General features: G+C 49.8%; 1 protein-coding gene across 1 annotated transcript; it reads left to right on the forward strand.

Annotated features, from left to right (window-relative positions):
• The first annotated feature begins 20,334 nt into the window (after window positions 1–20,334).
• Window positions 20,335–54,495, forward strand: Cd9 (CD9 molecule). The gene is made up of 8 exons (XM_038319926.2): window positions 20,335–20,493; window positions 43,748–43,850; window positions 50,523–50,620; window positions 51,043–51,117; window positions 52,270–52,368; window positions 52,512–52,601; window positions 53,436–53,519; window positions 54,038–54,495. The coding sequence occupies exons 1-8, from the start codon at window positions 20,428–20,430 to the stop codon at window positions 54,101–54,103; spliced, it is 681 nt and encodes a 226-aa protein (XP_038175854.1). The 5' UTR covers window positions 20,335–20,427; the 3' UTR covers window positions 54,104–54,495.
• The last annotated feature ends 16,828 nt before the right edge of the window (window positions 54,496–71,323 follow it).

Consider the following 71,323-nt stretch of genomic DNA (forward strand, 5'->3'; position numbering starts at 1 on the left):
TTATAAAAATCAGGAAGCTAACTGGGCGTGGTGACACACACCTTTACTCCCAGCACTCGGGAGGCAGAGACAGGTGAATCTCTGTGATCTTGAGGTCAGCCTGGTCTACAGAGCAGCTCCAGGACAGCCAGGGCTGTTACACAGAGAAACCCTGTCTCAAAACACCTAAATAATAAAATAAAAATCAGGAAGTGCAGAAGTTTGCCATTCACGAGCGGCTTGGGTGAGTTGCCCTGCATCCCGGAGGGGCTTTTCAGAGAAGCAACTGCCAGAGTTAAGCCTTGTTCCTGTAGGCCACTTCAAACACCCAGCGATTGCCCCAGGCAGGCTAAAGAAGTCCTTGTCGGATGCCCTGAGGTAAATAGAGGCTTATTCAAATCCCTCCAGGAAGGTTTGGTGGCAGCTGGGGCAGGGAAAAAGTACCAAGTCCTCCATCAGCCAGCCACCCTCCTCACTAGCCGCCTTCCCCACCCCACCCTCCACCACTGGTCCAGGCCTCAGCTACCCAGACCCACGCAGTTTTTTTTACAACCCACCACTTTTATACTTTTGGTTTTTCCCACTCTCCACCCCTCCCTATGTTATGCCCAGTCCATGGGGGACCCCAAAAGACCACCAGGGAGACCGACTCACCAAAAAACGCAAAAGCAAGGTTTATTGTGTGCATGATTACAAGTCGGCAGGGGTTTCAGCCACGCAGCAGCAGCGAGAGTAGGTACCCGCCCTTCTAGAGGGCAGTTTAAAGGCAAAAACCAGAAAAGTTACATTTGCAGGGTATGGGGTGCCGGGTTCAATCCTGACTGGCTGGCATTTGTCTAGGGGTGTCCTGGTGAAAAGTGATGGATGTGGGCTGGCATGTGATCCTGTCTACAACAGTTGAGACATTAGGAATTTCCTTTGGATGGTCCGTTCCTGGGGGGTGCCCCCCCATAGTCTCGGTTTGTGGTCTTCCTCAGACCCAGGTATTGCCTTAGGGTAAACTGCTGAGACTCAGGCCTCTTGTAGCAGCTGGGTCCGACACCTAGACCCTGCCAAGGCTTTTCTCAGTTGGCACCTCTTTCCTGCAGCCTTTTCCAAGTCCAAAATATCCCCCGCGTTTCCACAACCGCCTCTGGAGGCTCTGTGAGAACACCCAGGCCTTGTCCTCCTCGGCCTCACTATCCACTGTGCGGCCTAAGGTCTGGAGATGAGCCGATCATAGACCCACTGTCTACTCCACCTTCCTCTCGGCATCCACTTCCAGGCTCTGCCTCGGATGACATGGAAGCCTGTTCCTTTAACTGTCTATTACTAGAACCAGGACCAAGCTTGTGTCCAGCGGTCCTATGGGAAGTCTTTCCCTGTACACCTCACAGTCCCCTGCCCTAAACTGAAGGCAGCCTTAGCCAGATTTTCTGTGGCAGTTTTCACCTCAGCCTAGAGAGGCCGCAGGGCTCTGCTTTGACTGGCTGTCACCATGGCATGGGAAGGTTCTACTGTCCATGCTTATTCTATACACAGATGCATTCTGTCAACTCTGACAGGAATCAGGGAAGTGACTCATCCCTCCCTCCCACACACCACACTCATTCATTTACAAATTTGTATGGGGGGGGGGAGGAAGCAACCAGGCCTGAGGATAGGATATTGAACAAGCTTCAAAGATCCCTCCCTAGCTTCCTGTGGACCCAGTCATCTCCAGTGTGACCAGACAGCAGGGAAGTAAGAAAGCAAAGGAGGCTGGAGGAGCAAAGAACAAATAGAGGGATGGAAGGCCAGCCACAGAGGGGACCATTGGAAGCCAGCTCCTCCTTGCTGCTCCAGAAGCCAGAGAGGGGGGCCTGGAGAGGGATTCCAACCACGGAGAGGTGTTGTGTCTTTCTGGGGCTATGGTAGCAAGCACCACAGACTGGGTTGTTTAAAGAAAATTGTGCTGTCTTGTGATTCTGGAGCCAAAGTCAGAGATCATAGTGTGGGCAGGTAGCTGTGGGAAGAATAGTGTGGGCAGAAGGTGGCATGGGCAGAGGGTGGTGTGGGCATTGGGTGGCATGGGCAGAGGGTGGTGTGCACAGAGGGTGATGTGGGCAGAAGGTGGCGTGGGCAGAGGGTGGTGTGGGCAAAGGGTGGCATGGGCATAGTGGCATAGACGGAGGGTGGCGTAGGCAGAAGGTGGCATGGGCAGAGGGTGGCATGGGCAGAGGGTGGCATAGACAGAGCGTGGCGTGGGCAGAATGTGGCATGGGCAGAGGGTGGCATGGGCAGAGGGTGGTACAAGCAGAGAGTGGCATGGGCAGAGGGTGGTGTGGGCAGAGGGTGGCATGGGCAGAGGGTGGCATGGGCAGAGGGTGGTACAGGCAGAGAGTGGCATGGGCACAGAGTGGCATGGGCAGAGGGTGGTGTAGGAAGTGTTGAACCCTCTTGTGGCCTGTGATGGGGATGGAGCCAGGCTCATCTTTCCTGGTTCCTGATTCTCTGCAGACAGTCTCAGGTGTCATGTCAAAACATAGTCTCTAAGTTTGCAATCATCTCCCGACTACACTGCCTCCTTATTTCCGCATAAGTACGTTTATGAACTTTATAAAGCATACGTAGCAGCTCAGGGTGCTGTGGAAACTGAGGTGAGAGGATCCTGTGCTCAGGCCCAGCTAGGGCTGCATTTTGAGACCATCTCGAAAACAAAGTAACATAAAAGGAGAGTGCTGTCTGAGCCTCCCTCTGCTCCCAGTGTGTGGCGCGGTGTGACAACCTTGCTCCAGCTCCTGCCACAGTTCTGCCCTGCCATGGGGGCCGCAACCATGCAAACCTTTTCTCCCTTAAAGAGAAGAAGGGGAAAAAAAGAAGGAGGAGGAGTAAAATAAAAGTAGTTTTTAAAAACCATTATAAGCTGGGCAGTGGTGGGGCACGCCTTTAATCCCAGCACTTGGGAGGCAGAGGCAGGCGGATCTCTGTGATTTTGAGGCCAGTCTGGTCTACAGAGTGAGTTCCAGGACAGCCAAGGCTACAAGGAGGATAATCCCTGTGCTGAATGAATGAATGATTGAATGAATGAATGAATGAATGAATGAATGAAACCATTTTAACCATCTTTTAACTACACAGCACAGCGGCATTAGGTTTCGCTATCCAGCTCCAGAATTTTCAGTCAAGCCAACCTGGAACCCCGTATCTGTCCACGGAACCTTGGCCCCCCATGCCCCATAGAGTCCCGAGTCCCTGATAACTACGTTATTTTCTGTCATTTGGCTCTTCTAGGTCCCACTTAACTGGAATTGTCTAGGACTTGTTCTTCTCTTTGTAATTTTAATGTTTGTGTGCGTGTGGCGTCTTTGGATAAGGACAGCAATCACGTGAGACTGGAGCCCAACCCGCTCCAGCGTGACCACATCTTAACAACCAGCTGCATCTGCCACCGCTGAGTTCACAGTCTGACGCACTGGGGGTTAGGACCCCCACCATGAATACGGGGGACACAGCCCGACTCTAGCAGCCATGCAGATAGACAGCAGAAGAAACGGTATATGAGTAACTTTTTCTTTGTTGACCATTAACGCCTCCACCTCCACAACTCGCACCTGCTAGCAGGGTCCATTGCTCTGGCACATTTTTCCAGCCCAGCTAACTCACTGCTCAGGAAGAGAAGGGCAGGAATTGCTGGCAGGCGTGCCACCGCAGTCTCTGGCAAGCTCCCGGCACCAGCCCTGAGGAGTTCAGTGTGTCCTGCCTGGCTAACAGGCAGCCACTCTGTCCTCTGAGGGACACCAAGTGCCTATCTACTCTCCTACCAGGGCCTCAGCTGCCCGGGCTGGGAGGTTTCCTCTGCAAGCCCTTCCGGTTCTACAGAGTACCACTTCCTATGTTCCTCACATTGGAACTGCGCTGTGGTACCGGCCTGGTTCTAGGAGGAAAAAAAAAAAAAACTGGTCTCTGCTCTGGGAAGGTTTTATGGAAGGGGATGCACAAAAGGAAACAATTAAAATAAAAATGAAATGTACCACAAGACAGGCCATTTGGGGATCAAAGCAGAAGGAAATGCCTTGGAAGCTGTGGGCTGAGCAGAGGGCCAAAGAAGGGAGAGACCAGCCACGCAGATATGGGGAGAGAAAGATCCTGACTGAGGCAGCCACGTGCACCGGACCTGAGAGGAAGTGGAGTCCAGAGAGTGTTAGGGAAGGGAAAGTAAGCAGTGGGTGACAGAGTCTTAGATCCAAAGGATCTAACAATGGGTGTCGCCCTGAGAAATGGAGAACAGAAAGAACGAGGGGCCTGCCTGGCATGCTTCAGGCCCTGGGTTCAGAAAAATGAGGGTCCAGTGCCCTCGCGCCATCTTCCAGGGCCGGTCGCCAGGAAGCTCTCTACCACTAAGGAGACCTTGGTTAAGAGAGTGCTTTGCGGCCCCAGTGTGGGGAGCTGGGTCCTGGAGTCAGGGCCCCACATAAAGTCCACAGAAGCAACAGGCATCTCTGATCCCGAGCTCCTACAGTGAGACGCAGGCGCGCAGAGGCAGGAGAATCTCTGATGAAAGTTTACAGGAGAGCCAACCTGGCTTACGCAGCAACAGACAACAAAAGACCCTGTCTCGAGCAAGGTAGCCGGAAGGATCTACAAGGTTGTTCTCCGAGGTCTCTCTCTCTCTCTCTCTCTCTCTCTCTCTCTCTCTCTCTCTCTCTCTCTCTCTCTCTCTCTCTCTCTAAAAAAGACACAACAGAGTAGGCTTAGAGGACCATAAGTGTAGAGAAATACAATTTTCACCTTTAAGAGCCATTTTCTCAGCCAGGTGATGATGGCACACCTTTAATCCCAGCACTCACTTGGGAGGCAAAGGCAGGAGTATCTCTGTGAGTTCAAGGCCAGCCTGGTCTATAAAGTGAGTTCTAGGACAGCCAGCACCGTTACACAAAGACATACTATCTCAAAACAAAACAAAAATTTTCTCTGCCAGGACTGGATGGGGAGTGAATCTTCCTTGATTGACTGTTCCTCTTTAAATGTAAGTTGAAAAGGAAACCTCACTTATCTTCAGGTGAGTCACTTTGACTCAGAACACAGGCTATCACGGCTAACTCCATCCACCGACAGGATAGAGGGCGTGCGTGTGTGTGTGTGTGTGTGTGTGTGTGTGTGTGTGTGATGGGAGCAGGGAGGAGGTACATACCAGATGATCGTGCAAGTCACAGAGGCAAAAGGGTGGCAGGAGAGATATGGGCAGAGCCACATAAATGCTATGGGGTGGGCACATTCCTGTGGCTCAAGGACTGGGGACAGCAACTTGAAGATCTCTCCAAGTTCATGCCAAGAGGGGTGCTCGTGGGATGGAGCGGAGCCAGAGCTAAAAATACAATGATATTTCTGTGCCCGGCAAGAGCATTAGTGTCTGTGGGGTTTGTGTGGTGGGAAGTGGGGTCTTGAGGAAGGGTGGCCAGCCTCAGGGAGGAGCTAAAGTCTGTCCTGCAGAAGAAATGATTCCAGACAATTAAGGCAGGCCTAACCCCAGAGGTCAGGCCCAGGTCTGTGTCCTGCACCCCTGGAGCAGTAGGGAAGGCAGAGCAACCCCCTCCCCAGGAAACAAGTAAGAACTTAGAAGGTATGGCTGTGGGAGTGGGGTACTTTCCACACTGATCCACAAAGGTGTTTGAATTCTTTTCCAACAGATTATTAAAATAAAGTTCAAAAAAAAAAAAAAAGCTCCCAATCCTGGGACCACCCAGGAAGGAATTAGCAGAGTTGGAATAGGGCCCCCATCTCTGCCTCCCCTCAGCAGGCTCCCTGGAGGTGGTCCCAGAGGGCAGGATATGGCAGGCTTCCAGGCAAGGAGGTAACATTTCTACTCAGCAAGTCTACCCAGCAGTAAAGGCCTAGCTCAAAGAGCAGGGAGCTCACAAATGCAGGCTTCCGAGGGACGCCTAAGGCCTGCACTGCTCTGGGAGCCCACATTTTTTAGGAGAAACACAGAAGCCCGTGGGATTCAACAGTGTCCTTGAAATGACCTTTGTGTAAGGAGTCCCACTCCAGAAAGGAAGAAAGCACCAGCCCCTTGCGGACTCTGCCTGCTCGCCGTGCAGTCGCTACCCCGGACAGTCGTGGTAGACAGCACTCCCAAGACACAGGACACAGGGACCAGTCCTTACATTGCCTGCCAGTGTCTTGGCAAAGGGCCCCTCATAAGGGAATCAAGCACACCAGACAAGGAGGAGAGTTGTGAAAGCCCAAGGCCTGGTTCACAGGCTGCTTCCTGGATCCCTCAGAAGTCAAGGGAGAGGACAGTGAGGCCTGCAGAACTTAGAGAAAACCATTATAGTCCCTCACCGTGCATATAACAGTGCCAAAGTCACCCTTTTCTGAACATTTACGGTATACCTACACACTCAGCTAAATGTTTAGTGTATGTTACCTGATCTCATCTTCAGAGAAACCCTGTGAACCAAGTGTTCTTCCTATTTCCCTTTTGCAAGTAAAACAGACTCACATGGTGACATAAGCCATCCGAAATTGCACAAGTAGCATGTGGCTAGGTCTGGATTCCAACCCAGATCCTCCACGCTCCAGACCCCGTGTGTAACCATGAGGAACCAATACTTCTGCAATCTCCGTGGTGATAGCGCTAGATCTCCAGCGTAGAATGCATAGCTTTCAATGTTCCTTGATGGATTCCCACAAATCTAGTGCATAAATTTCTGTATATTGCCCTTGAGGTCAGATCTGACACATGGGTCTTACTGGGACGAGATGGGTGGGCAGAGCTGCCTTCTTTTTAGCATCTGCAGGAAATAGTTCATCATCTTGCATTTTCTGCTTCTGAAAGCTGCCAAATTCTTTGGCTTATACCCTCTCTCTCTTTAGCTGCGAAGCCATCATAATCCAGTCTCTCTGACTCTGTATCCCAGTTCTCTCTGAAGACACTCTACTTTGACCTATGGGGTTAGAGACCATCTGAACAATTCAAACGAACTGCTCTCATTGCAAGGCATTTAGCCTTAGTTGAATCTACAAAGTCCCCTTTGCCATTCTAGATAACCTTTCTCGGGTACCATAGGATGTGTACATATCGGGAATCCTTTAGTGTATGAGTGCACATGTGAATGTGGACGCATGCAGGTGCATGTGAATGTGTGCATGTGTGTTTTCATGTTTATAGGCACAAATGAGGGAAAGAGTGCATGCCAGTGAGTACATGTGTGTGCATGTGTGTTTGCATGTTTGTGTGCACGAGTGAAGGAAAGAGTGCATGCAGGTGGGCACACGCATGTAGAGGCCAGAAGCCAACATCAAGTTGTGTGACTTTTTTGGGAACAAATCAACCCAGACAGTGCACTGACACTAAACCAAACAATTCCACCTATTATAGAGAAGTATCCTTACTTTTTAATGATGTGAATCAACAAATTATTGAAAGATTAAATATAGAAGCAGACACGAAGCTAAAGCTAAACAGAGTCTTAGCTTCTCAAGGGGCCCCAATGGCTAGTGGGTGAAGGATGACCTCCAGAAATAGGAATTCCGGGGTGCATACAGCATGAAATGGGAAAGCAGCAACACCTATCAAAGCCTCAGGTGGAATGCAAGTTGGGGTACCCAGGGGTCTGGCATTCTGTTTCCTCGCTTGCTTGGAAAAGATGGGTAGAAAAGTGGGGGAGTTGCCAGCAGAGACACGGCCCAAGCAGCTGGAGGTACTCCCCAAAGCCAAGGATGCTGAGATCCTTCTTAGCGGGCAGGGTGGGAAGAAACTACAGGACTCACCCACCGCCAAATAGAGCTGTGAAATGATCCTAGACACGGGCTGAAGCCGGAGCTGAGTGTAGACAACAGAGGACACCGGAGACGGAGAAACACAAAGACAAAGGAGCAGACTGGGGCTGACGTCTCGCTCTGCCGCAAGCTGTCACTGCCCTGGTGAAAACCCCTGGAAAGCTGGCCCCTTGCGTGGGTGACACAGCTGTAGAGAGAATGAGAAGTCATATCTATCAGTGTTTGCTATAGTCAGAATGTTCTTGAGGTTCAGGGATGGTGGTTTTCTAGGTGGGGCCTAGCAACTGGGAGTGTGTGCCCTAGAAAGAATTGAACAGAGCCGGGAGAGGTGCACACCTTTAATCCCAGCAGAGGCAGGCAGATCTCTGCAAGTTTGAGGCCAGCCTGGTCTAAAGAGTGAATTCCAGGACAAAAAAAGAAAAGAAAAGAAAAGAAAAGGAAAGGAAAGGAAAGGAAAGGAAAGGAAAGGAAAAGAAAAGGAAAGGAAAAAAAAGAAAAGGAAAGGAGAGGAAAAGAAAAGAAAAGAAGGTTGACTGGATGAATGAGTTTCTTGAAGGACATTAGACAGTTGATAACGAGAGGGAGAAAGGATTATTGCACCAGCTGAGCCTGGCCCTGTCTGGCTTCTCTCAGCTTTCTGATGGCCATGCCATCCTTCCCTACCTTCTATGCTCCCGCCATCCAATGCAGGGCCACACCAGAATTCACACCATACTGTTTGGAGCTTCTGTGTAGCTATGTTCTCCTAAGTGGAAGAGGGAAGCTCCTAAGTCCCTGAATGGAGCAGACTTTTACAAAGCTCAGAAAACATATCACAGGACTTCACCCCACGCTCGCACAGGCTCTTGTGGAAGGAAGGAGACTTCTCATGTCACAGGGCTACACCCCATGCTCACGCAGGCTCTTGTGCAAGGAAGGAGACTTCTGCATGGAATGTCCTGCAAGTTACGCAGTTGACTACAGTTACGCAGCTTCCAGAGAGTCATCGCCCACGCTGTGCTGCCTTTCGGTCGCCCCCTCTGCCCCTCCACTCCTGTAAGTAACCCCAATAAACTTGCTTGTTCACCTAGCTCCACTTGCGCAGGATGTTTTATTCGTCTATTGCTGGTGCCTGGACAAGTCACACAACAGGGTACCAAACCGTGCGCTAAGGAAAAATGTCTTCATGAGTCGTGTCCTGGTTGGGTTTTTGTCAGCGTGACACAAGCTATGGTTACCTGGAAGAAAAACCTCAGTTGAAAAAAAAGGCTCCAGAGGAAAAGGAAGGGCAAAGTGTTGGAATTATATTATAATCTCAAAAAAAGGAAGAAAGAAGGAAGGAGGAGGGAGGAAGAAAGGAAGGAGGGAGGGAGGAAGGGAAGGAAGAAAGGAAGAGCATCATGACATATAGGCAATTCTGTAGAGCATTTTGTTGATGAATGATTGATGTGGGCGGTGCCACTGCTGGCAGGTAGTCCTGAGTGGTATCAAAGCAGGCTGAGCATCATGGGAAGCAAGTCAGTCAGCAGCGAGTCTCCGTGGCCTTTGTTTCAGTTCCTGCCCTGACTTCCCTTCATGATGGACTCTAAGCTATCGGCTGAAATAAACCCTTTCCTCCCCGAGTTGCTTTTGGTCATGGTGTTTTTATCAGAGCAACAGAAAATTAAACAAACCGAAAATAAAAACAAGGGAATTGGAAAGATGGCTCAGTGGTTGAGAGTCCTTCCAGAGGACCTAGGTTTTGGTTCCCAGTACCAATACAGCGGATCACAGCAACCTGTAACTCTAGTTTCAGAGGATCCAGCGCCTTCTTCTGGCCTCCTCGGGCACTGAGGCAAAGCACTCACACACACACACATAAATAAAATCTAAAACAAGAAAGTAAAAAAGAAACCTAACTAAGACAAGCAGGTGCCTTGTCGTGTTGATTAAAAAACGACTGACAAATCCAGTATTTGTTCATTTCTGCAATAAAAAGGCACCCAACCAAGCGAGAGCTGAATGGCGTGCTATATGCCAAGGGGAGATGCTGAGCGGCATAGTGTTAACAGCCAGCTCCCCAGACGCCCTGCTAACCAAGTTCCCAGTGTTGGCCCTACCCTCAGAGAGGAGTTCTGCTGGAAGACCAAGGGTTTACCGGGAACAGAAAAGTTACCACACACACACACACACACACACACACACACACGCACACACGCACACACATGCGCACACACGCTCACATGCACACACACACATACACACACATGCACACTCACACACATGCGCACACACACACATGCGCACACACGCGCGCACACATGCACACACACATGAGCACACGCACACGCGCGCGCACACATGCACACGCACGCGCGCGTGCACACACACACGTGCACACAAGAGACATAGGGCCAAAGGTGGCACGGCAGGAACAGAGCCCAGCAAGTCACCCAGAAAAGTCCAGGGAATGCAAAACCCTGATGGCCATGCAGGGACTCGGACTGGACTTTGGAACATAAAGACATCAGTGAGGGGAAAAATGGGTGACATCTGATCAAAATCTACAGCCTAGTTAACAGCATTGTGCTGGTTCGTGGTTTTTTTTATCACTATGCCACCATTGTGTTAACTTTAGGAAGGGCACTCTGTAATCCCTGCAGCTTTTCTGTAAGCCTGAAATTATGGTGAAACAAGAGTTTAGTGAGTGAGAAAAGTGTGGGGGGGGACCATGGTATTATATAAGGCACCAGAAGAGGGAAACTTGGGTGACAGGCATCGGCAGAAGCCAGCTCGGGGGCCTCTATGTCATAAGACAGAGTCCAGACTTGAGTGTCTCCTGGCAATGACTCCATGACAATAATATACAAGTCCAGTGGACATTCATGACAGTCCCTTTCTGTCAAGTTCAGCATGACTTCATTTCACTTACCCGTATCTGCCTAAACTCAGCCTCTAAGGTCCACACTCTTACACACACACACACACACACACACACACACACACACAGCCCATCCCAGACACAGCTGGGGAACACAAGTTCCCCTACAAGGAACTTATTGTCCCTGAGGCACAAGGGCAGTGTCAACAAGACAGTTAGTGGTTTTTCTTGCCCTTTGGTAGAACCTTCTCAAAGCAGACTCCACTGAGCAGAAGTGGGAGGTGCCCCCTCTGCCGTTCCCAGCATGCCCATCTCTTGGGTCGTGGCTTCAGGCTACTCAAGGTCAGTCAAGTGTTGTGTGTGCCCACATCCCCGCTGCCCTTTGCCCCACTAATTCTACCCTCAGTATTTTGCGTTCCGGTTGGGTGGCAGACTCCTTTTAAGTAGACTGTGGACCCTGCCTGTGCCTGTAACCCCACAGGGCCTGGCGCTCAGTGTACGTGTGAGGTGGATGGATGGCGAACATGAACCAACACGCTCTGAATGGCGATGCTCAGGAGACCAAACTCGCTCTGCAGAGAGCAAACGTGTTCCTCTTGCCAGAAGTCCAGGACTCCAAGGCTTGAGGCCATTTATCCCCAGGTAACACCCTGGCCACCACACCTTAACCGGAGAGTCAGGTTCACAGTTCAGTGTGGACCTGGAAAGATGCCTCCGTAGGTAAGAGCACTTGCTGCTCTTTCTAGACGACCTGAGTTCAGATCCCAGCACCTGCGTCAGGAGGCTCTCAAGTACCCGTATCTCTGGCTAAAGCAAGAGGTAATGCGAGTTAAAAATTGTCTTTATTACGTGAATACAAAGGAAACGGGATTCCAAGGGAAACACAGACCCACAGAATACCGGACAAGATGGAAGCCACCATGTCCCACCCCTCCACCCAGGGAGATGTGAACAACTGTACAGGCTTGCTTCTGCTCTGACCTCCCAAGAGAGTGAGCGAGACCCTTCCTCTCCCTTATAAGCAATCAAGTCTGCACACAGAAGCCCCACCCTAATGCTGGTACCCAAAAAGCTATGGGCAGAAAATAGTTCCCACAGCATCTGGCTCCAGAGAATCCAGAGCCCTATTCTGGGCCCTGTGAGCACTCACACACAGGGCACACACACATACACATAAGTAAAAAATAAAGTTTAAAGGGTCTTTGTTATGTCTCCAGTTTACAGAGCACTTCCGCATCCAAGGGCTCCTTTGGTTCTCATCGATCACACAGGAATATCAGCCCACTCTATGGATAAGGAAATGGAGTCTCAGAAAAGCAAAGCAATTTGCCTAGATTGTCATAGCAACCAGGTGAATGCCCTGGAGTGTAGACCTGTGACTGCTAATATTTCCCTTCTTCTCTTCCTTCCTATGAAAGAAACACACATGCATGCACTCACACACATGTGCACACACACACACACACACACACACACCAGAGTCTCTTCTGCTGAATCCAGAAGTACCCTGAAGAGAAGCTGCTGGATTACCTGCAGCCACCATTGCCTCCCACTGAGCCAAGGACAGGTCCCCCAGGGTTCTCATCCACCGACCCATCTTTCATGGTACGGAAAGAGCTGTGGTCTCTATGCTACTGTGGAAGGAACAGCTTAGGAGGGATGGGACAGGCAATATTCAAACTCACATGAGAATGGGTTTGTTTGCAGGTAACCTCAAACTAGCACAATCCCAGGTCACCACCAGTAGCCACTTCCTTACCCTATACAATTAAAGGACCAAATAGTGAAGAGGGCCAAGCGCAGCATCCCCATAAACCCAGATATCCCAGAGGTCAAGCTGACCCAGCAGGAGCAACATAGTGAGACCTCCTTTCAGCCAATCAATAGGAAAAAAGGCACCAAGCAGTGCCAACAATAACACATCGGCTCACCCTGGAGACAGTCTTCTAGTCCAAGGCTCTGGGGTTGGGCCACCTGAGTTTACTCAAATCCAGACTTCCTCAAAAGTTAATAAACCTTTGTGACTTGTTTTCTTTGCTTACAGGTGATGACAAGACCTCAACCTCAGAGGGCATCTGAGAGCATATTAAATGGGCTCCTTAAATATCAGTGAGAATCATGCCCAAAATGTAACGAACACCCAGCCATGTTTAGTTCTAGAAGCTTGCTTTCCTCATTCTGAAACTGCCTACAGCGGAGCTGAGGGCCAAGGATGGGAGTGTTTGCTTGTTTTGTAAATGCTCAAGGCATAATGTTACAGCCCAGATGGGATCTTTGACAAGTCTAGTCAAAAGAAACAAATAGCTGGACAGGAAGGTTCATATTTGTAAGACTGAGGCAGGAGGATGGCTCTGGATTCTGGGACTAGCCTGGGCTACATACTAAGTTCCAGGTCAACATGGGTTAAATGGAAAGAATCTTGTCTCAAAAAAATTAATAAAGGGCCGGTCATGGTGGCACACACTCCTTTAACCCCAGCACTTGGGAGGCAGAAGCAGGCAGGACTCCCTGAGTCTGAGGTCAGCCTGGTCTACACAGACTATGTACTGAAACCCTATTTTTAAAAAAAGTTAAAATAAATACAAATAAAGCAGAAATCGCCACAGGAATATGCTATGAGAGCGGACCTAAGCACCCTCTGATGGTAACAACGCTGGGAAAGTAATGGCTCAGCTAGCCTCAGAGAAGGCTAAACTGAAATGGCGAAAGACCAGGAACTGGGGCTGGGGAAGGCGGTGAGGAACCCAGACGTGGGGGTGCATGGGACACCCTGAAAGAGCGAGCAGAACTGTAGATTGTGATGCGGAAGGGAGAGCAAAAAGCCCTCCTGTCCATCTTAGATCCAGGACATTCGATATTTACTATACGACAACTTTGCACCCGACCTGGTCAAAGCACATAAGCTACACCAAGAATGGCCAAGGCGTCCTACTTTATGGAGCTGACGTTTTAGCTGGAATAGTAGAGTAGATAATACAAACCCTAAGACCGCTCCATTTTATAAGAAGATATTACTGAAAACTCACTCAGAGGTAGTAACGGGACTGGGAAGTCTTCAAATGGGAAAGATGAGGAAGAAAAGGTGAGGCGAGCTTCACAACAAATGGACGGTGTTAAACGCTGGTTTTCTTCATAGCACCCCACCTTCTAAGGGGGAGCATCCTGAGACACAACTTGTCTTGCTGAGCAAGAGGGCGGAGCAGAGAGGGATACGAGCTGGAAGGCCCAGCAAGAGCTAATTGCTCTGCACGGACATGTGAGGAGGACAGTCACGGGTGATGAGGACCAGGAGGCTGAGAGGGGCTGGGTGTGGGCGGCAGACAAGGTTGTCTGCAGGAAACGGGATTTTAGAAGCAAGAGATATTGAAAGGGTGTTTCTGGATTTTTGTGGGTTTTTTTTTTTTTTTTTTTTTTTTTTTTGGTTTTTCGGGACAGGGTTTCTCTGTATATCTTTGACTGTTCTAGAACTCAGTCTGTAGACCAGACTGGCCTCGTACTCAGAGATCCACCTACCACCACCTCCCAAGTACAGGGATTTAAGGCGCTCCACCACAGCTGTCTGTCCTCCGCATACTAAGATTACAAGTCAATCTGAGAAGCGTTTAACAGAGCGCTAGGGACCCAAACTCTGGTCCTCAGCGGTTGTGTGACAAGTGAGCTATACCCCCAACCCCTCCTCACTGCACGGTAGCCAGCACACAAAACGATGAGTTTCGCCGTGGCGTTTTCTTACACACGTACCCGCCATTACACTGTTCTTATTGACTGTGTCCATCTCCTTCCTCAGCCCTTTCTCCCATCTCGCTGCACACTATTAGACAGTCCCCAGGTTTGTATGCCATCTTCGCACGGGGCCATGCTGATCTTCTCTGTACCTTTCCAGGTTTTAGCATCTGGAAGCTGACTGTAAGGACCGAAAAGAATTTTCAGAGTGCTTGCGTCTGAAACCCCCTCACTCACCCTACCCATGAAAGCTTAATCAAAACCACACCATACATAGACAGACTTTGTGCTGAGTGTGTGTGTTCGGTGTAATGAAAACGGTTACGGATGAGGCTAGAGCGCTCCCCTCGGTGCCATCTGGTGAGGTATGGTGAAAAGCCGGGGAATAGTGAGTCAGGACAGTGGGGAGGATAGTGCCGACTTCTCAGGGTGTGGCCCCATTACAGGAGACAACAAGAGCGAGGAAAGATGAGGAACCAGTGCTGAGTCAGAATCACGAAGCCTGAGGTCTTACCTTCACCTGGAACACTAGACCCTGTTTGGATCTGGTTCCTGGGACGGCTTAGTCTTTTCATCTCTACTGGGTCTGGAATCACTGAGGATAAGCTGCTGGGCACACCCGCAAGGGTTGTCTTAACCAGGTAGCAGCCCTGATAAGGGAGACCCAAAGGCAACACTTTGCTGTTTGCCCCATTGCCTTCACATCTCGCTAGCAAGTTCGACTCTGCCACCGCCATCACCGCTGTTGCCGCTGCATCCCTCCCCTGATGCCAACTTCATCAGGCTTCCAGTGTGGGCTAAAGATCGGTCCTTCTTCAAGAACCCTCCAGGCCTTCGGTACAACGGTCACAGAGTGAGCACCCACAGTTTCCAGCTTCTGCGGTGTGAAGAAAGCCACTGTGGGGGTGACTAGTCAAATCACGTAGGGTAAGCCATCTCAGCAAATCCTTTAATACAAACTCAGTCCATAGCTTCCATTCCTCTCAGGAGCCCTGACTGCTGCAGTTCTTCACTGGGTAGTGCCCCAGATGCCCATTGGCAACAACACGAGAGACATTAGTAAGCAAAACCCCTAATCACTCAGCAGGTAAGAGGCTAAGGACAAAGGGGCGAGTCAGAGGCAAGGCGTGGCTTGGGTGCGGAATGAAAAGCAGACAGAAAATTCATTTTGCATGTAGATCCCACAGATTTTGCACTCGGGTCGCAATGTTTATTTTAATAGCTGTGTCCATTTCCCTTTGCTACTGTAATAAATTATGACAAATGTTGTGGCTTAAAATAATGCATTTAATTACCTTACCATCCCAGAGGTCAGAGATCTAAAGTACTTGTTCTCGCTGACAGTTGTCGGGGAGAATTCATTTCCTCACCTGGCCCAGCTTCCAGAGGCGACCCGTGTTTCTTGGCACACGGCCACACATCGTCCCAATCTGGGCTTCTATCCTCACCTCTCATTCTCTGGTTAGGAAACTCCTACCTCTTTTTAATAAGAACGCTGGTGGAATGGAGAGCTGGCTCAGCAGTTTAGTGCACTGTCTTGTAACTACGTTTCAGAGGACCTAGGTTCAATTCCCAGCACCTGTATGATGGCTTTCAACTGTCTGTAACTCCAATTGCTGGGAATCTGACCCTCTCTTCTGTCCTCCGTGGGCACTCAGCGTGCATGTGGTGCATAGACTACACATGCCAGAACACTCATCACTCATACACATAAATAAAATTAAGTACTTTTAAGGAGAGAACTCTTTGCAAACCTGGGGACAGTGGCACACTACTGAAATGCCAGGGCTCAGATCAGATGTGGTAGCGCACACCTTTGATCCCAGAACCCAGGAGGAAGGGATAAAATGATCTCTGTGTGTTGGAGGCTAGTCTGACCTACATAGTGAGTTCTAGGACAGCCAGGACTATGTAGAGAGACCTTGTCTCAACAACACAGAGAGAGAGAGAGAGAGAGAGAGAGAGAGAGAGAGAGAGAGAGAGAGAGAGATTCCAAATTCCAATACTCAAGAAGATGAAGCAGGAGGATCTAGAGTTCAAGACCAGTCTGGGCTACATAGTGAGATCCTGTCGAAAACAAAGCAAACAGCCAAACCCTCTTTTGGTCACAAAGTTCTACCACAATAATCCCCGTTTCAAGATTCTTTAACTTAATCAATCTACAGAGTCTCTTATGCTAGGCATAGTGGTATAGCCACACGCTTCAGGAACTAAGATGGGACACATTTGGAATGCTGAACAAATACGGTGACTTGAACGGACAGAGCAGTGAGCTAAACAAAGGAAATGGTGATAGCCTGGGTAGCCCACAGGACACCCGAGACACTGCAGGCCAACGCCCAAGTGTGTCATATCTCCCTGAGCTCCTGCCAGAGATGTCTACCGTGTGCACAGAAGGCCAGCAAGCGATGGAAATTAATCAAGGCAAACGTTCCTTTTAAATTTTTATCTTAATTTTTGTTCTGTGTATGCATGTAGATCTAGGCACCATGTGAATGCCTGGTACCCACAAAGGCCAGAATAGGGTATCAGATCCCCTGGAACTGGAGTTACAGGTGGCTGTGAGCTGCCATGTGGGTGCTGGGAATCAAGCCCAGGTCCAGTAGCCAGTGCTCCTAACTGCTGAGCCCCACTCCCATCCCCAAATCGAGTGTCCTTTGAAGGTGGTCACCACCAACATGTGTACCAACACAGGAATACGGTGACAGCAGACATGTCCCACCAGGCAATCCATAAGGATGAGACACATACATGCCCTTAGAAAAAGGGCAGCAGCCAAACATTCTGGTAGTAAAAGCAAAAAACCCAAATGGTTGCTGGCACAGGAGGAGGCTCCTGGCAGAGAGAAGAATCTTACCTGTGACTGCGCATGCTGGTGCCCACACCTGGGGTGGGAGGGTGAGTAGTCTCTGAGACAGGAGGAAGCGAAAGTCGGCTTGGTCGGATGTGTTTAAGTTTTACCACTAGGGGGAATACAAGAGCCAACATGGACCCCTGAGTTAAAGGGGTTTTCCTGAATCAGGATACCCCCAGGGAAGGCAGAAAAAGTTTCCCCAGTACCAACCCCAAAAAAGTTGGAAGGCCTAACTGCCACCATGTGATCTCTGACTCAGGGCTTACCCACATTTTCCTCTTCTAGTTAAAGCAAACCACGTTTTTTCCATCCCTCCCTTTTCCTGGTTGCCTATAGCATTGAGGTCCTGTAACAAACACTCTTAAGCCCAGAACGTCACTACACCATAGAAGACCAAGGTCCAAGGACAGGAGCTGACCTGTCCAACTAAGCCATCGAGTAGGGACGAGATGTGGATCTCCCCACCCCAGGTCCAATTCTGTCATATAAGGCTGCCACACTGAGTGGTACTGGGCTCTCAGGCAGGGGGGGTTCCAGTTCAAGGCCAGACTAAGATTCTGCTAGAAAGAAAGAAAGAAAGAGGGGGGAGGGAGGGAGGCAGGGAGGGAGGGAGGAAGGAAGGGAGAGAGGAGGGAGGGAGGAAGGGAAGGAGAGAGGGAGGGAGGGAGGGAGGGAGGGAGGGAGGGAGGGAGGGAGGGAGGGAGGGAGGGAGGGAGGAAAGAAGGGAAGAAAACTCTGATTACATGTAATGGAGTTCTTAAGCTGTCCCACGGGTATAAATAATAATAGTGATGGCAACGGGGGTGGGGGTGGGGAACGAAGGTGGGGACTACCTCCTTCAGTACTCACTGCTACCCAAAGTAGCTTCTGTTGCAGATGGAAATGTTTGCTGAACCCCGCTCTCCCATGGCAGGATGGGTACAAGAAGATAAAGCCTTTTCTTTAGACCTATTCTCCCTAAATGGATGGAGTTCCTCTAGAAGAAGGAGGCGTTGTTTCTCTACCCTATCCCCGTCCCTGGTTGTGACACACGTCCTAACGGAGCCATCCTCAGAGAGTTACTAAATTGGCAGAGCACTGTTTGACATCCACCCCTCCTGGCAGGAGACTCAAGTTAGGCTCTGCCTCTCCTTCCCTGTCCTCCACCCAGCTCCACACTGTGGGTAGCTTCCCCCACCCCTGCCCCCGACACAGACAGCTGCTGTGCTTTTGTTCCTGTGCCTTCACACACAGCTTCCCCCACTCCCCGTCCCACCCCTGGCTTCCACCATGTCCCCAAGCTTAGGGGGCTGTCTGACTGACTTAGAAACATCCATGGAATTGCCCGTTAGGGTCTCTGACACCATGTATCCATGAACAGAGGTGACTTTCGTGGTGGTACACTTGGTAAGATGTAGTAAGACTTAAAGAAATTAAGAACAAGTAAAACAAGCCCTTAGAGGTATATCTATCTCCAGCTCAGACCCACCCGCACCCCCCACTCCCCCCTAGTCTCCTGAGCCTCCGTCTGGAACCCCTGCAGTTCATCCACTCAGTCTGGGGAGTTCTCTCCCTAAGACCGTGGAGGGGTACAAGTCCCAGCTTTGTCAGGCTTCCCTGACTGTAACTCTCACTTTGGGATAGTTGGGATACTCATCCTAAAAAGGGAAGATCAAGGGTCTCTCCTCAGAGCTCTCAGAGACCCCTAAATTGACCACCACAACCCACCCCGAGTCTCCTGTCCGTCTCCCTCCCTCACTTCTAAGCTGCTTCGGAGAAGAAAGAGGAGAAAGTCTGCTGCTTTCAGCTCCTGCCCCCAGCGAAGAACCTTACTAAAGTGGACTGTGGAAAAAAAAATTGTTTTAAGTGGATCGATTGATGAAACCTGCCCACTGATAATAACACGGTGGGAGCTGTCCGTGCTAACAGAGGCTGGTTTGGCTACCCGAAAAACTGTCTTTGTTTGGGTGTTTTGTTTTTGGAGACGGGTTCTCATGTAAGCCCAGGCTGGCCTCCAATGCACTGGGTAACCAGGGTGAAATTTTAACTCACGTTCTTTTTGCTTCTCGGTATTTTCTGATGTTTTTGTAATGAGTATGGTTTGCTTTTGCAATAAAGAGCTTTAAGGGAACTTCCTGCGGGGGTGAGGGAGAGAATACTGCAGAGGATGTTGAGAACAACCTCCTTGCCGTCTAGAAGAATCAAGAAAGAACTTAAAGAGCCATGGAGCAGGATGTGGTGGCCCATTAGCAATGCGGGCGCAGGAGGATTTGGGATTCAGGATAGCCTGAGCTACATAAGCAAATTCCAGGTCAGCAGGGCTGCACCGATAACTAGACCCTACCTCAGAAATAATGAAATTGCGGGGCATGATGGCACACACCTATAATCCCACAGCAGAGGCAGGCGGATCTCTATGAGTTTGAGGCCAGCCTGGTTTACATAGCCAGTTCCAAGCAAGACAAAACTATATAGTAAGACTCTGTCTCAAACATAATAATAAGTTTAAACTTAAATAAAAGATAAAATACAATAGAATTTTCACAGGTAAAGGAGGCAGGGGCAGACAGTCACACACTACCTGCCCGCTGCGAGGTGGGACAGAGCAAGGGTGTGGCACCAGGTGGGGTAGGGAACGCGAGGAGTAAATTTCAACTAAACTAAGTTTGCTAATAAAGAACTATTGTGAGCAAAGGAGAAATGCTCAGATTGGCATCTAGAGCATTCTAATGGCCACAGTGTTCAAATAAGTATGATCAGTCCGGAAAGGTTTACAAGGAGCTGTTGGAGAGAAAGCAAGGAAGGCAAACAGGGGCCGGAAGACTTGTTTTGGGAATCTGAAAAGGTCCTTTAGATTAGATGACCCTCGGGGGTCTTCCAACTTAAACTCTTAGGCCCCGTGCCCGGAATGAACCGGAAAGGCGAGGCCTACGTTTAACACCCGGGTAAAAGAAGCCGGGCCTGGAGTTCTGGAGAGACCCCAAGACGGTGGGAAGGAGGAAGTTGAAAGGAAAAGGGTCTCTGGAACGAAAGAGCAGGGTGCAAGGCAGGCTCCAGACTGCGGTTGAAGGAGCCCAAGAACCTGGGTCTGGGTAGGGGATGAGGCATGGGCGGGGCAGGTGGGCCGGGGGGCGGGGTCGGCATTCCTCGGCACATGCGCAACGCAGCTGGCCGATCGCCGTAAGGAGTGGCACTTTTTAAAAGTGGAGCCGTAGTCCAGCCCCCAGCCTCAGCGTGTTTCAGTCCGTTGCCGCGTCCCTTCTGTCCCAGTCGTGCGTGCTTCTTGTCCCACGGAAGTCCAGCTTACACCATGCCGGTCAAAGGGGGTAGCAAGTGCATCAAATACCTGCTCTTCGGATTTAACTTCATCTTCTGGGTGAGTGAGAGGCGACTGTCGCGCGCTCGTCTCCGAGGCCACCTGTTCTGGAGCTCGGGACGGCGTCCGGAGCCGTGGGTGTCCCGGAGGCCGGGAGCTCGGGGAGCTGGTACTGCGCGCGCCAGGCGGACTCCGTGCGAGAAGAGAAAGGCGCGGCGGCTGCCAGCTGGCCGCGGGCGGGACGGGCAGGTGGGCGGGAGAAGCAGGGGTCCTGGTGGCCCGGGCTGTGTACTCCGCTCCCGGGTCCCTCTGCCGCCGAGGATTTGAGATTGGGTCTGTGCCCGCTGTCACTCGGAGCACCCCCGATTGATAGAGGGGAAGGTGGCGGGGAGGTGCGGAGCAACCCTTTTCGAGTAACTCTAGGCCCTCCCTGGCCCGTGAGGCTCCTGGCGAGCAGGGCAGCGAGTGTCTTCCACTTCGGTGGTCTCATAAGTGGCAAAGGGGCTCCCACGAAGGGCTCCTGGCACCCTCGCTCTGCAAAAGGAGTGGGTGGGGGAGTCCTCGTTACCTGGAGGACGGACTTTTCGTGTTCTCTCGGTCCCGTGAGAACGTCCATTCCTCTCTTTCCAAGCTACCTGAAAGACTAGATTGTCTTGATTCTTTTTCAAGAGCGATAACTATCTTGGCTGGAGAGAACTCTGGGAGAGTTAGGGAGAGAAGGGAGGGGAAGGTGCCTACCGGCGCCTCTAGGTGGAATAAGTCGGGTGTTTCTGCATTTCCTGAGTAATGAGGTACTACGGGCTCGAAGCCTTATCCTCCTAGAAATGACCAGGCGGGGCCGCCAGTAATGGCCGTTCACCTGGAGAAGACGGGGGCGGGGGAGGTGGGAGGAACTAGTAGACACTCCCTACCACTCTGCATTTGGAAGTCTGGGGAAAACAACAGGAGTGTCCGCTTTCTAAGGGACAGAAGCAAGGAAATACAAGGACGACTTTTGTGTCCTACTTCTGAGACGGCACGACCCCTACACACAGATAGACAACATTTGATCCCAGGCAAGCAGAAAAGGGTTTGGCCAGGCAACCCTTGTGTCACACTCTCAAGAGAGATGACGTTTAGAAACTAGTTATGTGCCACCGGAGACTTTTAACCAAAAAAAAAAAAAAAAAAAAAAAAGCACTATTCCTTGGAGCGGGCCGTCGGGATGTTTACCATCCTCCAGCTGGCCGGTGTAAGGTTTACTACTCTCTGGGGCTGCGTGGAAGTGTTCTGCACCCTGGGAGGCAGTGCTGGGTTTCTAGGAGTCACCACACCCATACAACTTAAAGAGGATGTCAGATTCCCTCCCGGTGTTTCCCCAGCTCGGCAGACAAACAGGCAAGCCAGCTCTGAGGCTTGGCTTGAGCCTCTCATCTGCTTGAGCACCACAGAACAAAGTCTAAAGACAGCTGGCCCCACCCAACCCCGCCCTGTCCTTTGGGGAGTTTTCCTCACCCTACCCTAGCCATCCCTTCCCTGCCCAGTCTTTTGGTTAAGTCCCCAGACGCCTGCCTAGATGGGGTGAAACTTTGGGGCTAGTGGGAACCACACAGTGCCACAGCATGTCTGCATCCCCCATCTGCACCCATGGCATATGCAAGGGGCTGAGGGGAGGTGCCCATGGCCAACCTATGTCTACTCAGTCTGTTGCCTGCTGGTCCGCAATCTGTCCAGCTTGTCTCCTGCCTGCCACTCCGTTCCTACCCAGAGCTCCCTGCCCGCGCTAGATGCTGCTGGTTGACTATTGAAACAGAACAATCTCACTCTGGAAGGACTTGGTTTTAGGGTTGGGAAGGGCTTAGAGATTGTGCGCCAACTGTAGATGCCAGCTCTCCTGTTCACTGTGGGGGAAACAGAGTGCCAGGGGCAGTGACTTGCCTAAGATGGCAAGCTGAGCTAGTACTTACCATTTGGGTGGTGGGCAATTTCCTAAGTTATTATTGTTACCTGTCCTACTCTGGGGTCCAATAGGGACAAAGCCCCCCACCTCCTGTTAGAGTCTCTGTGTAAAGTGTTTTACAGTCTGCAAAAGTGCAATGGCCTCCCGTAGCCCCAGGATATAGCCAGCAGAAGGAAGTGTTATCTCCATTTTACCTATTGATGAGCAGAAATCTGGCCCATGAAAGGTTCAGTGGCTACTCAGGGTCAAGTGACAGGATATTATCACATGAGGCACCCAGCTGGGTTTGGCTCTTGGGTGGGAGTAGAGGGTAGGATGAAGTTCCTCAAAATATCTTCATGACAGGCTATGATCTCAGGGGACCGCTGGGATTACTATGATGTCACCTGTCACTGCCTCGCTCTCTTGAGACCAGTGATTTATGAATGTGGAACCTGATGTGGGGTTTGCAAAGCAGGGGCCACCTTTGTGTGCCAAGGATCCTGAGGGGATGGGTAGCGGGAATGCAAAGAGAAGCCAGCCTTAGTTATGGTGGGATAGTGGAGCCAGCAGAGGGAAGATAGGCAAAGGAAACCCTGTCTCTTGCCTAGGCCTGACTGAGTGTGTCCCCTGTGGGCTGCTCCTTGGCAGCTGAGCCTTCCCAGCCTGCCCTCTTGACGCTGGGTGTCTCATGCCCACAACCACACCAGCAGACAGTCTGTTTTTCCAATATCTTCGGAGCCAAACCTCCCCAGCCTATTTTGGTTGTTCTGAATTTCCCTCAGACCTCATGTCTATCCCTTCACTCCCTCTAAAAAAAGAGAGAAAAGAAAATAATAATGAGAAAGGATTGAGAAGGAAAACCTATTTCTAATAACCGAATGGCAGGTGGTAGGGTATTTAAGGCTGTAATACAGTGACTAGCCTTGGGCCAGGCCAGGAATGTGACCTTTTCCATAAATTCTTTATTTGGGGTCTTGCTAGGCAGCCAGACTGGCCTTGCTTGATGGTCTTACCTCTGTCTGATCTTTCCCCACCCTCCCTATCCCCCAGATCCTGAGCCTGCGTAGTGAGGACTTCCATCCTCCTAGGCTAGGAAGGGACTGATGGACCCTACTGAGAGAGTCATGCCCTGCCTCTGTCCCCTCTTTCTGCCCCTGCCCCATCCCAAAGGATGGAAATAGCAGAGCAGCTGTCCTCTTCCTCCAGAGATGGCCTTACCTTCATGGAAGCTGCTTAAAGAATGGGCAGAGCTGCTTAGACAATAGGCAGAGAGTTGGGTGGGGTTCAGAGCCTGGCTGAGAGCAGCTTTGTCTCCACATTACTTTGAAATTACAGGCAGCTCACTTTTCTGATCCACACTAGTTTCCCCCTCAAAATCCATGAGTTGATGCAAATGATCTCAAAGGTCCAACTCCCTGCCACCGTGCGCTCGTGCGTGCGTGTACACACATACACACACACCACCTCTGGTTGGGCTTCTGGAAAGCTACGCTTTGTGTTTTAGGATTTTGATCTTGACCTTGACCTGTGAACAAACCGCTCCTGGGTCCTTCCCGTTCCTTCCCTCATCTTAGGCGGGGTCTCCTTATCTTCAGGTTCTGTCGTGTGCGTTCCTTGGCCTTTTCTGGTCATAGGCTGTAATGGTCAGAGCATGGCCCTGGAGTCAGCCTCCCCTCCCCCTCCTCTGAGTGATGCTGTATGTTCATCAGAGACCTAGTGGTACATGCAGGTCAGCATCCACCTGTAGCTATTATATTATATTATATTATATCATATTATATTATGCTTCGCTAGTAGATTCCTGGTTAAGTGTGGATGTTTAAACCACAGATTAGACCACACTCCCACGCAGCCTTCCATCTTTTCCACATCTCCGAGCCAGCCTCATTCTCCAAAGCAAAACAGTGACTCCATTTTGTGTGTTGCCACATATCTGACTAAGGGAGGAAGGGACACCCACTCCTGGAAATAAAGGTGCAGAGCCTGTAGGGGCTTCTAAGGCATCTGGGTTTGAGTCGGAGCAGACTCTGGAGGGGTAGGTGGCTGTGGTGAGAGCCCCTCCTCACCCAGCTTGCTGCTTCCCAGAAGTTGTTTGACTTGGATGTTGGGCTGAACTGTTGCATAAAATGGCTTCCCACAGAGCGCCTGGGCTGGAGTAACACTGCCCTGCTTGTGCTGGAGCTGGCAGGTTGGGGAGCGGGTGAGCTGAGGCCAAGTGTCTGCACCGGGATGGAAAATGGGACCTGGCCACCGCCTGGATCTTTGGTTTCTCCCTCACCCCAGCCATAGTTACCGACGACCAAGATCAGGAATCCGGATCTCTGGGTGGCGGCGAGAATTGGGTTCATGTGCACACACCCACACTCCTCTCTCAGAGACTCTGCCCCTGTTTTCAAAGTGCCAGTGGCAACATTCCAGAGCTTGCTATGGATCCAGAGAAGCCCTGGCTGCTGGCTGCCAGTTACTGGTTACTTCCCAAATTTGGACGGGCTTTGCTATGCAGCCTTATAGGAGTGCATCTGGGGTGGCTGGTCAGTGCTTGCTCCCCTAAATGAGCCTTCCCCCGCTTCTGCATTCACAAGTTGCCATTCTCAGCCATCCCTTCGGGAAGTGTGTTGGACGTGAACCTTTAATCTTACACATAGGCCTGTGTATCCGGGGGTGGTTCTGTCTGGTTTTTGCTTCACTTCATTTTTTCTGAGGAGATGTGGCCTCAGATTGGTCACCCGCACAGTTTGGGACCTAAAAATATCTTGGATTTACAAAAACAAACACAAACAAACAAAACAAACAAACCACCACCTTTTCTTTGGTAACACATGGAGGCAGATAGATGGCTTTTGCCTGGGTATTTCTGGCTGGGGGGCAGGGCAGGGCAGAGGCTCGGCTCTCGGGTTCCTGGTGGCTTTGCACACTGTTGCTGCTGTCTTAAGTGTTCTGGATAAACCCGTGAGGCACTGAGGAAAGAAATGAAATTGTAACCTCTGAGTTCCTCTCTGTCCCGGTTGAATCCGTGGAACTTTAATAGGATCTGCCAACTTTTTTATTTTTTTGTTTTTGATGCTGGAGACTGAACCCACAGCCTCGGGCAGGGCATGGGAGGCAAGCATTTTACCCTTGAGCTGCAGCCCCCAAGCCCTCAAAGTTTTGGATTTTGTTTCTGCTCTCCCGTGAAAGCCTTGCCGAAATGGATTTTACTTATTACACACAGAGAGTAACAACCTCCCCAAGTCTAAGACTGGAAAATCTCCCTGGCCCTGAAGTGTCGTGAAACCACGGGTGAGGGACAGACTGGCCATCAGACAGAGCTTACATGGGAAGGAAGTTTACTGGGGAAGGGAGCAGGGAGTCCTAACATGAACTACCACCAGAAGAAATATATTTCAACTAAAGAAATTCTGGATTCATTTTTTAAAAAAAGGCCAGTCTTAGTATTTTTTTTTTGTATGTTTTTGTGTTTTGGAGGTCTGACTGTACGTCACCTGGCTCCTCCATTCTGTGGAAAAAGTCAGGCTGGTCCAGGGACATTTTTGTTTTCCGTCGAGTGGTGGCATGCAGCTGTGGAAAGCAACATCCTGTCCCCAGATGAGACAATTCTATAAAAATTATATCCATCCGGGTAATTTCCTACCCCATCCACCCTAGAAAGTACTTAGTCATGGATTAGTGGGGTGTTGTTTGGGGGTTTGTTGTTTCGGTTTCTGTGGAGGATTTTTTTGGTTTTGTTTTGTGAGACAGGGTCTCTGTAGTCCAGTCTGGACCGGAACTCAGAGGTAGATAGATCCTCCTGCCTCTACCTCCCAAGTGCTGGGATTAAAGGCGTGGGCTCAACAGCACTCCCGGCTAAATTTTAATAAGTATTATGTGTAGGCTATTGTAGACTTGGAGGTCATAACCTTTCTAGGGAATCCCATGAAATTAGTGGGAATTTCTTCCAAGGGGAAAAACACTATTCATGGTTGGTTTGTTATGATCCCCCCTTTTATTGTCCTGGAGGCACATGAACCTCAGATCATGGGTGGCCCCTGTATTGGTTTGTTTTTCTTGGTTTCCAGGTAACCTCCTGGATCCCATGTTTTTGACACAAGTGACTTCCTGGAATGGATGGGGGAATAATAGAGGGTATTTAAAAGTGTAAATGAATAAGTAAGAAAAAACCTGAAATAACTAGGTTAATGCCAACTTGTCCTGACTCCATTTGGGATTCGCTCAGACAGTTCTCAGCTCTCCCCCCCCCCCAACAGTCAATCTGCCTTGGCAACACATTCGAGATTTCCATGACTTTGACAATGGTCCAGATGTATTAACCAAAATAATTGGCAAGTTATATCTAAAATACCTATGTGCTCTGCTGTGAATGAACATTTCAAGATTACTCTGCCCATGCCGGGTGGCGGTGACGCATGCCTTTAATCCCAGCACTCGGGAGGCAGAGTCAGGCGCATCTCTGTGACTTTGAGACCAGCCTGGTCTACAAGAGCTAGTTCCAGGACAGCTCCAAAGCTACAGAGAAACCCTGTCTTGAAAAACAACAACAAAAAATAGATTACTCTGCCCATCATAGAGCTTTGGTGTATCTTTGTGGGTTTTGCCTTTTTAAATGCTTGAGCTTCGGCACCAAGAGGCTTTCCAGAGAGAGCCTCAATCCTGTTCTTGGTCAGTGAGAAGGATTTACAACTTTGAATAGTCTTAATCGGCATGATTGTCAATAACTGTCTCGTGTGGATCGCTACAAAAACAACAAAATGAAAAGTCCCCGGCTGGTGCTGTGGGGCTGTAGAGATGGCACAGTGATTAGGAGCACCTGCTGCTCTCGCAGGGAACTGGTTTGGTTCCCAGCACACAACTATTGATACCTCCAGTTCTTAGGGATCCCGTACCTCCTGATCTCTGAGGGCACCGCATGTTTTTAAAACTTTTTGTCTTTTAACTTTTTTCGAGCCAGAGTTTCTTTCTGTAACAGCCCTGACTGTCCTGTAATTCTCTCTGTAGACCAGGCTGTCTTCCAACTCACGAAGATCCCCCTGCCTCTGTGTCGCCAAGTGCTAGGATTAAAGGTGTGTGCCACCACCGCCCAGCTTCTTTTTAAAACTTTTAAAGACTGGAGTTGTGGCATGCAGGAGTCCCCACTATCAAAAAGAAGAGAGGAAGAATGGAACCCTGAACTCTGGGGACAACCCAGAGCAGGCTGGGCTGAGGTGTCTTCTCCCCACCCATCCTCTCTGACTCTCTGCTTGGTTATTACTGAAAGAATGATTGGCACTCACTTTCCATCTAGTCCATGCAAGGAATTCAGCTTCATAAGCTTCCAGGCAGGTTTCACTCATTGGTGATTGATTCCTCTTCCTACTCCATGGAGCTTGGGAGACCTGACCCAGCCTTATCTCCTTCTCTCCTCTGGGGACTTTGAGACAGGCAGAATGTTTTTTTGGACAGGGGTAGGGGTTGGGTCTCCAGAAAGTCAACAAACTTCCTGGTTGAGGTTACAGGAACAGACAAAACAGTCTAGACTGGAAACTGCCCCTTGTTAATTGGATTCAAAGGAAGCTTCCATGGATTAGGAGCTGATGACTTGGAGAAGTAACAACAGCCTGGGTGCTAAGTCCTTGCACAGTACACACAATTGACACTGTGCAGAGGGACAGAAATGGCCTTCACAGGTGACCCGATGCCCATCAGGGGTCCTTTGAACACTGCTCATACCCGGGAAGCCCAGTGGCTGACGCCCACTGACACCCCACCTCCAGACAGCTTCTCAGCATCAGAAGGCAGCCCCTGTTCACTCACACAGGCCCCAGTTTGAACCACCAGTATGTCCAGATCAGAAACAACACGGCCCTATGTGGCTCCCTGGAGCTGTCCTAGACTTGGGCTAAAAATACCAGAAAGTAAATTGAACCATTTTATTAAAGTCAAACAGATTTCTGCAGTACTCTGTGTCACTCGAATTCTAATTGGTCTTAATAATAAAAACCCAGAGTCAGATATTAGGGGGTGAAAGCTGAAAAATCAGAGAAGCAGAGCAGCCAGCCACTAGAGAGTTCTTACGTCTACGCAATCCACAGACCGAAGGGGGCAAGATCCTGTCTCCACGGAAATGCCTGCCCTTGCCACATGATCTTCACTTCTCATCCACCTACAGGGAGTCTATAGTATGAGGAGCGGCGCGGTGGATTAATTAAAGCCGAATGAAAAGATCGGCAAAGCCGTGAATGGGGAGCTCACCAGTGGGAAGCTTTTCCAGTGCTAGAGGTTTAGGTATTGGAGTGCGCGTCACTTCTAAGTGAGCATTGGGCAGAGGGCCAGTTTGCAGGCACACCACGTGTTCGCATCCCAGCTCTAATGGGTGTTTTCAGTCTGAGGAACCGCCGCTGCTAGTCCTAGAGAGGAAGGAGGCTTCCTGCTGCCCCTTTACAGTTTGGGCACCCTACCTTTATGATGCTGCCAGTGTCTGAGACTGACTAGGTAACCCAGGCTAACCCAGAATGCTCTGTGTAGACAATACTGGCCTCAAACTCGCAATAGTTCTCCTGCCTCCCCCAAACTGGAATTATGGATACCTCTACACCTGGCAACACTCAAATGTTAAAGACCTCCTTTCCCGGCCTGGGACACTCTTGTATAATCTGCTTTCCGCTAATCAAATTCTGACCCTTTGTCTAAGGCACATAACCTTTAAGTGACCCAGAAAATTCGTTGCAAGCAGAAATTAGATTATGCCAGTGCTGGGAGTTGGAGAGCCCTTGGTCCTTTGTAATAGGAAGCTGACATCACCCTCATGCCGCCGTCACCTCTAGGACCCCGTGGTATGTCTTAAGAGCTGGTGTCATTTCATTGCTGCAGGAGGCAGGCAGAAGCTCCAGGCTGGATCTCAGAAGCCAGTTTTCAAGACCTAAGGCTACTGACCGGCCTGGCAGCCCTGACCCGCGGAGGCTGTGGGCAGTGGGCAACTGCAGCGGTGGAAAGCTAAGAAGTGGCACCCGGTCACTCAGGGCTCTTCTCTCCAGAGTCCTGCTTATGTGGAGTGGAGCACGGATTTGGACAAAGCTAGGAAGCCAGCAGGCAAGGGAAAGAAGCCCAGGCCCTGCTAAGGCTCTTCATTGGCAGCTCACTGAGGAAGGCCCGGCTCAGAAGCCCCTCAAGTCAGACAGGACAGTTCTGGGACTGGGAATGTAACTTCAGAGTCCCTGGGTTCAGTTCCCACAGTGGGGGTGGAAGAGATGGAGATGCATCTTGACAACATGACTTCGAGTCAAGTTCAATACATTATGTGTGGTTTCATCTCAGAGAAGCAACTGAACTTCTAAGCCCCAGTGTTCTCATATCAAAAGAGGGGAGATGGAGTCTAGGGATAGAACTTGATAAAATGCTTGCCTAGCATGTGTGAAACCCTGGTTTCACTCCCCAGCCCCACATAAACAGATCCTGGCATCCCCAGCCTGAGAGCTCAGCATTTAGGAGGTGGAAGCAGGAGGATCTATGGTTCAAGATCTTCCTCGACTACTTAGTGAGGCTAGCCTGGGTTGTATGAGACCCTGCTACCTACCTACCTACCTACCTACCTACCTACACACACACACACACAGACACACACACACTGTTATCTACCAGAAGGCCCACTGTGCAAACAGTTCAAGTGAATTGATTGCCTGGGGTAGGGTGTAGATATGAGGGCAGATGTGTGGACTCTTGTCATCGAAAATTAAGAGACCTAAAACATGAAGGAAGGGATTGTACAAAGGGTCAAGACATGGGATAGGTAAGGCACAGAATCTGGAAAACCTGTCTGCCTTAGCACCCAAATATGTCATGGTGGGAGAGGAGATTCGGCCAAGCAGTGCTGTGAATGCCATTGTCCAACACTGTCACATTCATGCGCCATGGCAATACTTGAGAGCCCTAAAAGAAGGGTCACCTCCCACGTCTCGGGTCATCTGTGCCCGCCCATCTTCACTTCTACAGATGGGTGAGAGCTGCTGGCCCACACAGTCAAATGTGGGGGACGCGGGAGTGTGGGCATCTAACCACTCCCTGGACACGGTAGTGAGGTGTGTGCACTGGAGAAAACAAATGTGTGGTGTTCTGGAATCCGAAGCAAAACATTCCACACACACACACACACACGTCACATGATTTTGGTTAAGCTCAAAATGCCTGCTTTCAGCAGAACGGGGATTATTTATGAGCTGGCTGGGGAGGATGCTGTGTGTCTGGCAAGCAGGCAGTGTAAACTTCAATGGAGATGTCCCGATCCGAAAGAGGTTAGCCTGGGCCTCAAGCGTGCAAGGCCAGACAGCCCCAGCCCAAGGGCTCTGGTTTTCAAATAATTCTAACTCTGCCTATGCAAGGGGGATTTCATAATTCCTGAACTTGTCCAGACCAAGTTGCCTCGTTATTAGGGTGATACCCTGAGAAAGCGTTGATGTGACCCTAGATTCTCTCCCACACCCTAGAGGGTAAAGCCACACACACACCCTTTCTACCAAGAATGAGATTTCTCTCTCATGGCCTGTGTCATGCAAGTGACAAAGAGAGCCCACAGCTGAGTCACCCTGAACATGCTGTGATGTGGGCAAGTTGTTTCACCTCTCCGAGCCTGTTCCCTCATCTCTGACTAACTGATTCTGACTATGGGAGCCACCAAGAGTGCTAGAACCCTAAGACAGAGCTCCGGTCAGGACAGCATGCAGATCAAACCGCATTCTCAGACTGCCGGCCACACAGAACAACCTGAGGAGTCAAGGAAGCAAGTGGCTTCTTTAACTTGTGTATTTTTACAATTGGATTTTTTTTAAAATGTTGAGTTATATGAATATCATAATTTTTTCAAAATTCAGGATAAAAAATAGAAGCTGCCTTCCTAAGGGCCATGGGTAGTTGGGATTTTTGTTGTTGTTTTTGTTGTTGTTGTTGTTGTTGTACCTGCACACACTGCCCATGATGCTACAAAAAAATCAAAGGGACCTGGGCCAGGTGTCACATGCCTGCAGTAAAATAAAGAGTTCAGGGTTCACCAAGTGGTGGTGATGGTGGTAATGGTGAAAGCCTTTAATCCCAGCACTCTGGAGGCAGAGCCAGGAAGATCTCTATGAGTTCCAGGCCAGTCTGACCTAGAAAACAAGTTCCAGGACAGCCAGCTGTTACAGAGAAACCTGTCTCAAAAAAGAAAACTGTTCAAGGTTCTTATCTTAAGACTAGTGAGGGCTACGTGAAAAACTGCCTCAATTGGAAAAAAAAAGAGCAAAATGCATACCTTAATCCCAGCACTTGGGAGGCAGAGGCAGGCTGATCTCTGTGAGTTCGAGGCCAGCCTGGTCTACAGAGCCAGTGCCAGTATAGGCTTCAAAGCTACACAGAGAATCTCCGTCTCAAAAAAAAACAACAACCAAAAAACAAGAGCAAAAGTTAAACAAGGGTCGTTTATGAGCCAGAGTAATTACTGAGGGAGTTGGTTTGTTAAAAACACAGGCTTCTTTGAGAAGTGGCGAATTAGTGGCCTAGCCTCATTTTCCCTATCTACGTAACAGAGGCAGTAATGCAGCGTTCAGTGCAAAGCTGTTGTCCCCTTCCTGGCTCACAGAAAGAACCCAATGTCTGTAAGAGCCCTAATGTCAGCAGCCCCTGAAGCCACAGCACCGCTTAGCTTTCTCTAAATGTTTTGTGGCACAGAGCAGGCCCCAAACATTTCCTCTCCCTGGGTCTCCCTCCTCCAGCTGTGGAGGTGACTCCAGGGGTGGCTCAGAGCTGGAACTGACCCCCAGACTCCTGCCAGGACTTGTGTCACAGTGTTTATCTTCCCATCTACGCTTGGCTGTCCCCCAGTTTGAGAAGGGAGGCGAAGTTAACCCCATAGTCAGGGCTCACCTCAGGAGGCTTACCTTGGATTTTATTTTTTTTTTGGGGGGGGGGGGGTTCGAGACAGGGTTTCCCTGTAGTTTCTAGAGCCTGTCCTGGAACTAGCTCTTGTAGACCAGGCTGGCCTCGAACTCAGAGATCCGCCTGCCTCTGCCTCCCGAGTGCTGGGATTAAAGGCGTGCGCCACCACCGCCCGGCTTACCTTGGATTTTAATTCCCAGTAGTTCAGCATGGAGGTACATACCTAGAATCCCAGCAGTTGAGATGCACAGGCAGAATTCCGGGTCATCCTCAGCTACGGAGTAAGTTAGAGACCAGCCTGGGCTACATGAGACCCTGCCTCAAAACAACAAAAAGAATGAAAGGCGGGAAGCAGGTGAAAGAAACAATCTTACTTTACCCCAAACCAAGTCTAAGACCTTAGCCCCTCCCCCTCCAGCTCATCTCCCCCCCCCCCCCCCCCCCCCCCACTACTTCCCCAAGGACAGGATTGAATTCTCATAGCTAGAACCTTCTGGACAATAAAGACCACCCACCACCCCCTCCCCCAAAAAATAAAACAGATACTAGAGCAGCGGTTCTCATCCTTCCTAATGCTTCGAGCCTCTAATACCGTTCCTCGTGTTGTGGTGACCACCCACCAAAAAATTATTTTCATTGCTACTTCATAACAGTAATTTTTCTATTGTGTTTATTTGTTTGTTTGTTGGTTGGTTGGTTTTGGGTTTTGAGACAATGTTTCTCTGTGTGTATCCTGTCCTGGAACTCCCTCTGTAGACCAGGCTGGAACTCACAGAGATCCGCCTGCCTCTTCCTCCCCAGATGCTGGGATTAAAGGCATGCGCTCCCACCTCTTGGCTAATTTTGATACTCTTATGAATTGTAATATAAATATCTGTGTTTTCCAATGATCTTTAGTCGGTCCCTGTGGAAGAGTCAGCCAATGCCCCCAGGGGTCTCGACCCACGGGTTGAGAACCACTGTCCTAGAGGGTGTCAAACCAGCGTTACCACTGCTTCTGTGTAGACGGCAGGGACAGAAAACCAGGGGCACCTGAGTGGCGCTCCCTGAAGCATTTTTACCAAGAACCACCTCTCTCCTGCCCTCAGCAGAGGGGACAACAGTGAGCCTGGGGAAAGAACTGGCCTCTGCCCTCCCTCCCCAGGCGGCTGACATCAAACTAGGCAAGCAGAAAAATCCTTGTCACTAAGGTTTAAGCTAGAGTATTTTCCAAGTCCAACCTGTCCAGGCCACCGATCCCACCTGGATAATTCTCAGGAATCGTTTTTCATCTCTACAACCTTGGTTCAACTTGAGCCCTTCCTGTTCCGCCTGTGTGGTTCTGAGTGAGCTCCTTAACGTCTCTGAGGCTCCCTGCTCGTGTATAAAAGACGGATGCTAGCAGAATAAATCCCATCCCACCGTGCGTGGCACGCGTGGGTGCTCGGTCGCTACTGTGCCTCTGTTTATGTCACCGTCACCTGCCTCTGGCACCTGCCAGAAACTGAGTCAGTGCCAGAGCTGGAGCCCACAACCTGCGTAACGCCTCTGTGTGTTTTCTTGTTTAAAAATTTAAAAAAAGGAAAAATCTCTTTAACTAAAGAATTTGGGGTAGCGTGAAGCCTGAATCTGCCCTCACACATAATAATAGCAGGAAAGTTGGGAGTGGTTTTCACCAAACTTCAGCCTGGGCTGGCCGTGGGAGCCTGTTACACACCCCCTGAGTCATTGGAGAAGAGCTGGGTGAGGAGGTGGATGCACCTTTGGGAGCCAAGTGCAGGTTCCAACTCGAGCCTTTTGCCTCAACTTCGTGGCCTTGATCATTCAGCTGGAGCTGCCCAGTCAGTGAGGCTGCCTCTCAGGCTTCCCACCCCCACCCCAGCCTTCACTGACACCAGCCAGCCGTCCAGGTGGACTTCCTGTGGCTTTGGGGTTAAATTGGTTAGAGTGCCGGAGCCCCATTCCCGGTGTCTGCGTCCTGTGAGCTAAGGCCGTAAGTTCCCCTCCCACAGACATGGACCTGACCGTGGGCACAGGAAATCTCCCTTCCCCTCAGTGTTTTTCAGCAACGGTGTGAAGAAGGCTCTTCTCTGGGCTCACAAGTCCAGAGAAAGCCACCTTCTATCCATCCTTCTTGTGTGGTATTTAAACAAAAGCCTAGGGTAGGGAATATAAATCGGAAAGAAAGTATCAGAATGCCCCAGGGCACCTGCTCAAACACAGGCTCCTTGGGAGCTCCCACTCCTGCCCAGCTGACACAGGTCTAGGAGAGAAAGGTCACTGTGCCAATGTCTGGCCCTGGTTCCCGTGGCTTTGCTGCAGAAGTAGATGCTGCTCACTTGGTAGAAGCTGAGAGAGCAAAAGTCTGAGGCTTGACCCCAGCCTGCTGGCCAGTCCTTTTATTAAACTGTGGTTTGTGCCAGGTTCTTTAAACATTACCACGAGCTAATTATGATCTCAAGGAAAGGGGCCATGGAGTCCCATCTGTTGAAGTAGACCTGAGTTTTGTTCATACCTGGGGAGAGGGGCCATCTGTGGGAGTACCCCCACCTCTAGCGAAGTCTACCCCCTTGCCTTTCCACAGCTAACAGCTCCAGTGTCAAGATGGGGAGGGGGACAAGGAGAGGATTAGTGGGGACTGCAACTTGGGCTCCTGTGTGTTCTTGCTGGCATTGCCTGGCCCAGCCTCCTGACTGGCCACTTGGCCAGGCTTGGTATTTGCGGGCCAGAGGAGGTTGCCATGGGGATGCGTGAGGCCCGGAGCCCACAGGTCCTGGTGGCCTGACTCACTCGCCTGTGGACACAGAGGACCTTATCTCCGCCTCAATGGCTTTCTTCAAGCTTGACTGATATTTTAGGGCCTGGAAACAGAGCGGATGGCAAAAACTGCATCCTGGTAATTTGGTCTGTTTCTGAATTAAGGGACGGTGTAAGCAGCTATGCCCACAGGTGCCCACGTCACTGTGTTCAAAACAAAAACCATAAAGCAGAGCAGTAGGCATCCCCTGCTCCCTGCCCATTCTGGAACCCTAGGAGAAGCCATAGCCTGGGGTCTGAGCACACCTCTCCAGACTCCCTCCTGCCCCACCTCACCTCTATCTGCCATTCCATCCAGTCCCAGGCTCTGGCAAGCATTTTGTGGGTGTGAAAAGGGTAAATTTATCCATCTGCCTCCACCACCCAAGACACACAGTCTCAGGAAACAGAAACCCAGTGTCGCAAATTATCCTTTTTTTCCTGGCCACCTCCTCAGATCATAGGACACCCATCGTCCATCAAGTGCCTGGGACGGCCCCACTCATCTGTGTCTTTCTCAAGGTTTATTGCTGTTATTGTCGTGGTCATTACTATTTCCCTCATACATGTTATAGCATCCTCCAGTGTCCAGAGGGTTTTATGTATTTCTTTGACCTTCACCTTCAAAGGCTGGAAGTTAAAAAGTATGGCGTGTGCGTGCGTGCATGTGTGCATGCGTGCGTGCGTGCAAAGAATGCCTGTAATCCCAGCGCATTCAGAAGGCTGAGGCAGAAGGATTACCACAACTTTGAGGCCAGCCTAGATATGTATCACTGAGCTACGGTAAGGTGAGGGGAAATGAGGACTCTCAAAGACGGAGGAAAGTGCCGTGTGTCAGAGATCCCGATGGCAGTACCAGAATTGCACAGGGTCCCTCTCAACAGAGATGTGTGGCCATCATCAGGCATCCATGGAGAGCCACGGCAAATTCGTGTTTAGAATTCACCAGGTGACGATGACATCCTCCCCATGTACAGCTAGGAAGTGGTGTCGTAGCAATGCAGGTGACAGGTGGCACTATCGGGCTTCCTGCTGCTTGACTGCTACATTTCTATTATGCCACCATCCTTTCCTAAATTGTCATTGTTTTTTTTTTCCAGAAAGACAATAGGAAGAAGGAAATAAGACCCTCCCCTTTTCCCAGACCTCCTCCACCCCCCGTGGCCCACCTCCCTCCCTCCCTCCCATACAGCAGAGGAGGCTACCAGCTACCTCCAGTCTGTGCAGAGTGGGCTAGAAGTGTAGCCGAGTCAGCTGATAGAATGCTTTCCTAACATGCACAAACCAGGAGTTCAGTCCCCAGTACCCCATAAACCAGGCTTGGCGGCACATGCCTGCAGTCTCAGTACTGTGGAGGCTACTTATAGTTTACACCTGGGCTACATGAAATCCTTTTTTAACCCCACCCCCTGCCAAATATGGAGAAATCCCAGCAGGCTGAGTGGTCTGCTCTATTTTCTGGATTCTCTAACTCCAACTAGGAAAAGCATGATAAGAGTTTTGGGGCCGGGCAGTGGGGAGGTGCACTCGGGAGGCAGAGGCAGGTGGATCTTTGTGAGTTCAAGGCCAGCCTGGTCTACAAGAGCTAGTTCCAGGACAGGCTTCAAAGCTTCAGAGAAACCCTGTCTCGAAACCCCTCCCCCCAAAAAAAGAATTTTGCCCTTATTTTTATATTTATTTATTAATAAATATTTATTAATAAAAGTATGGCTGGTCCAGCCAGGGTATGGAAGATCCCCACCCCGAAACACCCAACACACCCAGCGTGCTTTGACTGGGATCTGTCCCACAAGGTCACATGCTGCCTCCCACCAAGGGTCCCACTGCAGTTGCTAGTCTCCTTCTTGCCCATCTGCCCGCAGACTTGAGTTTCTAACAATGCCCTTCCCCCAGTGGGCACATACCTCCACAGGTTCCGGCTGGATCCAGTTTTGCAATCTTGGCCAGGAACAACTGAGCTGCCAGGTACCCCTAAGCTCCATTAGTACACTTTGGCTTCTTTTTTTTTAAAACAGTCCTTTGGAATCAGAGGTATTTCCATTGGCTGTAGATCATGTTTCAGGGTGAGACTGTCCCTGCAGTGAGCTGTGTGTTGTGACTCACTACAGCCATGATCTGTGGATCTGGGACAACAGAAGTGAGCTGGGCTGTGGCGCAATGGCGGAGGGCTTGGGGGCTTGCCTCACATAAGGCCTGGGTTCAGTTCCAGTGTTAACACCGGAAAGGAAAGGCAGGGAGAGAGAGGTTTTGTGACTCTGAAACTGGCATAGGCCTGACATGATCCGGTTATCACCAAAAACTGGAGGATATGGCTGGATTTCTCGAAGGGCGGAGCTACAGTGGGGACAGCCCAGCACTTTGCAGAAACTTGGCTTTCGGAAGGTTTTATGAGAGCAGGGCATGGTGATCCACGCCTGTAATCCCAGCCCTTGGAAAACACTGGTGGCTTGAAAACTTGAGACCAGCCCAAGCTGGTATAGAGAAATCCTGGTGGAAGAAAATAGAGACTTAATAAGGATTGGCCCCTCCTCTTACCCCTTCCAAGTGGGAGGCAATTGCCCTACCACTGAGCTAGTCTGTTTGGGTTTTGAGTCAGGGTTGACAAAGTCGCACAGGCTGACCTTGAATCCACAATGGAGCCCACGCTGGCCTCAGAGATCTCCTGCCTCAGTCTCCCAAATGTTAGGATTATAAGAGTGACCCATCACACCATCACACCTGCTGGGGGGCAGGGCAGGATCTCACTATGTAGCCCTGACTGGCCTGGAATTCACTATATACTACTAGTCTTGAACTCACCGAGATATGCCTGCATGATTAAAGCCCACACCATCTCACCCGGTCCCCCAGCCTCCATGCTAGGATCCTGCACAGGCAGGAGCCACTGTGCTTCCTCTGTTTTGAGGTATTGGAAAAGAGCTCCAGGTGACTCTTTGGCGTCATTGTCTTCAAAGAATGGGTGGATGGGGAGTGGGGTGGTAAGGCAAGGAGCAACCTGATCTTGGGTGGGTGCCCTGGTGGGCCATGCTGAGAGTGCTGGAGCGGGAGCAGCGAGGTGGCCAAGGTGGCAGGAATGCTAGGTGCTGAGTCGGGAAACTAAGATTTCATCAAAGGAGGAGGAGCCTGGGTTCCTTGGCATCAGCTGCAGGTTGGGACACCTGAGTAGTGAGTGACCTGTCTGTGAGGATTCAGGACAGAAGGGACACAATGTCGAGGAGCAAGGCTGAAGAGAGGGAGTTTGGGTTTCCGTTTTGCTGGTTCTTTTTTTTTCTGGGTTGAGAGACCTGCCAGTGTAGTGTTGGCAGAGACAGAACACAGAAGCCGTAAAGAAGCTAATTAACTGAGCAGTCCTTGAAGGAGACTTGAAGCTTTGTGGGGGAGAGACAGACAGGCGGCGGCGGCTGCTTTTTAGTACATAGATGCAGCTGCCAAGAGAGTGCAGCCTCCTGGCTTCTGCTGTCCCGTCATACCTTGCCCTGTTTCTGCTGCCACAGCGTTACTGGCTTCTTGTTTGTTTGGGGTCTGAGCTTGGGGGAGGTTTTGTTGAGCAAGTTTTATCCCAGAACTCACTATGGAACGTGGAGCTCCTGTCTTCCCGCCCCAGCCTCCGGTGTTACGGGAGCACAGGCGTGCGTCACCACACATGATTACTAACCAAGGCCACACTTGCTTCCATTTTGTCCCTTCTGTTCCCGTATTGCACCCAAAATCCCACATAACAGCGGCGTTTTCCTAAGTCGCTGGCCTATGACAGCTTCTGACTTTCCTTGTCCCTCATGATCCTGACAGTTTTTAAAGATGCCGGTCACCTTGCCCTGGGGATCTGGAGTAGGACCGAGGAGGGTTCAGATCTAGGCTGGACCACATCATGAAGCTTTGTCTCAAAAAGCAAAACAGCACGCTTGGGGTCCGGGAGATGGTTCGGTAGGAAGAATGCTTTCCCAGCACACCCGAGGACCCAAGTTTCCGTCCCCAGAACCCACATAAAGCCAGGCGTGGTGGCACTGGGGTTTGTAGGGAGATTGTGGGGGAGGTCCCAGAAGCTCCCGGGCACTAGGCTGGTTACATAGCAGCAAAGAAGAAACCCTGTCTTAGGGTGGAATGCAGGTTGCCTTCTGACCGCCATACCTGTGTTATAGTGCACACTAAAGGAGAGAGAGAGAGAGAGAGAGAGAGAGAGAGAGAGAGTTAGAAAAGGAAACAGGAAAGGAGAAAGAAATTCTGTTCAAAGTTCTTTGTAAACTGTATACCGTTTAGGTTTGTATCATTTTTCTTATGGCCCGTCTTAAAAGACTAATTTTATCTTATTGATGTTTATTGAGCTCTACATTTTTCTCTGCTCCCCTCCATTCCTCTACCCTCCCTTCTACCCTCTCCTGAGGGCCCCATGCTCCCAATTTACTCAGGACATCTTGTCTTTTTCTACTTCCCATGTAGATTAGATCCATGTATGTCTTTCTTAGGGCCGTCATTGTTGTCTAGGGTCTCTGGGATTGTGATTTGATAACACTAATTTTTTAAAGCTCCATGTGAGCAACAAAACAAAGCCAGTCCCCGGGAAACAATGGGAGAAACTCCTCTTTTTCCTTCGCTGTCACATGGATGGAACCATTTGGGGCCAGATGGCAAAGGAGCTTTTCGAAGCAAAACCAGACTGTTTCCATTTGGCTTTTGTTGGAAACAAAAAAGGTAATGAGGCCAAGTGCAGGCAGGGCCCCTGGCTGGGGTGCTGCCTCTGGACTCTCTTCCCTGTGCTCTCCAGCTGGTGATCCGCACGTTGCTGGCCCTTTCCTAAGGGCCCCGTGTGAGCATCCACATCGGACCTGACTGGCTCATGCGCTGATGGACACAAGCAGCACAGCAGCCTGGGCAGTTCTGTAACTGATGTGACTGCCGCGTGTTGGCCTGGAAGGTTTTATTGGTTTTTGTTGTTTTGTTTGTTTTTGTGATAAAGTACTGAGAAAACCAATTCGAAAGAGAAGGCTTAATTTTGGCTCCAGTTGAAGGGCACAGCCCATTAAGGAAGAGAAGTCTGGGGCCAGAGCTTGGGGAGTCAACCTTTTCGCCTCACAGATACAGCTATTCCCTGCTGTCTCCAGGATCGACATTCCAGGAACTCCTTGGAATTGTCCAGAAGCTCTTGCCCCCATCCCTACTTCTGCAGATGCCAAAATTCAAGGATGCCTTAAATACAATGATATTAAATGTACATATAACCCACACTTAATCCTAATTTGATATAAATGCAGTATAAGTAGCTATACAGTATTGTTGAGGGGATAATGCCCAGCAAAAATCCTACTTATCATGTTCATTCAGCGCAGCCACCTGAGAGACCTAACTACCCATTGCACATGAACCTGCTTCTCAGGCCATGTGGAGTCCCTTGGTATTTGATTGACAGGATGCTTTTGTAAAGGTCAGAGCTGCCTGGCTCCTGCCGCTGGTCTCTTCTCATTTAGTTTCTCCCATGACTGACGTGGCTAGGGTCAGAGCAAGAAGGGGGACAATGGAAGTCCCCTAAACACTGCCACCAAAAGCAAGCGCCCCCGGAAGTAGTCAGCTCCTAGTAGCCAAATGTGAGCTATTCAGGCTTCACAGCCCCATCATCCCAGCCAACCTAGCCAACTGTAGCTGTCTTTCCATTACGTACAAGGCTGCTAATGACATACATAGCATCCCCTCCAGCCATTTAGCACCGGAGATCAACAAAAATAGTAGCAGGTGCATGCCTGGAACCCCAGCACTTGGAAGGCAGAACAGGTTTAAGACCAGCCTGGTCGACATAGCAAGTTCCTCAAAAATCAGGCTGCACAGTGGGAAACGTGTCTCACAACCAGACAAGAGCTGGTAGTGCACACCCTTAGTCCCAGCCACAGAGGCAGAGGTCAGCCAAAACGACATAGTGAGACCCTGTCTCAAAAAAAAATAACAAAAAGGCGGAAATTTTTACTAAATAAAAAAATAAATTAAATTAAATAAATAACAAAAACAAGCTGGAAGGTGGTGGCACACGCCTTGAATCCCAGCGCTTGGGAGGCAGAGGCAGGCAGATCTCTGTGAGTTCCCAGACAGCCTGATCTACACAGAGAAACCCTGACTCCGGGGGAAAGAAGCAAGAAAACTAAACAGACAAAAAGATGGCCGCTGGCTCACACCCCTGATCAAGTGTCCAAATACTGGACACTTTGTGCCTTTGTCCCTTGGTCTACCTGTCATCTCCTTTCTTGAGCCTTCCTCCTCCCTGGTGACTTTCAACAGAAACACCTGTGGCCTGACGGCTTTTCCCGAGTCTCTGCAGCCATCTACATTCGCTTCTTCACTGCTAGGCAGCCCCGTGGTGTGGACAGCCCGGCCGTGTCACACTTGGTTTGTGCAGCACTGTGGTGTGGACAGGCCAGCAGCGTCACACTTGGTTTGTGCAGCCCCGTGGTGTGGACAGCCCGGCCGTGTCACACTTGGTTTGTGCAGCACCGTGGTGTGGACAGGCCAGCAGCGTCACACTGCTGGACAATGTGATGACCCACAGGTAGAACCAACTTCTGCCCTCAGCCGTGGCCCAAATGAGACCTGAGATTTTCCTTTCCTGCCAAGTTTGAGTTTTCTAACCCATATTTCATCCTCCCACCTGTGCCCACAGACTGGGGAAGCAGGGCTTTGAAAGCCCTAAACCAGGGCTTCTTACATTTTTTTCCACCCCTTTACACCACAGAAAAAAAAATTCATGGCCTAAGGCAGATAGGTATATCAAATAGGTATGCAGATCATTTCTGATAATAAACCAGAGTCTAGCTCAGAACCCAGCCCTTCTGCCCCAGCCCCGATCCTGGCACTACTTGTGTTCAGGAGTACTCTTTTGGAGGAGATGAGCCAGCCGGACCCAGCATGACTCACCCTCCTTCTGCATGAAACTGTGCTCCATTTGGATCAGTCCTAAAGACTCCCATGAGGCTTGCTAAGGAGAAAAGCCTGACCCATGTCTTTGAACACATAGATCTCGGGTTCATGTTAACTCTGTAATTCCTGTGCCATCAAGCCTGTTGTCCAGGCAGGGACTCTCGGCCTCAGAGCCTTCTTAATAGTGTTCAGCAATGTCTTCTCTAAGAGGGGGACTGAGCAGCGTGGGAAGGTGCCAACTGATCATCCACAGGACAGAGGGTCCTGGGTCATGCGACCTTGCACTGAGAAGGTTGAAGTGGTTCTCTAAAGTCCATTGGATGCCTCCTCCTTCAGGAATACATGCTCCAATGTAAGCCCCTTTATTCTCTGGCCAAACTGGCAAGGCACAGGCAGGCCGCAAGCGCCATCCCTGTATGCAGGTTGGGAAGGCTGAAACAGTAGAACGCTAAGCCAGGAAAGACAGCCCACACTGTGAGAACTCAGTGCGTGATGGAACTGAATTGGCCTACACCTCCGTGGGTACAGGTGAGGTGGTTTCTATAGACTGACGTCCTGAGTGTCCCTTCCCGTTGTCACCGTGTGCACTCAGCACTCAATGTATTCAATCCAATGCTACATCATGGATAAAGTCAGAGAGAAAGGAAAGGAAAGGATTCTGTCTACTCAGACCCTCACAGCTCCTAGGGCAGAAAATCAAGGTGGTGGCATTGGTGGCATAAGTACCTCTGTTAGGCCAGGTAGACAAGCAACCTCCCGTCTGCCTCCAGTACCCAGGTGGCTGCTACACTGGAGGGCTGTGCGTCACTCCCCCAGCAAGCCCTGGTACCAGTGATGAGAGGTCAGTTGGCGCTGGGCGGGGGGGGGGTGAAGAGGCTTGGCAGAAGGCCTCCCCAACAGCATCTGTTTCCACCGTGCCAGGAGAGGGGTTAGCTGCTGGCTAAAGGGATGACGTGGGTATGTGAGGAGAGGTTATGATACGTCACATGCTGAGCACGTCACAGCGGGCCCCCAGCCCCCGGGAGTGCATGTGGAGTTAAACAATCGTGCTTGACATGTGTGTCTACCTGGTCTTTGAGGAGGCTGAGGCAGAGCGATAGCTTGAGCCCAGACGTTTAAGATCTGCTTAGGCAACACAGAATGGCAAGTTAAAGATGCCATTAAACATCCTAGTAAGCACTCTATATACTGACCCACCCTGCTCAGCAATTCCTCCCCCTGCCTGGAGCTCATCCCTCACTTTGTGATGATGGCTTTCTTTTCCTTTATCACTTCTATGACATCCATTTTATATGTGCGCAGCTTAAACAGCACACTGGTGTTTAACTCTATAGATGCTAGTTTATGAGGTCAGCGGCTCCTGCCTTTGTTAAGCATTGTAAGATACACTTGTAGTAGCTTGTAGACACCATGATGCTTTTCAGCGCTGTATAGTACTCGCCTACTGACCTACTGTGTTTTTTGGGGGTTTGGTTTGGTTTTTGTTTTTTTGGAGGGGTAGAGGGCTCAAGACAAGGGTTTCTCTTTGTAGCCCCGGCTGTCCTGGAACTCATTGTGTGGACCAGGCTGGCCTCCAACTCAGAGATCCGCCTGCCTCTGCCTCTCTTTAGTGATGGGATTAAAGGTGTGCACCGCCGCCCCCAGTAGGGAATTGCTAATCCAAGTTTACTGATAATTTTGGCACACGGTCGATCACACACTTCCCTTGCTTTCTGCTACTGCCAGATGCACTTGGAAGGCAGAAAGAAAGGATGCCACCGAAGCCCTTTGCGCGTCTCTTCTGCATTTGTTGACTGTGATATCCCAGTCGGTACTAACGCCAACGAATTGTTGTATGTCTTGCAGCTGGCCGGAATTGCGGTGCTTGCCATTGGACTATGGCTCCGATTCGACTCTCAAACCAAGAGCATCTTTGAGCAAGAATCTAATCATTCCAGTTTCTACACAGGTGAGGGGGGAGCTGACACTTCTGCTCTGGAGCCTCCAGATCAGCTGACCTGGGTACTTGGGCCTGGGAGAGGCTGGCTGCATGAACCAGTCCTGTCCCTTTCAAATGAGGTGGCTTTGTGAGTCTGTCTAGCTGTGTCCTTGAGTTGGCATCTGACTGATGTGGCTTCTTTACTTGCCAGCTGAGTTTGTCATCTTGACCATCCTCTGATGTCAAGTTGGGTCTGGCAAGGCTGCTGTCATTCCCGAGGGTTTAGAAGCCTTGGTTCACACACAGTGTGTCTCCAAATTAAATCATAATCTTAAGTCCCGTGTGGATCTGCAGAGCCCGGGAGAGAAGCGGCTCCCCTCCTTGTCTCAGACCAGCTTCCAGGGTAGATAGTCAAAATTAAGGTTAATGGGGGTAGGGACTGGAAGACTCTGGTGGAGGAGCTTGCATGTGACCCTAAGAAGGGGGTCAAAAGAGCAGCGAGGTAAGGGACCAAGTGCCAGAAGATAAGGAGATGAGGAAGGCGACAGAGAGAATCTGGAATATGAGAGAGAGAATCTGGAAGTGGGAGAAGAGAAAAAGGAAGCCAATGGAGAGACTCCAGAGGCCATCCATACTTTGAGAACTGTTTTTGCCTTAGGGTAGGCGTTCCTCTTTCTATATGACTGGGATCACCCGAGCTTGAACCAGCTTAGTAGCTTTCTTTACACAGGTTTCGTGAGCCTTCCTGCCTCCCTTCAGCCCCTTCCTCTGCCCCATAAGAAGCAATGCCAGTGAGGACGGTCTCATACAGCTACCAGCTTGAGGAAGCTCGGTCTTCGGTTCTACTCTGCCTGGCTTGGAAGTAGGAAGCCCCCTATTTTTAGAGTGATCCTGTCATGCCATCAGACCCAAATGAGTTGGCACTTCCTTTCTGCCCACCAAAGTTATTTTTACAAAAAAACAAGAGAGTGGTCAGACACAGTTATCATCTCTCAGGCTGCGGGGACCAGGGGCCGCGGCCCTGCTGCCCTTGCCCTACTCAGGGGCTCTGATCATTCTCCCCTTGCCCTCCTCTAGGGCTCCAGTCAGCCTCTCCCTGGGGTTAGATATGGCCAGGTCGGGGAGCGGGAAGGTCTCTAAGTCACAGAGCACCTGAGCCCTCTGTTGAGGTCTCCTAGTGGCCTGCCTTTTTATCACTGTTCCTTGGCAGTGGGTGGGGAAGGGCTGGGTATATTGCCCTATTGTTAAAAAGAAAGTTAGCTAAGGAGAGAAAGCTCCTGGTTTATGGTTGGCCTTTTGTTTTGATTTTTTTTATCAAGCAGAGTTTTTAGGGAGCGGGTTTCCATAGTGCCCTGACTTGTTTTAGCAACAGAGCTTTGATTCTGCAGCAGAAATGCCACAGCGAGAGCAGGAGGGGGTGGGGTGAGGAGGGCACATTTAAGAGGAGCAGGGAGCGGGGACCTTTCCTGCTTCAGGCCCTAGCACACAAGGGAGCAGTGAGCTCACTCTCCAGGGGCATCAGGTCCACCAGCAGGAATGGATACCTTTTCAGCCTACCTTTTCATCCTGTTAGGAGAAAGGGCCCCACAGTCCCCGTGTATCTTTTAAAGTCCTGAGTCCTCAGGCCTCCTGTCCTTTTGACAGCTCCTGGTCACCTAGTCATTCTTTCCATTATCCGGGACTCGGGCTAATTCTGCATATTTTTAGATGTGGGAAGAAAGTTTCTCGCTGGTGACTGAGTGACCAGGGAGGAAACCGCTCCCAAGTCTGAGCCCTTCCTAGTGTACTTCCCTGGCTCTATCCCTGAAATGCTACAAGAAACAGCCACCAATCTAAGTTCTTGTTTCTAGAACATAAACCCCAGCTCCTCCTGGAATTCTCTGTGCTAGTTTATGGGGGGAGCTCCCCTTGTAAGAAGTGACCATTGCACCCCTTTGTCGGGGACCACTTGGTTCCCCATGTTTTAGTGTCTTTGACAGTAGCCCCTTGTCCTGGAAGCAGAATGAAGTATTCAAAGCTTAACTCTTAGAAGGCTTGGTGGCACAGGCCCGTAATACCTGCTACTCTCTAAGAGACTGAGGCAGGGCAGGCCCTGCCTGCACCAACATTACATTTTGGGGAAACTGAAATTGTTGTCCCTGGGCAGAGGGCCAAGGGGGCTTTGTCCTCTGTGTCCCCTTTCCCCACTGGACTATGAGACAAGGCTTTTGTGTGAACCACGGCCCTTCCGGCATAGGACCTAGGAGTGCCAGCTATACCCAGGCTGATACCCGACATCACGTGGTGGCCAGCCCTTGCACGTGGCCACCCTCAGGCCAGCCTAAGTATGCAACTGACTTTTCAGGAAACCTTCTCGGGTTTCCTGGGGTGAGACCACAGCTTGCACAGTCCAGAAAGCGTGTGCGATGAAGCAGAGAAGCGAGACTTCAGAGCGACCGGTGGCTTACATGAGCCTCCTCTCCAGCTCGGTCTGCAGTAGATTCATCCTGTCCCCAGGACGCTGTCCCAGGCTTACAAACAGGCCAGAGAACTACATTTTTCTGGTCCACAGCCACAGCTCTTAACTGGTGTCCTAAAATCACGATCAGAGCAAAGGAATTATTTAGGAATTTGGGCCGTGAGTTCCACCCCTCCTTGGAACCTTCTGGATGTAAATATTCCCAGTGAGCTGGCCTCCCTGCTCTGTCTGGCCTGTGATTGCTCACTGGCTCATTTTCCTCCACCTGAAGCCAGCATGGCGCGCACACCCGCACCTCTCTGAGTTACCATGTGCTGCAGATGAAGCTCTTCTGAATGAACAGAGCCAACCATGGGAGGCGGGGAAAGCAAGAATGTGCAGGGGGTGAGAGAGGGGGTAGAGCGGGGGCCAGTATTTTGGGGATGAATGTAAGCAAATGAAGATGAGCCTGAAAGATCAGCTTCTCTTCCACACAAGTGCTCCAAGGGAAATGCTTATGAGGTCAAGTTGGGGCCTTGAGGGGAGCCCAGAGCCCAATTCACAGATGGGACAGAAAACCCTGATTCCTGTCTAAAGGACACCCTGACATACACTACCGCCATGCCAGTCCTTCCTCTACCCTATTTACATAGACCCATAATGTCAGCCCAAGAAGGAAAAAAAAAGTACAATAAACAGCCCTTAAGCAATTTAGCATGGAGGTCCTCTGACAAATAAATTTTTCCATGAGTCAGACAGAAAGCTAACATTCGCTTGTTTTATAAAAGGGAACACTTTGTCATTATCACTGCCAGCCCTTGCTAACAAGTGTGGGAGATGGGGGATGGGGCTGGGAGCAACTTTCCCAAAAGGAAGCAGTGGACAGTTCATTTTAAAAAGCCAAGCCTGGAGTGCCGAGGTGAGCTCTAGCCTCGCCTTCAGGAAGCCCCGCAAGGTCTGAGCTCCAGCCCTGCAGGACGAAAATGGTGAGTGGACACCATCCAAGGCTCACACTGGGTCTGTGACTCACGAGGATTGGGAGACCTACTTCCAGATGAGCCACTCCGTGGTGTGGCTGTGTCTTCTCCTGACTAGAGGATCCTAGCAGCCCATCCAGAGCTGCAGCTGTCTGAGCAAGATTTAAAGCCAGCAGACCCTTCAGTTTAAAATCTTTCTGGAGTGGATCTGTCATATGAACCGAGAGGCCTGTGAGGGGAGCATTCTCTCTCTGAAGGAGAGAACCTCTTACCACCACTTAATGCTACCACAGCTGCCCTGGCTTTGCCAGGGTGTCCAAGCTCCCATACTAGGGTGTGGACCCCGAATAACGCACCGGTTTGTTTCCAGTTGATTCTATTTCGTGCGCTTGTAAATCCTTTTGATCTCTTAATGCCACCTCCCATTTATTCAGTCCATACTCTGCAGCCCAAAGGAGTGACCTCATCCTTCGTTGTCTTGCCCTGATGTGACAGTCAGAAATCGGGATTGTACTACTGTCTCACTTGGTGGTGTCCCCTTGGCAGCTGGTGCCTCTCCCCAAAAGCCATGCACATGGGACTGCACTGCCTCCCAAGTTCAGGCCCCACTGCATTTGACTGGCTAGGAACAGGACTTGAGGATAAGCTGCATCTGTCCCTTTGCCCAGTCTAGGCCAGGCATGCACAGAAACAATACCCATATTCATACAGCATGGGGTTCGCCAGTAACCCCACGTGACTTCACATCACGGCAGATGGGAGGAGGCAGGAGAGGCACAAATGCCCACTGTGTGTGTGCTCTGCTCTGTGCCTGTGAGCATCAGCTGCAGGCTAGTCCCAGGTCTCCCGCCTGCAAAGCCTATCCCTACACTGGGTGCTGCAGATGGGGGACAGTGAAGTCACTCAGGCACCTGCCAAAAGTTCTCGTCATGTAGCGTGTGCTATGTAGTGTGAGAAAGCATCCTATTCCCTCCACACACACACCTCTCGTTTTTAGCCCCTATTTGGAGAAGTCTCTGGAGTCCCTGTGGCAAAATAGGGAGAATATCAAGTACATAGAAATTAGCACATGTTTTTTGCGATGGTTACCAAGTCCTTACATTTTTGAGATTAATAACCACTGGCCCTTGGCTGTACACAAGTGGATTACATACTCATAACGGTTCCAGGAGATTACACTGTTGCCATGTCTTTTTTGTGGAACCCAGTGCCTCACACACAGTAAGTGTACACCCACCCCAAGTCCCAATCACCATGTTGCTTTTAAATTCGTGTGTGCACATGTGGAAGCCAAAAGAGAATATCGGGTGTGTTCCTCTATCTTCTCCAGGTCACTGCCTTGACACAGGGTCTCACTGAACCTGAAGATCTTTTTCCCAGCCCCAATCACCCCACATTTTACAGATAAAACAAGCTGGGTATGGTCATGTATCTCTTTTTTTGGCACATGGTCCCTACATAGCCCTGACTGTCCTGGAACTCAGTGTGTAGACCAAACTGAACTGGAATGCACGGAGATCTCCTCTGCTTCCATGTCCTGGTATTAAAGGTGTGTTAACCGAGCAGAGTTGTGCACCTTTAGTCTCAGCACTCCAGAGACAGAGGCAGGTGGATTTCTGTGAGTTCCAGGCCAATCTGATCTACAGAGAGAGTTCCAGAACAGTGAGAGTCACATATGAAGATCCTGTCTCAAAAAAAAAACCCACCCCTCTTCCCCAAAGAAGAATAGAGATGTGCCAGCACACCTGACTGGTAATGCACACCTTTAAACCCAACACTTCGGAGGCAGCAGCAGGTGGATCTCCATGAGTTCAAGACAGCCTGTTTCTACATAAAATTCCAGGCCAACCAGAACTACATGAAGAGACTGTCTCAAATAAAAAAAAATTATATACACACACAAATCATTTTTTCTTAAATAAATTCCTCTGAGATTACAGAACTGGCCTTCAAAATCGAGCATTGTGGGCTTTAGAGCTGAGACTCTGGACACGTCACAGTAGCCCTCCCAAGGTTGGCTAAACGTAGGCAGCAGGATGGGAGGTACTGGAGCAGAAGGAGTGGCCCAGTGGGTTACGAGTGCATTCTGCTCTTACAGAGGACTCGAGATCAATTCCCTGAACCTATGTTGGGTGGCTCACAACTGCCTGTAACTCTAGCTCCCGGGACTGCAGCACCCACTTCTAGTCTCTTAGGGCAACTGCATTAATAAGCACATACACATAATTTTTAAAGATATTTTTAAATTATATATATAATGGGAGGCACTACGGCCTCTCCTGGGTTTCCTAGAGGACTTGGGACAGACTGAAGGGGGTTTCACTCGGGAGTGTCGCTGTACGATGAACTCTATGGGCACAGCCACGGTGACCTGGAATAAATGTAGCCAGGGCTGCTCCACTGTGGTTCCAGATGCAGGGATTTGCATTCTCTAGGCCTGGGCAAGAGTTAAAGGCTCTTCGTCCTCTCCCACCTCTTCTCCCCGTTAGCCACTCCCATTGAAGATGTAGGCATGGCATCACTCACTGGCCCCACAGTGAAGCTCATTCCACCTGTGACATTTCTTCAGGGGCTAAAGGGACATCTTGGCATTTAAGATTGGTGTGCGTGTGTAGGAATCAGATCCTGGTGGCTGAAGTTACAAGCATTTGTGAACTGCCCACCGTGAGTTCTGGGATCTGTCTCTGGTCCTTAAGCAACAAGTACTCTAATCCACTGAGCCATCTCTCCAGCCCAGAAACCCATCTGAGCTAAAGGTCACACGGCAGTTAGCAGCAGTGCTGGGGCTAAGACAAGAATCTTCTGATTTGATACTTCTGTCCTTTGCACTAGAACAAGAAGCAGTGTTTCCAGCATAGACTTGGTTGTTACATGCCTGGCAACATGCAGGAGGAATTTCCAAAGACAATCATGTTCTCAAGTCCCAGGCCGTTAACCCTACTTTAAGAGGTCTGAGTTAATTAGCTCAAGTGGGAAGCTAATGGAAGGAACAGAGCGGACTGGAACCAGGGCTGTGTCTGTCCTAAGTAGAATCCGAGGGTTCCTGTCCTTGGGCTCCTTTTAGGAAAACACAGGATAAGGTAGAGAGTATAGACATGCTGGAGCAGAGTTCTGGGGAAGAGAGAGGGGAGACCAGGAATGGAGGGGGTGCTGATTGGTTTAGAACGGGGATTCTTTCCCTGGAGTGGGGGCAATAAACATGGAGGCACGGAGGCTGGCTGAGGAAGGGGCCTGGGCCTCCAAACTAACCTTTCCGAACTTGTGTCCTTTCCTTCCTTCTCCCCTCAGGAGTGTACATCCTGATTGGAGCTGGGGCTCTCATGATGCTGGTGGGTTTCCTGGGCTGCTGCGGAGCTGTGCAAGAATCCCAGTGCATGCTGGGATTGGTGAGTGCTCCCAGTAGCGAGCCCATCTTACCTTGCTCTTATTCCTTTCCCCAAATGTCAGACCCAATATACAGGACAGGTAGAATGGGTGGAGTAACGAAGGCACCCAGACGGCTGGGCTCTGCTCAGCGTCCCCACTGTCCTCACTTCAGGCCCCGCCACATCTGCTGACTCCCGCCACCATCTTGCCATGGCAGTGGTGTCTTACTGCTGCCCGACTCCAAACTAACACCCTTCACATACCAGTTTAGAGCAGACTGAGCCCACATTTTCCCCCAGAATGCCATGGGACTCTCTGCTTTCCCTGTCACCCCCTTCCTGCCTGTTCATTTGTGCACCTATGTGCTGCCTGTCCTCCACCCCTTTGGTGTTGCTGACCAACTTCCTGCAGCCCATCTCATTGCTTCCCTGGTGTCTTCTAGTTCTTCGGATTCCTCCTGGTGATATTCGCCATTGAGATCGCTGCAGCCGTCTGGGGCTATACCCACAAGGATGAGGTAGGAGTTTCCCAAAATAACTCTTGGGTCCTGCAGTGATTTGAGTTTCTGAACTGGGAAGAGGGTTGATGAAGATTGAAGGGCCCAGGCTAGTCACTTGCTTGGCTTTCCACAGAATCTACCTCTTTATCCAGTTTGTTTCCACATGGGAGCGGAACATTGCACTCCTCAGGGCTGCGACTGTGGAGTTTAGTCTGCCCTGTGGGGCGAGCACATAGCAAACACTCCAGAACTATTTATTTTGGAAGCCATTTGTGTACGTGTGCCCGTCTGTATATCTGCCGGTCAAAGCTAAGCGGCTCTTCCCCCAACCCCTAGAAAGGTTCCTCAGAACAACATAGCTTTCTGTAATCAGGACTCCCTTGTTCTAACCTGTAACTACATACCACAAGTGCCACACCATACGCTACGCAAGGTCCCCACATATCTGAGTTCCGGGTCCCCACTTTCAGGAATTTTGCCATCTAATGTGGAAGAAAGAGGTTTGACAAGCATGCACGCAAGTTATTCATAACCACAAGTACCTTGAGATTTAAAGGGTGAGGTCGGACGGGGCATCTCTCTTGGCTTGTAGAGAAGGGAGTATGGACCCTGCCTGAGATAGGGGGTCTGGAGTATGGGCCCTGCATGAGATAGGGGTCTGGAGTATGGACCCTGCATGAGATAGGGGTCTGGAGTATGGACCCTGCATGAGATAGGGGGTCTTGGGTAGTGGGAGCACTGGAGAACTGCTGGGCCAAGGAAGGGACTGAGCATGTCTGAGCTCGAGTTCCTATGGTGAACTCTGAGGAGTTGTAGATCAGGCTGGGACACACTAATGCAGCTTTTGAGGGTGGGGCACCTTACACTCTTCAGTGAGAGAGGAAAAGAACAGGGACACTTAAGGCAGGATCGCTGTTTTCAAGAAACTATCGAACTGATGAAAGAATTTAAGAAGAGATCAGGGCTGGGGATCCCAAGTACCATACCATCACCACAAAAGAAACTTAGCCAGGGAAGATGGCAAGCTCCTGTCATCCGGGTACTCGGGAGGCCGAAGCAGGAACGGTGCTGAGAAGGATACTGGTGGCAGGTGGCCAAATACTTGAAGAGCATCTGTGAGGAACTTTTCTAGAAACCCATCTCTGCTACTGATCCGTTTGTGCCTCCTAGGTGATTAAGGAAGTCCAGGAATTTTACAAGGACACTTACCAAAAGCTGAAGAGCAAGGATGAGCCCCAGCGGGAGACACTCAAAGCCATCCACATGGCGGTAGGTCACCTCTGCCATGGGAACCACCAATCCCCCTGCTACATCCCTACAGAGCCACGCCCTGGTATTTCTACAGCAGCCTGGCAGACCTCTTTTAATTATTATCTTTTTTCCTCATTCCCACCCTTGCCTTCTTTCTACAGTTGAACTGCTGTGGCCTAGCAGGAGGTGTGGAACAGTTTATCTCGGACATCTGCCCCAAAAAGCAACTTCTTGAGAGCTTCCAGGTTAAGGTAAAGTTAGAGCAAACCTCTGGCACCCTCCCCGCTGTTGTTGCAAACCCCTACAGGGCAAGGGTGAATTTAGCAGCGTTCTTCCCCAGGGCCTCTTTCCTTAAAGGGCAGCAAGACAAAGGCCAGGTCCTAGACAAGGTCCTTTAGTCTGCCGCCCCAAGTCCCAAGCTCTAAAGCGAGCCTACTCTGTGGAGGGAAACAGGTCCCCGTTGGTCAGTTTTCCTTATTCCAGGAGAAGAAGAATAAAACTGATTCTCCAGCCATGTGGGAATAGACCCCAAAGGGGACTCTCTTAGTGGCAGAATATTTGCCTGGTGGGTGAAACTCCAGGTTTCTTCTCCAGTACTGCTAAAAAGAGTGAAAAGATGAGGGGTAGGAGGTTGTCTAGATAGTTCACTTGGTGGTAAGAGCACTTGTTGCTCTTCCAGAGGACCCGAGTTCAATTCGCGGCCTTGTGTCTCAGAACCATCTGTAACTCCAGTCCTAGGGGCTCCCATGGCCACTTCTGAGCTCCACAGACCCAGGGGGCAAACGTGGTGCATACATACATGCAGACAAAACACTCCACATAAAACATAAATGAGAAGAAGGCACAAGACCTCAAGTCCCCTCGCCCTGCTCTGAAGTCGAGGTTTGAGGTACCCACAGCTCCCATATCTCACTTCCTCCCTCCGCCCATCCAGGCCAGCCCTTATACCCAAAGACACCAATCACAGTTGGCGCTCTGGCCTCCAGGCCTCCCAGCGTGAGTCAGGAGTCAGCGAGCCAGCAAAGAAGGGGTACACACCCAATGTCAAAACTGTTTTTGATCCTTGTCTTGTTTGCCTCCCTAAGTCCTGCCCAGAAGCCATCAATGATGTCTTCAACAGCAAGTTCCACATCATTGGAGCAGTGGGCATTGGCATCGCCGTGGTGATGGTAAGTAGCCGGTGGTCCAGGGAAGAAGCATTTCCTAAGCTCTGCCCAGGCATTGTTGGAAGTGCTAGAGAGTCAACAGCCAACACAGCCCTGGCTGGCCTGGCTAGGTGCATGCTGTCAGTATTTCCTTTTTTACTGCTAGGAAGCGGGAGCTCTGGGCCTGTTGCTCAGAGGGAGGACACTTGGCTTGGCTAACAGGAGCCAGGCCCTGGGTCTCATTCCCAGCGCTGCAGAAAGAAGAGGTGGGGGGAAATTCTTGTCTGCATGTTGTGTTGACAACACTGAATTCAGCATTTAAAGCTGCGTTTGTAGGTTCTGGCCCTGGATGCTCTCTTAGGAAATGGCTCATGCAGCAAAGCTCAGCAGCTGACTGGCTGTTGGAGTCCAAGTTGGCTGTCTTTCCTGTTATCTGGCCTTCATCTCCCCAGCATCAGTACCCCTCCTGGACCTCATTACCTCAGTCTCAGACTGAGTGGAGCCCTTTCCCAGGCGAACCCCCACTCTTCCTGTCTTTGCAGATCTTCGGCATGATTTTCAGCATGATCCTGTGCTGCGCCATCCGCAGGAGCCGAGAAATGGTCTAGAGTCTGCCCCGACCCCGAGCAGGAGCATCGGCCCCCAGGACTAGCGGGCTGTTTGGATTTTGTTTGCCACTAATATTAGTATTCATTATGCATTTCTAAACAAAAGTTATTCTGTGTTTGTCTTTTTAATGCTTTATTCATTATTGACATTTGTAGTTGAGGGATCTGGGGTTCAGTTTGCTTCAACTTTTTTTTGGTTATTTTTGCTTGTTATGTTAAGCAAAAATCCTGCAATGAAAGGTACTATATTTGCCAGACTCTAGACAGAAGATATTGTACATAAAGAGAATTTTTTTGCCTTTAAATAGATAAAAGTATCTATCAGATTTAATCAGGTTGTAAGTTATATTGAAGACAATTTGATACATAATAAAAGATTATAACAATGTCTAGGACTGCTTGGAGATATCGCTTTCTTTAAATTGGGGTTTTTGTTTGTTTGTTTGTTTGTTTGTTTTTAATTCGTAGTCCTTGGCCGCGCGGTGGTGGCATGTGTGGGAGGCAGAGGCAGGTGGATCTCTGTGAGTTTGAGGCCAACCTGGTCTACAGAGCGAGTTCCAGGACAGCCAAGGCTACACAGAGAAACTCTGTCTTTAAAGATAGATAGATAGATGGATGGATAGATGGAGATAGATAGATAGATAGATAGATAGATAGATAGATAGATAGATAGATATGGAGAGATAGATAGATAGATAGATAGATAGATAGATAGATAGATAGATAGATAGATAGATGATAGATAGGTAGATAGATAGATAGATAGATGATAGATAGGTAGATGGATAGATAGATAGATAGATAGATAGATAGTCACGCCTTCCATGTGCTGAGGCTGCCCTTGTGCTCCACCACACCTGGCCCTTCCAGCTGCCCTTGTATTCTATTGGCACTAAATTAGAAGTAGATTAGAAGGTAGGTCTCCTCACCTACTAGTGAAGAAATTGGGGTGTGATAGATTGAGAGATTTTGATCTGATGTCACATCATTTTAGTTTGAGTCCACACTAGGATGAGTTCCCAGCTCAGCAGTGTGTGGTGTCTTGGGGTCTCATGAGTCTTTGCTGATCTCACCATTTAGCCTTCAGCACCAAACCTTGGTAGTTGGGCATAGCCAGTGCTCAATATTCTTATCCATGAATTGGTTGAATGGCTACATCCATCGGGATTTAGCCAAAGGAACAGAACCACTCTAAGATACATATGTGTGTGACTTCATCGCAGAAATCTGTCCCTGGAGCTAGTCCAGTAGACTGACGGGTAAATGGATGGCAACGGGGAGAACCAGCTGGTACCCAGTGACAGGCAACTGTGGCAGTTCTCACCTCTGACACTGGGGAAGAGTCCTGCCTGGGCTGGGCCCTCGGCAAGAGAGCTGAGCAAGCTGATCACCGGGTCTAGAGCTGATAGATGGTGTGACCAGAGGGTGGGGGCGGAATGTAGGCCCCAAGGAACCAGTTACTTCATTTCTGTCAACCAGAAATACCAGGAGGGGGAATTCCTGGAGGTGTCCTTCAGCATAAACAGATGGAGAGAGAGAGAGAGATTGCAGAATCCCACAGTATAGGCAGTGACCCCCAGCTCAGACCATGTAGAGAGAGCAGCACTGGGAGGGGGGTTGAGGAACAGAGCAGAGTGGGGGGGGTATAGAACAGAAGCATGGGGAACATCTTCATTAACATTCTTTTTTAAGGTTTAAAAAAAAAGTAGTAGCTAGAGAGATAGCTCAGTAGTTAAGAGCACTGGCTGCCTTCAAGAGAACTCAGGTTCAAGTCCCAGCCCCACGTGTCTGTCCACAACCATCTAAACTTCCAGATGATACAACGCCCCTCTTCTGGGCACCAGGCATGCGTGTGGCACACAGGCATACTAGCAAACAAAACGTCAATACACAATTATTAAAATTGTTTCGTATGGGGATGCATACCTGCAGTCTCCGCACTCAGGAAGCTGAGGTAGAATTGATAGTTCCAGACCAGTGTGGGCTATATAGCAAGGCACTGCATCAAAACGAGAGACTCAAACTATTCCTGAATGCTACACATGTTCATATCAGCAGATGACAACATCACAATATTATCTGGCCTGGAAAAGGCAGAGAGTGGTGGCACACTTTGAGCCCAGCAGAGTTTGAGGCCAGCCAGCCAGGGCTACAGAGAGACTCTAACCTCAAAAGAGGGGCTGGGATGTAGGTCAGTTGGTATAGTGCTTGTCTGACATACAGAAGGCTCTGGATTCAATCCCCAGCACCTGCATAAAACCAAGTAGGGTAGACAGCACTTGGGAAGTAGAGGCAGGAAGGGCAGGCACTGAAGGTCATCTTTAGCTACCAATGAGTTTGAGACCAGCCTGGGATGCTTGAGATCGTGTCTCAGAAAGAGAGAGACAGAGAGAGATGCAAGTGTGACCCAGTGCGACCTAGCAAGGTGAACGTACCTTGAAGACACTACAGCAAGTGAAAGAAGCTAGGCAGACGCCAGGGCGAGTATCTATAATTACATGAAGTACCTGAAATAGGTAAAGTCGGAGACAGAAAGTAGGACAGGGAATAACTAGAGGGGTTTTTAATTACTTTTTTTTTACTGCATATGCTTATTTAGCCAGGGAAGTGGGGGTTCATACCACAGCTCATGTATGTGTGGAGGTCAAAGGAAAATGTGAGAGTTCTCTTCCACCATGTGGGCTCCAGGGGTTGAATCCAAGTCCTCAGGCTCAGTCAGTGACTTAAAGCGCCTTTAACCCACTTAGCCATCCATCATTCATCTTGCTGGCCCTGGAGTTACTGTTTAATGAGTCTGGAGATTCTGTTTGGGATAATGAAGTTTGGGGGATGTGTAAAGAAACGGAGGGCTAGTGTGTTGTGTAGTCTAGAATGGTGGAAACAGCATGCTGTATGTTGGGTGTATTTTGCTAGGGAAGCAAAAGGGTGAATCAAGTTAGCTTTCTCAGATCCCACAATCCCACTGTGGCCCTGGACTCCTTCTCCAGGCAACTTGAGAAGACAGCTAGTATGGCACTGATTGTGGAAACAGATCAACCATTAGTTTTGTGCCCCTTACGGAGTGGGTCTGAGGAAAAAGAAGTTGGATGGCAGCCTTGTCCATATAAGGACTTCTCATGGAAGCTGGTCTCTTCGCCCCCTCACTGTGCAGGCCTAAGTGACTGGGGGGTGTTCTCCACCCCACCCACCTTCAGCCTCCATGCTGGCTTCATGAGTCCCGAGCAGATAATGCAATTGTCCCCACTCAAGTCTTGGCCATCAGACCCCTGGAAAACTAATTCAATTTCTTTCCTTTTAAATTGGATTTTCCCAAACCATCTGCTTCCCTTATGGAAATACAGGCAAGGTCAGACCTTCTCTTGCCATAGAACCTCCCCTCTGCAAAGCCCCTGAGCCAGGCTTGCCTTTCTGGCCAAGCAAGACCTTGAGGAGTCCTTCCCCACGGGGGCAGGGTACATTGTTCTAACAACCTGTACCTACCGGGGACAACCGCTAAGACCCACAGGTCTCAGTCTGACTTGAGCTTACGAACTCACCAGACCAAAGCACTCAGGCAAAGCCCGGGAAAGCATCGCTCTGGTGGCAGGAAGAGCGGCCCTGGATGTTGATCCATGTCCAGCTCTGACATGTCACCTGTCTGGAGACACCCAGGACAGTAGCTAGAAGAAGCAGTTATTGGGCTAAGCTGTGACTCGGTGGGAGAGGGCTTGAATAGTATGCGTGAGGCCATGGATTCGATCCCTAGTACTGAGGGAAAAAAAACACACATGAGCATTTCTGTGTATACCATGGGTAGGTGTACGAACTGTGTGTGAACGGTGGCACCATGGCAGCCACCACACATCAAGGCCCAACAGGTGTGATATTCCAGGACTCATACGTCATTGCTGAGCAGGTTACACAGCCCTTGAGGACTCCTGGGAGTGTGGGAGGCAGTGGTTTGCCAGAACTTCTGCAAGGATGAGTCTTGGCCTCTGACATGTGATGGGAAAGCCTATTCTAGTTTTTGTTTCTTGGGTTTTGGGGGTGGTGGTAGTTTTGTGTGTTTGTCTTTTGAGATGGCATCTCAATATCAAGCCCAGTCTGCCCTTGAACTCACAATCCTGTGTCAGCTTCATGTGCTGGATCACAAGCATTGCCCCAGTGCCAGGTGAGGATTTGGCTTTGATGAGGATTGCTGCACATTTTAAGAATATGCTAAGCCAGAGGATCGTGGTACCCACCTCTAATCTCAGCGGTTGAGAGGTTGAGAAGCAGAGGCAGGAAGAGCAAGGAAGTTAGCTTCGGGCTAGGGAGGAAATTAAAGGTAAGCCTGGTTACAGCCCTATTTAAAAAATAAACAACAAAACCAGGTATACCGATGCACGGCTTTAATCCCAGCACTCAGGAGGCAAAGGCAGGTGGAGGATCTCTGAGTTTAAGGGCCAGCTTGGTCTACAGAGCAAGTTCCAAGATATCCAGGATTACCCTGTCTCAAAAAAAAAATAAATGAATAAATAAATAAAATAGTATCCTGAAGGCATTTCAAAGTAAGGAGAACGAGAAGGCATCCTTGCCTTAAAGCTGGGAGAGGGACACACACACACACACACACACACAGCTGCACAGGAGCAGTGGTGACCACATGGAGCAGCTCTGCTCTACCTAAGAGAATGAAGAGAAGGGAGATGGTGAAATGCGCAAAATGAAAAATATAGGACTCCCCTGATTGTAAAGCAAGCTTGTGGCACCAAAAGAGGCAGGAGGGGGGCGGACAATTGTCTCCCGTGGAGAACACTGCAGCTCTTGCAGAGGACCTTTGCTCAGTTCCCAGACTCCCAAATACCTATTAACTCCAGCTCCCTCACAAAGGGGATGTACACACATACACATAAATAAAAATAAATCTCTAAAAAATATGTTTTTAAGGCAGGAGAACTTCCAGTTTTTCCCCAAAGGCCCAGCCCTAGCTAGACCTGGAAAAACCCAGGCAGTGACCACACCCTCTGCCTCAGATGCTCTGTTTCCTTCTGGGACAGCTTGAAGTACCCACCAACTGCTACACTGACATCCTCCTGGCAATGCCCAAACAACAGAGAGCACAGTGATAGGGCAGACCGTGAGTGACTCGGGCCACCTGCAGGGTTGAAGGTGAAAGCAAGTGCTGAGCATGGCTGATGGGAGCAAAGATTAATCACCTTCTCCTTGCGCAGTTCGGCCATGGCATGTAGTATAATTTATATCTCCTTCCAATTGTAGTTGATTGGAAAATGTTAAATGGCCAGAGGAGAACCGTGGTCTAGCCGGGAAACAAAATATAAAATAGATAATTCATCAGGATAAATTGAATCTGGGAAATTGGTTAAGTCCTGGCAGACTGAGGGATCTCGTGGAGAACAAGGCAGTCATGTGGATGAAGGAACAGCTGCCAGCCCTGTGGCAGGGACCTTGCAGGGCAGGAAGGCCTGGAGGAAAGACGTGTTCCTACAGCTGTGGGTTCCTTTAGGGGGACTTGGAGAGGCCAGTTCTCAGACTGTTGGAGTCCACATGTAATATTACCCATCACACTTCTCTGAACCCTGGCTGGTGATTTCTAGAACCTTCCCTGAGGGCTTCAATAACCAACAAACATAAGGGGAAATGCTCCATATCATTAGGCATGAGAAATTACATACCAAAACTACAATTCCCCCTAGAATGACTATGCCGACGGAACCCCTTATATGCTGCTCGTTAGAAGGTAAGCTAGTCCGGCCACTAAGGAAATCAGCACTCCTCTTCAGAACAATAAAAATAGAACTACCACGTGATCCCGCCATACCCCTGGCTATCCACCTGAAGGAATGTAGGCTGCCTCCCACAGAGGTCCTTGCACCTCTGTGTATCACAGCACCATTCAAAACAGTCGGCAAGCAGATTCAGCCCAGATATCCATCAACTGGAAAGGGAAAAAAGAAACTGGGGTCTGCGCGCTCAGAGGAGCATTATTCGCTCCTGAAGAAGAAAGAGACCCGCCATCTGTTGCACAACAGAAGCGGAGGGCGCGATGTTGAATGAAACGAGCCCAGAGTCAGAGAAGCAAGTCTCACGTGTTTCGTCTCGCGTGTGGAGACTGAAGATTACTGTGATTGCAGGGATAGGGGAAGGTTGGGAGTGGAGTGTGAGAGAAGTCTGATGAGATCCTACGCACTGTGTTTGTAGGTCTAGCACACCAACCACGTCAGTGTGTCCAGGTAACAGATGTGTAAATATGTGTTAATAAGAACAGTGGATGCAGTTAGGTGAGCAGAATTGAGCAAACAAGAGAAGGAAAGCTGTGCCCAGCTCTCTTCCCTAAGGCTGTCCCTGCCCTGCACAGGGACAGCAGCCATTGCTTCAACTATAATGAGAGGCTTTGACAAAGGTGACTTTGAACAAGGAAATTCTAGACTCGAGACTATTTTGTGCAACCCAAAATTGCCGAGAGACTTCACCCGGAAGTGACTGCGGAAATCTGAGACCGTCTCATGTGGATCCCGGGCAACTAAATGTGGCCCAGCTGATTTGGCCTACTGTATACCAGTGAAAAGTGCCCAGCACAGACACACGATAATGAGGCTGTGGCTGAAGATGGGTTCTTTCGTTCATTATCCTTGCTTTGTGTGTGTTTGACCTTTAAGGTTTTGGGATGTGTGTGTGTGTGTGTGTGTGTGTGTGTGTGTGTGTGTGTGTGCCTGTCTGTGTAAGGGTATACACACGAGAGTGCAGGTGCTCAGAGACAGTGGATTCCCTGCAGCCGAAGCTATAGGCAATTGTAAGCCACCCAATGTGGGTGCTGGGAACCACACTCAGGTTCTCTGGAAGAGCAGTGAGTGCTCTTCACTGCTGAGACATCTTTCCAACCCTCTGTATTCTGTTTTCCAGCTCTCGCTGTGCAGCACTGGCTGATCTGGAACTTGGTATGTTAAGATCAAGCTGGCTTCAGATATGCACTGATCCTCCTGCCTCTGGCTCCTGAGTGTTATGATTACAGGCAGATACCACCATGGCCAGTCTGGGATCTCAATCCTAAGCCCTCCTGCAACGCCTCACTGATTGTACTATAAATTGATTGCTCAGCATGTGCGAGACCCTAGATTCAGTCCCCAGAACTAGGGGGAGGAGGAGGGGTTAGACCACAAACACACAGACACACTACACACACACTTCCCTGAAAGATTACAAAGTCGTCAGGCTCCAAGGAGCTAAAAGCAGGACTGTCTAAAGCCACTAGGCACTCATTGTGGGTTCCTCCACAGAGCTCAGTCAGGGCCTGGAATTCCCCGCTCTGTGGGCAGGGCTGGCCCCGCCTCAGCTTCCCAGTAACAGAGATCTGCAGATGCTGGGCCACTCCCCACAGCTGTCCTGAGCTAACAAACCCAAACCCAGAGGATGAAAGCAAACTACGGGCCCTTTCATTAACAAGATAAGATTGACATTTCCTGGAATGAACCAACGCGTCTTGCTGACTGCGTTTATGACGCTTCCTTCCTCCACTCCTCACCCCCAAAGGGATAATCCTTATCTTCTATCCCAGTATGGGATCCAATGGATTCGTCCTGAATCCTAGGTGCTTAACCCATGAGAAATAGCCCAGTTCACATCACAGGTCCTAACTATGAGGAACTGAGGGCAGTGGCAGGTTGGCGCAAGTTCCAGATCCTCTCTTTATTGTGTTTATATACCTCTCCACCTTGAGAGCAGACCCCACCCAGTGGGCTCTCCTCTAGGTCAACATGTAGTTAATGCCCGCTGTGCCCACCACCCACTGAAAGCCCATCCCCCCCTTACAAGGCTGGAGAGATATCTCAGTCACTAAATTGCTTGCTGCATAGCATGAGGACATGACTTCAAATCGTTAGCACCCACATCAAAAACCTGGCACATCAGGAACCCAGCAGTACTGGAAGGGTGAAGACAGGAGGATCCAACAGTTCATTGGCCAGCCAGCCTAGCCAGTCAGTGAGCTCCAGGTTCAGTAAGAGACCATGTTTCAAAAGGCGAGATGAAACTGGGCAGTGGTTGTACACGCCTTTAATCCCAGCACTCGGGAGGCAGAGGTAGGTGGATCTCTGTGAGTTTGAGGCCAGCCTGGTCTACAGAGCGAGTTCCAGGACAGGCTCTAAAGCTACAGAGAAACCCTGTCTCGAAAAACCGAAAAGGAAAGGAAAAGGCAAGATGGAGAGTGGTTAAGGAAGACAATTGAAGTCAGCCTCTCGCCTCCCACATGCATGTGCACGTACATACACTTCTCTCTCTTCCCCTGTCTCTCATACACACGTGCTCATGTGCACACACACACACACACACACACGTCCTTGGCCATCACTGCCTTAAAAATCCAGCTTAGACCATCATAACCCATCATAGAGCTGACGACAGAGACACCCCTCCCCCAGCTGATAAGTCCCTCAACTGATGATACCTCTCTTGGGTGGGCAACCATCATACAGGAAGTGGCTTCATGTATGAAGGACAATGCAACTGCCTCTGGCCAGTGGACTAAAAGCAGAAGTGACGAGTGTCCTTAGTGGCACAGAGGACTGAGGAAGGAGCTTCGTGCCTTCCCTATCCACTGGCTCAACAGAGACAGTTCGAGGATGCAGAAGATAGGCCAATGTATCCTGGGCCTGGAATGGCCACGCAAATCCTGCTGGCAAGACTGCATGAACAATGATACATCCAGGAATATTTTACTTCGTATTGACCACATACTGAATAAGCTGTCTGCTTCTCCATTCCAGCAGCCAGCCTGGCTCTGTCCACTTTCCCCTCCAGTACTTACTAGCAGAGAAGCTCAAATCCAGAGACAGGTGTGTGTGTGTGTATGTGTGTGTGTGTGTGTGTGTGTGTGTGTACATAGATGTGTATGCACATACTTGTGCATGTGGGTCTACAGGTATGTGTGCTTACATATGTGGAAGTCATAAATCAACACTGGGTATCATTTCCCAGGAAGCCATCCTTCCGAGTGGATCTGACTATCTGTGCAGCAAGCCCCAGCAACCTGTCTGTCCCTGCCTTGCTCCCTCTGGGATTACCAGCATACACCAGCAAACCAAGCTTTTTCATTTGGGTTCCAAATTCAGGCCCCCATAGTCTCACAAGTCAAGTCAAAGATTTTTATGCAATGAGGAAATTGTATCACAGACAGGAAGTTCAAAATCAGGGTGTCCTGTCACTGAGTGCCAGTAGATTTGCTTTTGCTCTTGAATTTGTCCCGTTGTGGTGACATGGTAGGTAGCTATAGCAACTCAAGGCCTCATCCTCTCCCACAAGATGCATTTAAAGACTGGAAGAGAAAAATATCCCTATGTTGTTACATGATGCTCTCTCTCTCTCTCTTTCTCTCTCTCTCTCTCTCTCTCTCTCCCTCTCAGTGTGTGTGTATCGTTTGAGTTTTTACTTTTTATTTTGTTTTGTTCGGCAGGGGTGGTGGTGGTAGTGTAAGACATGATCTCACTATGTAGCCCAAGTGGATTTCAAACAGTTCTGTTGCCTTGACCTCCCCGAGTGCTGAGATTACAGGTGTCACTCCCTATATGTAACGCTTTTAAAATATGTAAATTACTCCCAGAAGTCCCTCAGAAGACATCCTGTCACATCTCCTTGCCTTGGTCAGAACTGGCCACATGGCTGTTCCTAATGACAAACTGAGTGGAGCAGGATTCAAGTAACTGGATTAGATAGGCCCAGGCCTGAAGCTCTGACTTCAGCCGAGGCATGTGGCCTGTGGGCACCTGCAGCCAGACAGGACATGGCAACTGGGCAGGGCCTTGCCTGCAGGCCAGATTTACCAGTCTGCTATTACCCTCTTACATTCTCAGTCTGGGAAAGATATAGAAGCAAAGCAAGAAATCTGTATTCAAGAATTTGTAGCAATTGGCTACAAGTTGTCTCAGAGGCTAAAGAGTTTGCCATGCCAACATGAGGACTGGAGTTTGGCTTCGCAGAACCCAAGTCAAAGCTGGGCAGGCATAGCAGCCCATGTCTAATCCCAGCATTGGAGTGGAGAAGGAACCCTGAGACAAGCTGGCTATCTAGATGAGTAGAATCCACAAACCCCAGGCTCAACAAGAGACCCAGAGCTCAGTAAATAAAGAGAAGAGTGATTGAAGCAGACAGACGCCCGACAGCCTCTGGCCTATTGATATACACGCACACACATGTGCCCACAACATGCCAACATGAATACATACATTCACACATACCACATAGGCACACAAAACAAGAAGGAAAAAGGTGTCTTGGTTAGGGTTTCTATTGCTCTGAAGAGACACCATGACAATGGCTACTCTTATAAAGGAAAACATTTAACTGGGGTGGCTTACAGTTCAGAGGCTCAGCACATTCCCATCATGGTGGGACAAAGCAGCATGCAGGCAGACATGGTACTGGAGAGACAATTGAGAGTTCTGCATCTTACAGGCAACAGGAAGTGATCTGCCTCACTGAGTGTGGCTTGAGCATATATGAGACCTCAAAGCCCACCTCTATAATGACATACTTTCTTCAACAAGACCACACCTCCACCAACAAGACCACACCTCCTAATAGTGCCATTCCCTTTGGGGACCATTTTCTTTCAAACCAGCCCAAAAAGATTTATACAATCATGTTGGTAAGAAAGATATTTTACCAGGTATCAAAATCTTCCAGTAGAGCTAGTGTATAGCTCACTGAGAGCCCTGGGATCCATACCCACTGCTGAAAAACAGAGAGTTAAAAAACTTCAAGGCACAGTGGGGTGCACCTAACTGCTCCCTGTCAGGCTCTAACTTGTCTCTGCCTCATGACACAATCTCATCATTTATCTAATCTCAGAGATCTAGAGTCTCTGGTTGGAATCTCCTGAAGCCAGCAGCTGCTCTTTGCATGTTCTCCGCAGACAGCTCTGGGTATAGGGTTGTTATGCAGTGTGGATGGTGGACATTCATGAGTGTTTACACTCCAGCTGGGGAGAAGAAGCCCACACAGTACAGCGTGATGGTCCAATGGATTGGTCAACTAACAGTGAGGACCGTCTGCTAGTGAGAGAGGCTGTGAGTGCAAAGACAGACTCAAGTTCAAATCCTGCATGGGCCATTCACAACATGACCTTGGGTAAGTCAGTTAACCTCTGAACTCCTGGCTTTCCTCTGTAGAATAGGAAAACAGTCTATGTTGCAAGGTAGTGACTTAATAGAGCCCAGAGACATGCTGAGCACAAACTGGCCAACCTGATTCTGATGTTGTTGTCATCATTGATAAGCAGTGAGGGTATAATGATATGTCCTGTCTCTTTAAGAGACAAGCAACGCCCACTCCCTCCCCCATCCACTGAGGCAAGCTGATCTTCAGCTTCCAGCCTGGAGTCTTTTCCTTCTCCCTCTCAGAGAGGCAGCTTCCCTCTCTCCCTTCTCTCTCTCTCTCTCTCTCTCTCTCTCTCTGCTCTTCTCCCCTTCATCCTTCCCCCTCCATAACCCACTAAATAAATATCCAACCTCACTTTGCATGGCGTGCCTATCCTTGTCTATGTCTCTCACCTACTGCCACGTGTCTCCCTGCCTGTGACCAGAGAACTGCATCATGGTCTCATGCCCAGCTGCCTGCTGCAGCCACTTGGGGACCTGCAGCATTTTTAATTAATCCATTACAGAGAGTATAACAGGAAATCCAAGGTCTAGGGATGTAGCCTGGTTGACACAGTGCAAGCATAAAGCCCTGACTTGAGTCTCCAGCATTTCATTTAAAAATTAACCACAGCAGGTGTCTTAGTCACTGTTCTATTGCTGTGAAGAGACGCCATGACCAAGGCAACTCTTAGACGAGAAAGCATTTAACTGGGGGCTTGCTTATAGCTTCAGAGGCTTAGCCCATTTTCATCGTGGAGAAGAACGTGACGGCACTCATGGTGCAGGAGTAGTAGCTGACAGCTACATCCTAAGAGAGGGGCCCGTTAAAAGACAGTCTCAGAGCAAGTACCAAGGGCCACCTTGAAGTAATTCTCTCCCAGCTCCTGTGACATCTCTTATGGATCATTTTTGTTCCCTTTTGCTTCTCCGTGTGTCATGCTTGTGCTCATGTTCATGTGGCTGTGTCCCCCTGCGTGTAGACACCAAAGGTCAACACTGGATGTCTTCTCAGTCACTCTCCACCTCGAGACAAGGTCTCTCATGAAATCTGGAGCTCATTAGAAATGGTTAGACTGACCAGTGAGCCCCAGGCCCCAGCTGGCTTTACTTCGCCGGCTCTGGGATTAGAGACGCATGATGCCACACACAGCGTTTCTCTGTGACGCTGGAGATCTGAACTCAGGTCTTCACGCTTGCACAGCAAGCACGGCAGCAACTGAACCACTTCCGCTGTCCCTTGCAGGGTTTTGTTATATAACCCTGTCTGACTTGGATCTCCCTGTAGAGACCAGGCTAGCCTCAGATTTGAGGTGATTCTCCTCACTCTGTCTCCAGGGTACTAAGACTACAGATGCGGTCCATGGTGCCCAACTCTGAGAGAGTTTTGATGTTGGAAAACTAGCTTTCTCTCCAGCTCCATATCTTACCTAGTCTTAAAGAGTTCAGGGTTCATAATAAAATCCTTCCAGTGGGTTCTGGGGAACGTACCCTAGCATGTAGCTCCATCCTATAGGGATGAAGCATGGTCTCATGTACAGAGCTTTAGCATGTACAGAGCCCCAACAAATCATTAGACTTGTCCTTTCTCCCAAAAAGATATCTCTCCAGTGATCTTTCTACCTATGACCTCCTCACCTGCTGCCATAGCCGGTGGCATTTAAACTTATGACCCCGCCAGACATGTGGCTCAGAACACACAAATACACCACGTATAAACACCCTATCTACATACACACAAATGTAATACTTACCCTTGCTACATGTATTACACTATTTTCTGTTTAGAGATGTTGATTGCCACCCACTAATATAACTGAATGAGTCACCATGGGCCTTGTCTCACAATTTGGAAACCACTGTCCTGACTTTTTCATTATTTCACCCTGGATTTGGTTATTATGGTGGTTTGCATGAGAAATGGCCCCCATAGGCTCAGAGGGAGTGGCACTATTAGGAGGTGTGGCCTTGTTGGAGTAGGTGTCGTTTTGTTGGAGGAAGTATGTCATTAAGAGGTAGACTTTGAGGTATCAGAAGCTCAAGCCAAATCTAGTGGCATTCACTTCCTGCTGCCTGCAGGATGCAGAACTCTCATTGCCTTCTCCAGCACTGTTTCTGCCTGTCTGCCACCATGCCATCTGCCATGATGACAACAGACTAAACCTCTGAATGATAAGCCATCCCCAATTAAACCATTTCCTTTATAAGAGTCGTCTTGACCTGTCAGTGGTGGTGCACACCTTTAATCCTAGCACTCGGGAGGCAGAGGCAGGCAGAAGTTCGAGGCCAGCCTGGTCTACAAAGTAAGTCCCAGGACAGCCAGTTACAAAGAGAAACCCTGTATTTTTTGTTTGGTTGGTTGGTTGGGTTTTTTGTTTTTGTTTTTGTTTTTGTTTCTCTGTAGTTTTGGAGCCTGTCCTGGAACTAGCTCGTGTAGACCAGGCTGGCCTCAGACTCACAGAGATCCGTCTGTCTCTGCCTCCCTAGTGCTGGGATTAAAGGCGTGCGCCACCACTACTCAACAAATATAAAGATCTTAAATAGATTTTATTTGAGATTTTAGAATGAGACCACACTTCATCCTATCAAACAGAATGATTTGTTTGGAGAGTCCGAGTAACAGGAAGGAATGAGAAAAGAAAGGACCATCTCAAAGTGACTCTTTTTGCCTGGCAGGACAGGGAGAAAGAGTGACAGGAAGTGACTGGTTAAGGTCAGGTTGCTTCAGGTGAGTTTTTCATAAGGAGGAAAGCAGAGAGACGTCTTTACCGTGGCCATTGAATCCAGTCTCTGAGAGCGTTGGCCCTTGCCTGCCTTGGTTTCCTAGGAGGTCAGATTACAACTGGGTTTCTGTAGGTCAGGGTGCAGGGTGTAGGTGGAGTAAGGAGCTCCAGTTTTGCTTGCAGTCTGGGGCACTGGGGCCTCCGCCAGGAGCTCAGTCTGTGAGGATGCTGCCTGCACTCAATAGCCATGGGTGGAGGCGGGGAGATGGAGTCAGATTTTCAGCCGTGTCTGTGTATCTAGTTAATTCCCAGAGTCACATCACATACCTCTCAGGGACCCAAAGGCTTGAGAACTTGGGAATCTAAACTCCCGGATACAGAATGTCTGGCCTCCAGTGCCACTAACAGGGAGCAGACACCTCAGCCGTGCAAAAGACTGGAATACAAGAGTCCATCTATCCCAGGAGAAGAAGGACTATGACTTCCTAGTGGCCATCAGAGACTTCAAGTACAACCTCCAGACCAGACCCTCCTATCCTGTGTCCACATGGACACACGCACGCATGGACCACAGAGGTAGATGTGTCATTAAGTTGTCTGAAGTCAAGCCTGGTGCCCGCAGCCCAAATGACTGGGCATCTGTCCTCACAAGTGACTGGGCATATGTCTTCACAAAACCAAATCACCTGCCACAAGTCAAACAAACGAAGGTGACTTTCTCACCTGGCCAGCACTAGGAAGGCCAGTGTTCAAGGTGGCCTCCAGTGTCACCTCTTCCCACCTCCTATGGGAGGACTCTTGGCTTCACACTCCCAAAGGCACACCAGGAAGAGCACATCTGAGACCTATCCTGAGCACCCAACAGGAGGCTGAGAGCCAGGGCAGAGACTCAGGGCAAGAGAGGGTGGAACTTCACAGCCAACGGAAATGGAGGAATTTCATCCTAGAAGCTTGGGGTATTGGCGAGAGGGCTCTAAGAAACAAGAAACAGGAACAAAAGAAATAGCTACCCAGCAATCAGGAGCCAGAGCTGTGGACACACCAGGCTATTCTCATTTTATAAGGCCTGTGATCTTACACCCACTTTCAAGATATGGTCACTGCAGTGTAAAACTCTTTCTGTCTTGCCAGATTATTGGAAAGTTTCACACACACCACACACACACGCACACACATATGCACATTCACACACACACACACACACACACACGCACCACTTGTGCCTCTGGGTGAGGTCATGAGGGGGTAGATTTTGAAATAAAGGAAGACAGTGGCTGGGTTGACAAATAGAAATGACGAAAGTGTTAAGATGATTGTCTAGATAGAAGTAGAAATCAAGGGCCAGACAGAGTGCAGCCCCCCCACACACACACTCACAGAGCCTCCGAAATCTGGGGGAAGTGTTGAGACTTTCCACAAAGCAGGGCTCAAAGATAAGAGACAATCTTAAACAGACATCGAGGGGTGGGGACCCCAGGCTAGTGTCTGCTTGAAGGTTCGTTTTGTTTTGCTCTTAACTGACATGCTACTGACCGAACCCAGAGCCTTGCACATGCTAGGCAAGCGCTCTACCTCTGAAGTACACTCTCAGTCTTTGGTTAGGTTCACCCCTACTCCCACTCCCCACCCCTGAAACTGAACCTCTCTTTAGCCTTGGCTAGCCTGGAACTCACTCTGTAGACCAGATGGGCCTTGCACTCACAGAGATCTGCCTGTCTTCGCCTTCCAAGTACTGGGATTAAAGATTTCATTAAAGATGTGTGTCAAGTTGTTTTCTTTTCTTTCTTTCTTGTTCTTTAAAGACAGAGTTTCAATGTGTAGCCCTGGCTAGTCTCAAATTCTCCATCTTCCCCCGCTGAATGCTGGATTTTTACAAGTCATCTGTGTTGGACAACAGTCCTCAATTGGTCAAACATTTGGTTGGATTAGATTTGCGCTGAGATTTGCATACTCAGCATAAAGCAGGTTAAAGGGGTGGGCACCATCCAGTCTGTTGAAGGACTTACCAGAACCTGGACAAACTTGAACTGCAGCATGGACCCCTCCCTAGGTCTCTGTCCTGATGGTCACATGCAGTTTGGACTCACTAAAACTCTAGTTACAAGATTCAATTACTTAAGAATCGATCTCTCTGGCTCAGCCATTAACGGGACATGTTGCTTCTCCAGAGGGTCCCAGTTCAGTTCCCAGCATCCACACCACAGCTGCCTCTCTAACTCCAGCGCCAGGGACCCTGACACCTCTGATCCCATGGCCATGGCACTTGTGAGCACATACTCCCATCAAGACATAATTAAAAAGGATTTTTAAAAGATCTCTTTCACCCTTGCCCCCACCCCCACACCATCTCTTTCTCTCTCTCCCTCTCTCTCACCCATACCCATCCACACCTCCTATTCTCTACCCTTTGCAGACAAACACAACCTCTATGCCCATCACACACTAGGTATGTTATATCTAGACTGCTTCTGGATGCCGTCAACCACACTCTTTATGTAAAACCTTGCCAATTCTTGTCACTCCCAATTTCAATGTGGTTCTCAGGCAGCTTTCTTTGCTGAGACCCCATGGCTTCACCCATGCCAGACAAGTTCCCTATCACTGAGCCACACCTCAGCCCTCATGCCCTGTGGTAGAAAGGAACTTTTCCGGTAAGAACACAATGTACAGTTGGGCAGTAGTGGTACCCACCTTTAGTCCCAGCACTCAGGAGGCAGAGGCAGGAGGATTTCTGTGAGTTTGAGGTGAGTCTGGTCTACAGAGCTAGTTTCAGAACATCTTCAACCCACCCCCCCAAAAAAAGAACACAACTTACAGTTTCTCTAACTGTCCTTCAACTGGCTGGGGTACACTGACTCATGGGTACACCACCGCTAGGTGACATAGCCCCATCTTTACACTCAGAGAAGGACATTCCTGTTGTGTCCACATGCTTCTGATGGCAACTGTGCGACAGTCTAAGAGTCAAAAGTGACTAAAACATCGCTCACTCCGCAGATGAGGGACAGAGGTCATTGGGGTCCCAGGTAGGTACCGGGCCCACCATCCTTGGGAATCCAGACTCTCCTGCCCTCCCAAAGCACTGGAGGCCACAGACACATGGTCACCAGAGTTCATCTGCAGGTATCCGTTTGCTCGCTTTTTCCTTTGGTTTCTCTAGGGCCATCTTCCCACTCTTTGCTCCTGCCTCCTCCTCAGACAGATCTCGTTAAACTGTCACTTCATCCTCTAGTTTGTTTTTATTGTCCTATCAGATCTCATACTGAACCTCAGGCTGATTTAGAACTCACGGTGTAGTCATGCTGCCCTCAAACTCAAGGCAATCCTCCTGCCTCAGCCTCCTGGATGGTGGGAAACTGGCGATGCCTTCTGTTTACACCAGGAAGCAG

Source organism: Arvicola amphibius, chromosome 2, assembly GCF_903992535.2.
Source record: "Arvicola amphibius chromosome 2, mArvAmp1.2, whole genome shotgun sequence".
NCBI classification, from domain to species: domain Eukaryota; kingdom Metazoa; phylum Chordata; class Mammalia; order Rodentia; family Cricetidae; genus Arvicola; species Arvicola amphibius.

Coding starts and splice junctions, on each gene's coding strand:
- Cd9 (XM_038319926.2), top strand. CDS start 20,428: ATGCCGGTCAAAGGGGGTAGCAAGTGCATCAAATACCTGCTCTTCGGA. Junction 51,118..52,269: donor GCTATACCCACAAGGATGAG/GTAGGAGTTTCC, acceptor TGTGCCTCCTAG/GTGATTAAGGAAGTCCAGGA. Junction 52,602..53,435: donor TTGAGAGCTTCCAGGTTAAG/GTAAAGTTAGAG, acceptor TGCCTCCCTAAG/TCCTGCCCAGAAGCCATCAA.